The sequence below is a fragment of the Medicago sativa genome, chromosome 4 (assembly GCF_051527215.1).
Source record: "Medicago sativa cultivar Bolivia chromosome 4, Bolivia_mono, whole genome shotgun sequence".
Classification (NCBI taxonomy): domain Eukaryota; kingdom Viridiplantae; phylum Streptophyta; class Magnoliopsida; order Fabales; family Fabaceae; genus Medicago; species Medicago sativa.
The window spans coordinates 37,260,050-37,319,200 of record NC_140752.1 but is presented as its reverse complement, the minus strand read 5'-3'; the positions used below and the strand labels follow the sequence as shown (position 1 = coordinate 37,319,200).

Sequence of the window (59,151 nt, the reverse complement as noted above, 5' to 3'; positions counted from 1 at the left end):
ATGAACCAATCCGATGATAACCCCACTCCTTATTTTACTAATATTATCCTACCTCACACAAACTTATGGTTAATCCCAAAATTAAAGTCCAACATAAAATACTTTTTAATCCATTCACTTTCTCTCATCATTATTTTCATCTCATCTCATCAGTCAGACTCTTTCATTTCTACTAAAAAATAAACCTTAGCCATCAACCACACCAAACCAATTGTTCATCACCACCGACCACCACTGCGATTGTTTATCTCTTGGTTAGTTTTATCATGTTTATGCCATTGATTTGTTATTTTGACTATGTTTTAATTTTAGGATGTGTTTTTTGGAATTTTTGTGTTTGTTGATGAATGATGCATGTATGTATCATGGATGATTGAAATATTTAAGTTTGATGAAGTTGTTTTTGAAGAATGATGGATGAATGAATTTTGGATCATATGTATGAAATATTGAGTAAGGTTAGTTATGAAAAGTTGTTTGAAAAATAGAGAACATGAAAAAATAAAATACGAAATACAATTATACAAAGTTCTATGAAATATTTTTGTGAGAATATGAATTTGTTTTTAATTGTATTATTAAACAAACCGATCAACCGAACCAATCCAAACCGAACCAAACCGATTAGTTTGGTTCGGTTTCTTTTTTGAAAAATAGTGAAAACCGAACCAATCCGAACCGATGAAGATTTCATTGGTTTGGACATTTTTTTGACTGAAAACCAATCCAAACCGAACCGTTACACCCCTAGTGGGCCGTGTAATTTCAGGTCTACCAATTGTTTTTGTTTTTTTTTTTTTTATAAAAAAATAATTAGTTATTTAAACCAAATTTTGATTGTACAATTAAATTTAGGGTCTCCGAAACATATTATAATATTAGTAAAGCATTCGTGTATTTGTGGGGTCTATAATGTGTGATGATGTTGAATAGTTAGTTTGTTTATGTTAGCTAATAACTACAGTTTACACGAGAAATGTGTGCTGATATAGAAGAGTCTATCTGATATGAATATTGTCCTTTTAAGTTGTACAAGGATATAACCTTCGTATATACGGTGAATCAATATATGCTGCTTTAAAACAATTCTATAATAAAAAAATGGGTCAAAACTTTTCTGAAACATGCAAGACTTTACCAAAACTTTTGTAGAGCATGATTTTTCTAAAACATTGACATACTCGGACAACTCGATTTTACCAAAACATAGAAGCAGTGAATGTAAATTAACAGCGGACATTAAAACATTGACATACTCGGACAACTCGATTTTACCAAAACATAGAAGCAGTGAATGTAAATTAACAGCGGACATTAAATGAAGTCTAGAGCAAATATTATACAGGCTCAGGCTAGCGTGGGAGACCAAATTAGGTCTCTCACGGTGGGAGGGGAGAAAATACCTGCATTAGCAGGTCAAAGGCTGTTTTTTTTTTTTAACAATAAGTAACCACCTTTAATTAATAATATATGGTGGTGAATCTAATGGTTTCAATCTTATTTTGTTAATTTCAATTTTGTTTCAACAATTTTTATTAGTTCGTGAATCTAATGGTTTTACTTCTCTGTTGAATTCTCAAAGCCAAATCGCTGCTCTCTAGCAAAACCCCAAATCACAAAGGATTAACGAAAACAAACATAGATGAAATCAAAATCTTTGAAAACGACGATTACGACGGCGACCGAAGACGACGACGGCGAGATGAGCGGCGTACGACGATCAGAGATGCAGAACGCAGAAGTGGTGGTGGGTCATGCTATGGGTATGGGTTTTGTGATGGGTCTGCTTTAGATGTTTGCTTTTGTTTTTTAATTACAAACAAAGCTTGGAACATGCGTCAAATTTTGAACCAAAAGATTTAATCAATGGTTGATATTGACCAAAGTCACCTTACTTATCCCACCACAACATTACTGAATCCGGATCCATATAATATAACTTGAATCAAACGACTCAAAAAACACGCCTCTTCCCATTCTGTCACTTCACCCATCACAACCCAAACACCACATTTGTAAAAACTAACAACCTAACCCCCCAACTACTCTCAGTTGTCATTACTTCACCCATCCAACAACATGCCTCCCACCCTTGGCCAACTCCTAAAACAACCTGCAAGAGGATTTTTCTCTACTGTGCATGTCAAAGATGAGGTTTGTAAATAATTTTCACGTCTTCACTTTAGTCCTTATAATAGTTTGTATTAGGGTAAACTATTATTTGAGATTACGGGATTGTGATTTGATTTGGTCCTTGGTCTTTATTACATTGTTAGGTTTTTAATCACATCACATTTAGTAATGCGAAATCTACTTTGGATTTTAGATGTTTATTGGTAAAAGATTGTGTTGATTCATGCAACTATTATTTGATATTATGAGATTGTGATTTGTTTGATCCTTGCTCTTTGTTACATTGATAGGTTTTTAGTCACATAACATTTATTTGTTAGTACATATTGCTAGTTTTTTTTTTGTCCTTGGTTTTTGTTACATTGCTAGTTTCTTAGTCCCATCACATTTAGTAATGCTAAATCTGTTTTTGGATTTTAGATGTTTATAGGTAAATTATTGTTATCTGTTTTGTTCTTCGTTTTATTTCTGTGTTACACCTACAGGACTGTGGTGAAATTGAACCCAGCTTTTTCGATGAATTTCACGGTGAATTGGGACAAACTTGGGTTCTATACGACAACAAAGGCGTTAGACTCACGGTTGAGTGCAACAAAGACCCAGATTTTCCCATGTTAACCGATGGATGGATGACATTCAGGGAAATTCATAAACTCAAAGGGCACCACAATGTTTTTTTCAAGTATTTAGGAACAAGCATCAGCACAGGGAGAAGTATTTTCGTTGTTGACGTTTCACCAGTTGAAATGGATATTAACGTTTTCCCTTCATGGCACAGTAGGAGCAAGGGACTTAGAAGGGCTGTGATTTTTCGAAAGACTCTCACACATGGTGACATAACTACTGAGCTGGTTGAGTTTTGATAACCACAATTCTTGCATTTTTTACTAAATTTATTAAGGATGACATAAATGTAAAAATTTGATTCCTTATATTTTGTTTTTATGTAGACTGTGCCTAACGAGATGGAAGAATATCTACTGAGAACACTCTATTATAAGGTTAAGATGCGAGGACCATCCGAACTGCAGCGAGTATGTTGCATACAGAAGGCTGAAGCTTACCCATGGAATATGGTATTTCGTGAAGATTGGATTGAGTTTGCTGCCCACAACAAGTTCAAGGTTGGAGATAAAATCTCCTTTCGCTTTGTTAACTTTCATGTTGACCAAGTAATCGCAGTTAATTATTGTTAATTCAAATATTGAAGGTTTCCTTGTTATTTTGGGTGGTAGTGTTAACCGCATAGTGCCAATAGGTTGTATTATTAATGGCATAATGCCAAGACATTCTACTTAAGTAGTTGATTGTCTGGAGTATGGTATTATGATGTCTATGTACATATTTTAGTTTGGTTGTGGTAGTATGACTTGTACTGTTATTAATGGCATAGTGCCAAGAACATAATATATTCACTATAATATCGTATAAAAGTGTGCATGTTTAATGTGTTTCTATAATATTCATTTGCAAATTTAATTACAATTTCAAAAAAGGGAACAAACCAACATCATTTTGAAATCAAAAAAATATTGGTTATCTAAATATGACATTAGTGCTTGCATGCGAGGGGTGAACACTGTTGTAAAGGTCAAAAAATAGCATCCCACCTGAACGGAGAAATTCTTAATATGGTCACGAGACCAAAGAAAAAGTGTTTGGTCACACACACATAAAGAAGTTTTTTAATAATAAAGAGGAAACTGATAAAAAAATGGTTGAGAATTTTGAGGATAATCTTTTTGTGTGTGTGTCCAAATATTATGGATTTGGTCTTGTGACAATGGAAGAATACCTCGAGACATATAATGACAAAAACATAAAAGAAAATAAAAATATGGAACAAAATTGGTGTGGGGGGGTCCACATAAATGATATAATCACAAAAACATAAAAGAAAATAAAAATATGAAATAAAATGGTGTGGTAGGGTCCACATAAATGCAATGATAAATTAAGGTACACCCATTAAAGTTGACTAAAAAGAGTGTTAGTCAATTGGTTGAATAGATTGTGTGGGGTACAATTTTTACCATCTAATTTGATTTGCATGTATTGTTTGTGAGTGAATGAGTGTCTGAGTGAGGGGCAGAATTCAAGTTTTCAGGCTTTTCAATAAATGATGGTAGTGATGTGCCAAGTGTCCAAATTCTAGTGGCAATAGGGTCCTATCAAACAAAAGAGTGGTATTAGTGTACATAATTCAAATCAAAAAGGATGGTACTTTGGGGCCGTACTTTGGTAGATAATTATTTTAATAGTGGTACAGTAAAAAAAAACCAAGTTTTCATGTTATCCAATCAACTGAACCGGGATGCATGATGTTATTGCATGGATCGAATGAAAAGTACGGGAACTAACTAGCGGATTGATGTGGATAGCTCATATGCATTACCACAAAAAGTGGTGGTCCAATATATTATAGTATTGTGTTTTTTGGATCAGTCAGAGGAATAAAAATATTACACCACTAAAGCTAAAAGATTATTCCCCACGTGTCCCTCTAGGGTCAGTCAGTACAAGTACAACACCTTATTTTGTTCCTTTTGCCTATTGTTGTCCCTTTATTGTATCAATAAGGTGGGTACCACTTGTGTGCCATAGTGGTGTTTAATGTTATATAACATTGGCAAATAAGGGTGTGCCACGTGGCACATCCTTTTAAAAAATAAAAAAATCAAATAAAGTTAGAATTTAGAATGATACAACACGTGAGAGACAAAGAACATATATGTTCCTCTTCTCTTCTCCTTGCTACCTCACTTCCCAACCCACCACCCACCATCAACTTCTCTCCACCTCTCTCCACCGCCGTCCTTCTCTCCACCGTCAACAACGGTTATGCCATAGGCCAACGTCAATTCTTCCTCTTGCCTTTACAATTTGGAATGAATTTTGGGATTCATTGAAGATTGTTATTGTAGAGATCAGTACTATTAACAACAACAAATATTCTTCCTCTTTCACTTATCTCTTGAGAAGTAGGTTGATTTGGATTCTTTGAATTGTGACAAACTAATGAAAAAATTGTTATAATGAAATTGTTGTTATTAGTTAGTGAAAAATCTGCAATAGGGAAAAAAATCTGCAGAGAATTGTTATTAATCTGTTATAATGAAAGAAACTGAAAAAATCTGTTGAGAAAAAATCTCAGAAAAATTGATGAAGGTAGTGGGTGAGTTTTGTTTTGAAGTGAAAGGAAGAAGAAGAAAAGGGTTAAGCGTTCTTTCTTCTCTCTCTCATGTGTTGCTTTATTTGATTTTTTTTAATTTTTTAAAAGGGTGTGCCACGTGGCACATCCTTATTTCCCAATGTTATATAACATTAAAAACCACTACAAGTGGTACCAATGGTATATACCATTGGCCAATTAGAGTGTGCCACCTACCAATGTTACTTTATAAATGCTTTCTTTGATATATTTTTTTAAAGGGTATGCCACGTGGCACATTCTAATTAGGCAATGGTATATACCATTATGGTACACAAGTGCTATACGTCCCGGTCCCTTTATAGTCACAATTTCGTCTTGTCTTATTTATGTCTAGCACTTTGGTGACATATGAAGGGGTGCCAATATGTAACGTGACATTGGCCAACCACGATGTCACAAGTGCCAATGTAATGTGTGCACCATATAGTTCGACATTCTATGTTGGACAAAAGGATTTGGACTATCTATTTTAGCACATCATTTTTGATTTTAATCTTTAAATTTTTCTTATCCATGTGTTGGTGCCTAAGTCACTTTTATTTGTGTTTGTGACCAACTAAATCTATATGTAGTTCGTAAAGCACCAAAACTAACAAATGCAAAGCATACCATATTATATACTAATTAACTCAATACCCTTGCTTTAAAACGTAGTGACTCAACACCCTTGTTTTAAAACTAGTTGCAAACACCTTGATTAAAGGTCAATACTACAAAGTGTACTGGCACTGTGCCTCAAGTTTAAAACCAAAAAACCAAAATAGCACCGTAATACTAGAAATTGTGTCTCGACATTACACCATAACATTACAAGCGAAACAACAAAACTATAAATAGAAGTCAAACACGACTTACTACGATGTATTGTCCAATGTGAAGGTTTGTCATGAGGAATCGGATCTTATCTCCAACTTTGTAGTTGTTAAGACGTGCAAAGCTACTCCAACCGAATTTAAATTTAACAAGCCTTGGTTGAGAAGTCTCATAAACAACGGTACAGTCCTGAATAACTTGTGGACTTTCCCACAACTTAACCCGAGTATAAAGAGTGTTCCTCAAGTACTCTCCCATCTCCTGAGGCAGTATCTACAAAAAAATAATGAATTGATTATCATTATGGTAATGTTAAAAAAATTAAAAGTAAACCATGGCTGCAACGTTTATATATTGCAACATTTATATATTTAGTACTCAACTAATTCATCAATCTGGGAAGGATCTTGTACGATAGTCAACACAAACGCTTTTGATTTCCTTAGTGCTTTGCTCCTAGAATGCCATGTTGGGAATTCATTGGGGTTGGTTTTTCGATCAACGTCAACAATGAAGTGAAATACACTATCTCTATTAGGAGTAGTTCCTAAATATTTGAACAAGATTTCATGGTGATGTTGTAGACAATATGCTTCCCTGATTCGTAGCCATCCTTCAGTTAAGATTGGATTGTTGTTGTGTTTCACGCATTCCAGATCAAACCTCCTTCCCTTGCATGTATAAAGCACCCATCTTTCACTCAACTCATCACGGAATTCACCAAAAAATGACGGTTCAATCTCACCTACAGGCTGAAACCGTTAAACAATGTCCGTTAGATTCAACCATTACTATTAATGTTAAAAGGTAATTCATTGCCGATTCAAAATAACATATCAAGGACATAATACGATATATACGACCTCATCTTTCACATGCACAGTAATGAACATGCCTTTTGGAGGGTGCACAAGCATTCGACGGATGAGATCAGATCTAGACATGTCGAAATGACACAACCTGCAACCCCTAAGTGGATGATGAATTGATAGTTGAGAAGAACCTGAAGTAACAAAAAGCGAACAAATTACAAGAACACAAATACTAAACCTAATAAGGAAAAATGTATATGCATGGGAAAAGAAGATGATAGTAATGATATGAACCTTAGGGAATGTTTTGGACAAGTGCAGCGGATTCAAGAAGGATATGTGACGTTTTCAACAGTTACCACTTGAACGGTTAGCAACAATAGACGTACCAAATGGAATCGGTGCAGTTTTTGTAATTGGAAACCCAAACGCAGCCGTTGCCACCACTTGAAAAGATAATTATAGGTAAACGACTTTCAATTCGCGTAATGTGTATCTTAGTGTCAAGTACCAATGCACATAATTATTTCAACTACCACCAAACAAAAATTTAAATAGTTAATGGGATGGGATGTGTAGTGGTTGTGTCAATAAATGCCAGATATATATATCTCTCTATATATGACTATGCACTTAAGTAAACACCACTAAATTCAATAAGCTAACTTCTGATGGAACTCCCTAGAACTGCACCATATACAAATGTGGTAAATCACCCAAGAAACAGATTTATGTTGTCTATGCCGGTAAAAACCCTGGTATATATGAAAAATTGGAGGATATTGCAGAACAAATTGTTGGCTATGAATATACAAGATATGAGGGATTTGGATCCTATGTTGAAGCTGAGGATGCATGGTATAGACACCTAAACCGTGTGGCAATGCTAAACATTGGAGTCAACCATGGTAAGGAAAGATCATCCGGATCGTCACCCTCCCACCCAAGAATTCATTACAGGTATAATAATGGATATTCCATTTTTTTTTAAATAAACATTTGTTATTTAACTATTTTATTATATATTAACTATTATATATTTTAACTGTATAGGAGATAATTCATTTGCTCCAAACACCAATAATGCGTGGTTAGAGGAGGAACTACGTGAGACCTTAACTACTACAAAGTTGCGTGGTTAGAGGAGGAACTACGTAAGGCAGCTGATAAGAACTTAGAATTGGTCCTTGTGAATCGCATGTTGATCTTGAAGATGGATGACTTGAAAAGGGAGTTTGGTTCGTGCTAATGTTTGCCAGTGTTTTAATGCCTTTGTGTGATGTTGTGTTATATTTTCATGTATTTTGATGTGGACTATTTTCGTGTATTCTGATGTGTGTCATTGTGTTTTAATATTTTAACGTTAATATATTGGTTCATCTAATATTTTGGGTTGTAGTTTACTCAATGTGGTAATTTGAGTATGATGTGTACTATTTTTGTGTATTTTGATGTGTGTCGCATTGTGTTTTAATATTTTAACGTTAATATTTTGGTTCATCTAATATTTTGGGTTGTAGTTTACTCAATGTGGTAATTTGAGTATGATGTGTACTATTTTTGTGTATTTTGATATGTGTCGCATTGTGTTTTAATATTTTAACGTTAATATTTTGGTTCATCTAATATTTTGGGTTGTAGTTTACTCAATGTGGTAATTTGAGTATGATGTGTACTATTTTCGTGTATTTTGATGTGTGTCGCATTGTGTTTTAATATTTTAACGTTAATATTTTGGTTCATCTCATATTTTGGTTTGTAGTTTACTCAATATGGTAATTTGAGTATGATGTGTACTATTTCCGTGTATTTTGATGTGTGTCATTGTGTTTTAATATTTTAACGACAACGATAATATTTTGGTTCACCTAATATTTTGGTTTGTAGTTTACTCAATGTCGTAATTTAATTTGAGTATGGTACTTAAGTGTTATTGTCAATATTTTGATGTTGCATCCTAAACAGTATTAGTTATTTCAACAATGTTTTTCAGTGTGTCGTATTGTTTGCAGGGACGGACCTGAACAAGGCATGGTGTTGCAAGTGCCACACCAGTTCAGGTCCGATTTATTTTTTTATAATTTTGTTTTGTTCGATTCACTTTATATTTTTACTCGTATATTACTACAGACATAATTTTTATTGTGTTTATACGTCTGTCTATATTCTTACTCATATATTAATACGAAAACATATTTTTTTTTAATTTATATACGTGTCTATATTTTTACTTATATAATAGAACTTTTTTTTTTAATTTATACATGTGTTTATATTTTAACTTGTATATTAATATGGAGACCGATTTTTATTTTTAATTTATACGCATCTCTATATTTTTACTCATAGTTAATACGAAAATAAATTTTTGTACAATTTGTACATATGTCTATATTTTTATTCATATATATCAATATAGAATTTTTTTTTTATAATTTATATGCAATTGCGAATTGCTTCCAAATAAACAGGTAAACGCTCTCACTCATCCGTATGCACGGGTATCCTGCTAGAGCATTAGACATCTCTTGTAACTTATATAGAAAGAAATGTTCTTAGCACAATTAGTAATGATATAATTTTAGTTCATTTTCAACAAATAAAAAATATATTGTAAAGAAAAAAATATTTAATTATTTGACAAAAAAAAATTGCCCCACTAGCTTTCAAAGTCCAGATCCGCCCCTGATTGTTTGTTGGATATGCTCAAATTGTTGGATTGTTTTTATTGTTGTGGCCAAGCCTAAGTACATTGCACTGAAAATAAAAATAAACAAATTATGAAGGTCATATTTTTTTTTTTGAAAGAAACTGAATCAACACGAGTGGTTATTATAATGGTTTTTAAAATTAAGAATACCAATAACTTTATAATTAACCAATGGAACCTTTCAAAACGTTGTAACGGTTGCCATGCATCAATGTAACCTTTCGAAGGGTTGCATCTCTACAAATAATCTGCAATTATGTATATATAAATCCCAATTGTTGGACAACATAATCATTATCATTTTTGTACTTACTCCTTGCAAAACAAAATGAATGATCAAGGCAATTTAGAAGAAATGTCTCCACAATCATCCGTTGTTACAAATGACGAAACTAGGGTTAATATTGAAAACCTCTTTGATCAAATAAAGGATATGCTAGATCTGAGTTTTGATGCTTTTAGTTCGGATGAAGCCCGTATCTTGAATTTGAAAGAACTAATGGAACAAGTTAGTGTCTTCAAAGATTCCTTCAATGATGTCGAAGTTGGGTTCTACCTTGCCATCAAATTCTATCTCTATTCTTTTGGTCCTAACATGAGAAAGATTAATAACGATCTTGCAGCCCTTCGATTATGTGAGCATCAGTATGGTGTCTCGCAACGTGAACTTAACTTTCTCAATAAACAACGTGAGATCAATTCTGAGAAAATTCTGAAGCATATACTTAGTCAATCTTACCATGAAGATCTTCTCAAAAAACTTGGAAAAAGACTACGTACTCTACAAGACATGGTAGCAACTGGCCAACATGTCGAAGATGATGAGATCAACATTATCGAGGAAAAAATTAGAGTCGCTAACGTAAAATTGGAACTCATTCCGAGGATGAAAGAATCTACATACAAGACTCTCAATGAAGTGATTGCTAAAATTATGGGAGGTCACAATGAAAGATCCGAAATTGAATCTAACATGAATAAAGCGTTCGAAACTTATGAAGCAGCACTTAGTATCAAGAACGAGTTAATAGAGGGATGGACAGACTTACAAGCGTTTGTTTGGATGTAATTTAATAATGGTTACATTACCATCTAATTTAAATATTTATTTTACAAAAATGAGTTAGGTTAATGCATTTGTAATTTGTAAATGAGTTAGGTTAATGTAATTTGTAATTTTTATCAAGTATGTGTTATAAAGTTTTAAATGTTCGTTAATATCAATTGCATTAATTATCATTTCATCGTTAATTGTCTAGATCGTAGTTGCATTTTTTCAATGTGTTAGATTATTGGTTGTGTTGTGCCCAATTTGATGTCCAATGCATCCAAGTAACAATATATACATACATATAGTTCAGACGCTAACCGTTTTGAAAAAACAAAATTAACGGTAAATTTTCATCGTCCGTGGACACGCGGATTAAGTCTTTGGGTGGACACAAAACACATAAAAGTGAACATGCTAAAATCATTTGAAAATCAATGATCATTTAATTGTTATTTTTTCTATTTTTTCCTTTTTATGTATATGTGACCAAATAAAGGGTCCAAATCTTTGTGTTGGCAAAGGGTACAAAACCCTTACAAATGGCTGTCACAGTGTCTCTTACCGGTTTTGTGATGACATCATTAGATTCCTGACGAGGGCAGCAAAATCTTCCAAAAATCTATCTAAATCCCAATGCATCACCATCAACAGTGCACTGTAGGGAAGTAGGAATATAGGCCTGCATTGGTAATGATAGTAATCAATATAGTGCTGCAAAAGAGCCTGTGTGTGTGCACACGCGTTTCGGTCCAGTGTGCCATCAATTTATTGAAGTGAATTAGTCTTCATCTTTTCCTATCGTTGATCTCAGATCGGACGGCTACAATATCAAGAAGACATAACCCGTTTGAACAATCTCAGCCGTATATTTTAATCAAACGGCATCTGTGTGTATCTGCATTGTGGTTATGCTTCATGTTATCTTACACCCAGTAATTAAGCGGGACTATAATTTTGGTGAGATTTTTTCCTTTCAAAATTTAGGTGGGATTTATTTCCCTCAAACATAAATTCATTTGTAGATAACTTTGTTTGATTAATTTTTACTCCGTTTCAAAATGAATGTCGCTTTAGCCAACAAAAATTGTTTCAAAATGAATGTCACTTTCAGTTTTCAATGTAGTAATATTTTTTTCTTTTTAATTGCACCATCTAATTAATACTATGCACACTAAGTGACTTAAGTCGGAATTATCTGTGTTATTGGATCTGACAAAATATCCCATTAGAAACGTAGTCAATTGGAAAGGTCGTTACTCATATGATCAAAGCATAGTTAACCGATTGAATGCAACATACTTACCGTGTGTTTGGATAAACATTGAAAATAATTGATTCTTACAAGAAACTCATAGTAATTATATAAGGACATTATAAGGAGCAATAAGGGACCAAGAACTCAAGTTACCCAAACCGGAATCTTAGTTGAGTCGATCTAGGAGAAGATCCGCTAAGAAATCCTGGTAAACTTATACAAGGACATTAAAAGGAGCAGTAAGGGATCAGGAACTCAAGTCACCCAAACTGGAATCTTAGGTGTGAGTCGATCTAGGAGAAGATCCACTAAGAAATCCTGGTAAACTTATACAAGGACATTACAAGGAACAGTACGGGATCATGAACTCAAATCACCCAAACCGGAATCATAGGTGTGAGTCGTTCTAGGAGAAGATCCCCTAAGAAATTCTGGTAAACTTATAGAAGGACGTTAAAAGGATAAGCAAGGGATCAGGAACTCAAGTCACCCAAACCGGAATCTTTGGTGTGAGTCGATCTAGGAGAAGATCCGTTAAGAAATCCTGGTAAACTTATAGAAGGACATTACAAGGAACAGTAAGGGATCAAGAACTCAAGTCACCCAAACAGGAATCTTAGGTGTGAGTCGTTCTAGGAGAAGATCCCCTAAGAAATCCTGGTGAACTTATAGAAGGACGTTAAAAGGAGCAGTAAGGGATCAGGAACTCAAGTCACCCAAACCGGAATCTTAGGTGTGAGTCGATCTAGGAGAAGATCCGTTAAGAAATCTTGGTAAACTTATAGAAGGACATTACAAGGAACAGTAATGGATCAAGAACTCAAGTCATCCAAACAGGAATCTTAGGTGTGAGTCGTTGTAGGAGAAGACCCCCTAAGAAATCCTGGTGAACTTATAGAAGGACATTAAAAGGAGCAGTAAGGGATCAGGAACTCAAGTCACCCAAACCGGAATCTTAGGTGTGAGTCGATCTAGGAGAAGATCCGTTAAGAAATCCTGGTAAACTTATAGAAGGACATTACAAGGAACAGTAAGGGATCAAGAACTCAAGTCACCCAAACAGGAATCTTAGGTGTGAGTCGTTCTAGGAGAAGATCCCCTAAGAAATCCTGGTGAACTTATATAAGGACATTAAAAGGAGCAGTAAGGGATCAGGAACTCAAGTCACCCAAACCGGAATCTTAGGTGTGAGTCGATCTAGGAGAAGATCCGTTAAGAAATCCTGGTAAACTTATAGAAGGACATTACAAGGAACAGTAAGGGATCAAGAACTCAAGTTACCCAAACAGGAATCTTAGGTGTGAGTCGTTGTAGGAGAAGATCCCCTAAGAAATCCTTGTAAACTTATAGAAGGACATTAAAAGGAGCAGTAAGGGATCAGGAACTCAAGTCACCCAAACCGGAATCTTAGCTGTGAGTCGATCTAGGAGAATATCCGCTAAGAAATCATGGTAAACTTATACCAGGACATTACAAGGAACAGTAAGGGATCAGGAACTCAAGTCACTCAAACCAGAATCTTAGCTGTGAGTCGTTCTAGGAGAAGATCCCCTAAGAAATTCTGGTAAACTTATATAAGGACATTAAAAGGATAAGTAAGGGATCAGGAACTCAAGTCACCCAAACCGGAATCTTAGGTGTGATTCGATCTAGGAGAAGATCCGTTAAGAAATCCTGGTAAACTTATATAAGGACATTATAAGGAGCAGTAAGGGATCAGGAACTCAAGTTGCCCAAACTGGAATCTTAGTTGTGAGTCGATCTAGGAGAAGATCCCCTAAGAAATGCTGGTAAACTTATACTACAAGGACATTACAAGGAACAGTAAGGGATCAGGAACTCAAGTTAACCAAACCGAAATCTTAGTTGTGCGTCGTTCTTGGAGAAGATCCGCTAAGAAATCCTGGTAAAATTATACAAGGACATTACAAGGAACAATAAGGGATCAAGAATAATAATGGAGCATGAAATCAAATTACCCCCAACAGAATCTTATGTGTAAGTCGATATGGGAAAATATCCCATTAGAAACCTAGTGAACCTGTAAGTACATTACTCACACAATAAAAATAGATGTCAACGACTAGGCAACATACTTAATCAATCGAAGCGTTCAATAGACCTTATTGGATTATGAACGGAACATGAACCGAGATTACTGCAATCATAATCATATGCGGTGTAGAGAGAGAGAGCTTTCTTCTTAAATTTTGAATCCACCACATGCAAAAATTGTGGAACTTGGTTTTGATTCAACGACGTATTCAATTTGCCTAAGGTTTTCTTTTGATCCTCTACAAAGGTTTTTGAATTGATAGTCAAAAGCTTTTAGAACATATCAGTTTTTTTTAACTGCTAATTCCAATAAAAAGTTAAAGATCAATTGAGTTTGAATAAATAAAATAATCAGAAAATTATGTACAATGTTTTCCGAATGTTCTTAAAACTGGAAATATCGATGAATTCTTCTTAAAAACAATTTACGATACCAGCAATATAATATGTCGGGGTGAAATAATGAAGTGTAATTCAGGAACGAAGTCTAAAAATTGACATTTTCTTTTGATTTGTAGGGGTGAAGGTAAAGTTGTAAGGGTATAGGGTAAAATTTCCCCAGGTTCTTAGGTCTTGGGCCACTTAATATTATTGGGCCCATAGACTATTTTTCTCTGGCATGTGTACCACCCTCCCATTCCCAACATACAAACGGTACCCGATCCACCATTTTGCCCAGCCCAGTAATTATTACCAACAAACACGGGAAGGGAAACTAAATAGACAATTTTCATCTCTCCACTAAATTAACACGCGCGTGCATCGCTATACTCCAACTTAAGGAAGACGACAATGGCTTACTCCGACGACGACAGTTACAACAGTGTGGCTTTCTCCGACGATGACCGTGACAGCGACAGCGACTACCTCCTACCCGGCTACAGCAACAGTTACTCCAACAACACAAACCCCAACAACTCACCAGGGATATTTTTACGCAGGTACTTTGCCATTTTTGTTGCATTTGTTGTTTTTTACCGTTTATTTGTCCTTAAAGGCTAACCTTTTATTTACCATTTTTGTTGATTGACTACATTCTTCTTTGTTTCAGAACCTATACTGTGCAAACCGTATATATAGCTTGTTAGGTTAAACAATGAATATATCGAATTTTTAACTAATTTAATGTGCACACTTATTTTTGATGGACCTGCATGTTGATTTACACAGTTAACCAAAATCATTGACCATGTGTATATTTCATTGTTTTAGACGAGAGACAAGAGGATTCTACCCTAAACCAATCAATTATTTCTATACGGCCATTTTACCAAAAAAGGTAACAAATCATATTTTTTAAGCTCTTCTAGTTTTATTCTTATTATTATCTGTAGACTTTTTTGTAAACTAGTTGCTTATTGATTGTTGCATAAGGCAACTGGTCTAAGATTATACTTTTTTGTAAACTAGTTACTTATTGATTGTTGCATAAGGAAACTGGTCTAAGATTAATGTAACTTTATAGTCTATTTATAATCTATTATTTTCCCTTACAGAACACAATCAAAGTACAATCAGATTTTGCCCATAATTGGGCGAAAGAGCTAAGGGTTCAGAACCAATATAGTGTCATCCTCCCTAGTGAGCAAATCCTTGATGTTGAAATGATATGGGATCACGCACTTGTGTACTTGCAATCCGATAGATGTGTGGCGGAAGAATGTGGTTTTAATGAGCCGACATGGGTGGAACTGAAATATGTGACTGAAGGTAACAGGTTTGTCATGACTGTCTTAACCGATGCCGACAAGGTGTCAGGTTGTTCAAAGAAGCATCCATCTCTGTTAGAATTTGAAGTCGAAGATGACAAAAATGCCGTAGAACCATATGTTCCTGATGACGATTGTGTTGTCCTTGAACATCCTCCTGATGGTTACGGACCTTTGTTGATTGAACTACAGGATGCTGATTATGACAATGAGGATTCGAGTGGAGACTACGAAAACCAACGTGGTGATGGAGATGCTGGAACTCAAGGTGGTGTTCGGATGACTGAAATGGAAGATGCTGATTATAATAATGAGAATGAGGATGAGGAATTGGTTGATTACCATGCTTTTGCTGAAGATCATGACCAAGGTGCTGGTAATGATGCAGATGTAGATGGCCAAGGTGATGGTAATGATGTTGAGAATGTGTTGGGAAATCATCGTGATGATGGTGGCAATGAAGAATGTGGTGGTCATTATGTTACTCATGAAGATGATGGTGGTAATTATGCTGATGGTGGTAAGTATGCTGGTGGTGATGAAGACTCTGATCAAGAATATCTTCCTAAAGAAGATGAAGAAGAATGGTTACACCGTGAACTTCAACCGGATGAGTGGGATATTTACAACTGGGAGCGTAAAGTATCAGCAGCATTTGCAAACACCAAGAAGCCTCAGGCTTTGGTAAGTGAACCGAACTTTATACTTTACTTAATTACACCAAATGTACTTATGAATTTGTATATATTAGAATATAATATACGGCTCACTACACTACACCCCGTCCCAATTTCACCATGCAGTTTCAAAAGCTCGTCCACTAATAATTGTTTAAAGTTGCTCCGTTAATTTCAATTCAAGGACATGCAGTCATTTCCCTTATTGTTTGGATGTATATCATGTATTATCTCTTGCATTTGTTAATTCCTGCAGTTGATTTATAAGAGTAGGATGTATGTATATCAATAGACATATAACAATTGTATAGACATAGACATATGTCATTACATGAGTTCACGTTACATGACTTCACTGATGTTAAACTTCTTACTTGTTTATGTAGTATATTCCAGCCGTTACTACCAAGTTTGGCCTAAAAGATGGCCAACAATCGATTATACTTAGTAGTGAGGACGACGGTGCTGAATATGTATGCAAGATCCTGCCTTCTATTCATAGCCCAAACGAGCGGCATTTGGGTCAGGGCTGGTATGAGTTTGTCAAGGACAGAAAGCTAAAGCCTGGAGACTTGTTGAAGTTTGCACTTGATCGCGACCCAGAATATTTGTCTGTACAAATAGTGCGCTGCTAAGATTTTTTAAAATATTTGTTTGTTGTACAACTTCGTGTACTTTTGGGTCTATAACATCAACCGTGGGTGTATATTACTTGGATATATATTACTTATTACCTGTCGAACATTTTTTCAAAAGGGATGGAAAGAATTTTTCAAACTAAAATCAGAATCAATATAATTCAAAAGTAGGACGTGTCACAATTATCTTGTGTAAAACAGAAAATCACAAAAAGAACATAACTTATTATTCATTTAAGCTCGTCCTTTATCTTGATGATTTATGTCTTTAGCAGCGGCGAAGCTAACAATATTTTTACACGGTGGCCATATATATATTGCACCTGAAATCGAACTTGTGTTAGCCAAATATATATTATTAGAGGTAGCTAAATATAAAAATACACCTACTACTAACTCAATAATTTAAATTTTTTTGGGGTAGCCATAGCTACCCCTTGGTTGTACAAGCATTCGTCCCTGGTCTTTTGTTTATTGTAAAAAAGACCGGACCGGAGGAAGTATATTGTTTATTACTCCCTCCGTCCCAATTTATCTGACCCCTTGGCTCATTTCACACATACTAGACCATCGACCCGTGCTCCGCACGGGTCCCACCGACTAAAATATGTACGAATAAGTTATATCATAATAATAAAAAAAATATGAAATATTCACATGATAAAAATGTATTACATTAATCATATCATCTTGACATTAATATATAGTTTGAAAACCGTACATTTTACATTAGATATCATACATTACGAAATACTATAAAAACGACATTTGAAGTTGTAACACCCTATTTCTAATAAGCGGTAAAACGCGCGAATATACAACCATATTCTAGAAATAGATGCTACGTCTCCGAATAAACCACAAAACATACATGCATAAAGATCATGTTACACAACATAGCAGCGGAACGTACATATAATTCATAAAAACATCTCCAGATCTCAAACAAAATACAATTGTATACTCCAATTCTCAAATAACAAATAACATCTCAACTCCAAATACATAGTCCAATAAAAACCAACATGCAAGAACTACCCTAGATCAGAGCCCTAATCTAGACACTTGCATGAAAAAGAGGAACTCTACTCCTCGGCATCATCAAGCAAAACAGACTAAGCATCCTGCACGCCGTCTACCCATCCATACAGAGAGGTAGGCGGTCCACCACAGACCACTGAGGGTTAGCATTACATCATCATAATCCATCAAAGATTTAAACAAGAACATTGGAAATGAAAGATATATTCAAGAATACAGAATAACAAATCATGCATGTATTCACAAGTATTCATGATTCCCATACCATTCAAACCATTCCATATCATCATTCCAAGTTCATATCAACAAGTGTATCATACACGTATCACATATACATAACCCTCCCTCCTAGAACACTAGCATCACATGATTATTACTATCCACCGTCACTTACATTTCAAACTATCACATTATAGCATAGCATGCATATTCCACCTCTAATCAAGTCATCAACAAAAGCTCATCATTTATCAACATCAATCAATGAAAACATTACTCACTTCATTACTCATCTATCATGCTTATCTCAACAAGTACAATTCATCATATCGAAGTTATAAGCAAGCCATCATCATTATCAAAGAACATCACCACATCATATATGTATATATACATATACAAATATTACCTCATCATTATTATTAAAATAACCAACATCAATTGATTCACCAAGTGTATAAGCACAAACAGTTAAGACATGCAATTAGAGCATAATACAATTAGTCACAACCATCCACAAAATTCACCAATGTACATATACACCAATCCACATAATCACAACATTCACCAAATTTCACCAATACACAAATTCACCAAGTCATATATTCAATTATGACACAACTCATCAATTATTCAAATGCATGCAATGTTCTAGACTCTTCTCTAGATGCATGTGGTACCAAATCACCTCAAGGTCGTCACCTTCGATGCAACAAAAACATCGTACTCACCTCAATTGGATATAAAATCCGCCACCATCAGTCTTGGATATAAAATCCACCACCATCAGTCATGAATGCATGAACATATGACTCAACTACAAATGCATATGTTCACACAAACAATAATCACCTCAACATCACCAATATTTGTATATATGCAATCATCAACAATTCACCTCCACATAACATATATACAATCACCGACAACATTCACAATACAAGCAACATATAGTTGTCACACACATATACATCACCAATCATCTCCACATAAATCGACATATAGTTGCCACATTTCCATGTAATTCTTTACAATCCAAATAAAGGAACAAATACAACATATGATCACAAACATCATATTCATCACTCAATAACCATTCATACACCATTTCATAGTCATATTAATCTATTCATAAAGGGTTCATAAGCAATTGGTTCTCAAAAATCATTTTAGTCAAGTTCGTCTCTCAAAATCACAACATTAAATTAATTGAACATTTGAGTAAAAACCAAGTAAACAAGCTCAATTGCCTATGCCTTGTATTCTCACAATTCACATATGTGTGCAGTAGAGGGTACATAAGCATTTCATCGGCCAAATGCGACGAATTCACGAAAAACCCAAAGTTCTTCTCATTTTATCCCTTTTCACAAAATTTTCCATTTTCAAAGCAAAACAAGTTCAAACTTGATGGAACCAATCACAACCACTTTTAGAAATCATATAAACAATATACAACTTTAATCCCACCTCAAATTCTGGAGAAAAACGAGTTTTCGGAAAAATCAACGTTTGAACCGTTTTTATAAAAGTTAGACGATTTTCACAAATTCAAGTCCAAACCAAATCAAATCATGTTCCAGTAGGATTAAAGGCATAAACAGAGGTTAATTAAGTCCAAAGAAACATTTTAGAAGTATCGGATTGGTCCCCAAGTGCTCGAAAACAAAAATCAAAATTTGCTGAACTGAGGCTAGGACGCGAAAGCGTCCTCTGCACGCTTAAGCGTCCCTGCTCCAGTAGCTCCTGGAACAGCACGCTTTTGGCACGCTTCTGGGACGCTGATGGGATGCTTAAGCGTCCTAAGCACGCGAAAGCGTCCTACATCAGATTCCCAGAACTCAGTTACGGGTTCTAACCCAAATTCATCCCAAAATCCCATTTTCAATCCCCCAAATCACCAAAACAAGTTCCAGAAAGTGTTTATAGGTCAAAATAGGTTCAATACACTTAAACACATACAAGTTTTGGAATTAAATCATCAACATAACCAAATTCACCAATTTCTCAATTCATTCTCAACTTTCAACAACAATATCAAATCTCATCATTAATTCACCAATCTTGATACCCAAAGTACCAATTCAACAACAACATGTTCCAAATCAATAACAACAACTAATGAACACAAATTCATGCATAATTCAACATCACAACATCAATTCTCATCAAACTTGCTCAAGAACACAAAACACCAACAACTATGCATTTGAACATGTTAATTCACATACTAACATGCAATTATCACATAAATCATGTTCTCAAACATAACAACAACAATTATGCACGAATTTGACAACAATTAGGTTCAATTAATCAATTCAACAAAAATGGGTAAAGAGAAAAAAAAAATGAATTATGGTTGAAACCTAACCCCCTTACCTCTAGCACCAAGAATCTCTAACCCAAGCTTCAAATGAGCTCCTAGATGATGAGTCCCCTCTTCAAGCTCTAACCCTTGTTCTTCCCTCTAGCCTCTTTCTCTTCTCTTCTCAAATGAAATGAAAATGTTTGTAAAACCTAGTTTTACCAACAACTAGAGTTTATATACTAGCTCTACTCAATTGGGCTTATTTCTTAAACCTTAATGGGCCTAACCCATTTCTATTCTAACACTCAAAATGTCACTACTCACTTACCGGTAAAATATAACACTAACGGTCACTTAACGGTAAATAAAATAATTACTACACCCTCTAGCAATTAGTAAAATAAAACCCTCACTAAGCACTAAAAATAACTTTCTGAAAAATTACAAAATTGCCACTGCCCTCAAAATGACCAAAATGCCCCTAAGCCCAAAATGACTAAAATACCCTTCTAACACCGAACTCTACGAATCCCAACCAAAAATACACACAGAGACAATTAATCACATAAGAGCACATAGAACACACATAAATAAATAATAAAATAAATCTAGCGAAAAACGGGCTGTTACAGAAGTGACATTAGTATTTTCACATTCATCATTGGTTATCATCAACCTTTTTTTTTTTTACGTATTCAACTCATCTCTTAAAGTAACTCTTGTTAATAGTCATTACAAATAAAACAAACAAAAATTGACTCCTTTGAAACTTGATCCAAGCCTTACACCAATTCCATATTAAGTTTGTTCTTGTGTGGCAAGAGTTTGTAATTCCCCTCATTAAATCCTATCATGACATTCTCTACCTTATATGCTCCTCCTTCTTCAACCATTCCTTGAATTGTTGGCACCAGGAACTTATGAACAGTGGCATGGATCCGTCCTCGCTAAACAAAAAATAACATGTCATTAACATAAACCATAGTATATGTTATCGTAGTGGCAACTTGAAAAAAGGATCATTTATTTATACAATAGATATATATATATATATATATATATATATATATATATATCAACCAATATCATGTTCATGAAGATGATATCGTCTGGATTTTCCTTATCACGGATCAGCCATTAACAATACATAATAATTCATATTCAAAATCGAATCAACCTTGATACGTGTTAATATTTGAAATAAGTAGGTCATAATTGCTTTTAATAGGTAGTAATTGGTAGAGTGATTAGTGCATACTTTAGTGGTAAAATTCGAGGGAAATTTCACTTTGAAACGCATATCTTCCTATCACTCTATATCGGATAGCACATTATAGTGTAAAAAATGCATGCGTGAAACATTGAAATGTCAGTAGAATAATGTGATAGGAATTAGTGTATGCGTGAAACAGTAAAAAATGTATGCGTGAAACAATTTCAATTACCGCTTTCTAAGGGATGTTTATATTATTTCTGATTAGCAATTAGTGTAGGGGAATTAGTTATTTCTTATTAGCAATTAGTGTATGGGAATGTTGACCGACTTGATTAGGCTTTAATACGTATTCAATTGCATTAACGAAGTGAGATAACTTTTTTCAAGTTTGAATAAACGGGTGTGATCAAGTGCTTGAACGGATGAGATTACCCGAGCAAGTAGTACATGTTTAGGAGGGAAAAAAGCTAGGGAATTAGGGCAAAGTAGGGAGGATTAGGGCAAACATGATAGCCAAGCAAGTCTAGCTTTTATAATAAAGGATTAAGAAAAATGTATAAATAAAGGAGAAAGTGGAATATATTGTATTGGGAATGATAAAAGTAGTATTATTTAGTGTTATATTGTATTGGAAATGATGAAAGTTGTATTGAAAATTGAAATGACTCAGTTATTTTGGGACACTTTTTTTTAGAAAATGGGTCAGATATTCCGGGACGGAGGGAGTAGTAGTTATTGAAGGTTAAAAATTATTGTTTAATATTTAATCGCTGTTTTTGTTAACATAAATTATCGACTTACACATTTGGTATTTTGGATTAAAAGGGTTGATGAAAATATTTGATCAAATTATAAGTGAATAATTGCCTAAAAAAAGGTCTAAGATATATATATTTTTTTTAAGAGCTATAAGATAATTTTAAAACTGATTAAAAACAAAAATTGGTATAATAGTGACATGGCATCTAGCTTGCATTTGCAGCCCTGCCACATTACCCAATTTGGCATTAAATGAGTATAAATAGAAGGAAACCCTTGGGCCTTGGTTACCACTTTCTCCAATTTTACCACTTCCCCCAATTTGATAGCGACATCACACCTTATATATTCTTCATCACCCTACATCGTCAATCTCCCTATTTCATCCTAGATTTCAAAATGGAGAGCCACCGTAACTACTTCCAGCGCCAGACTGAGGAATCAAAGTACTGTATGAGGTTAGTAGATTTCTTTAAGTCATTTTCTTGTTGTTGATGTTGTCGCTGTTATTTCAATCACTTTACCAACTTAGGGTCTGCGTTTATAGAGGACTATTATATATGGCTGACAACTAATTATTATGTAATAATGCTGCTGATTTAAATCTACTTATTGAAAATGATGTCATTTTGCATGTTTAGGGTTATCCTTTTAATTCATTTGATCTGATTATGTTTAGGCCACCACCGGCGCAAGGTATCAGGTTAAGAATTCACCATATGGGTGAACTTCTTCAGACACCTTTTAAATTGTACGTAAAGGGTAAGGTTGATGAGATGGACTGGGAGTGGGATGTGGACTATATAAACCATTACAAATTGGAAGAATTGGTCAAGTGTGAAGAACATTACAATAATATCAAATGCATGTGGTACTGGTTCCCCAAGTATAGTTTTCAACGTGGCCTAAGGCCTTTGAATTGTGATGACCATGTACTGCAATTTGTTAAGGATATGAAGGATTACAAAGTTGCTGATATTTATGTGGAACATAAAGTTGACACACCTGTTCTTCCGGAAGATGGTGATGGTCATGAAGTTCAAAACAAGGTAATATAAATCAAACAGAAAGGGTTTAAGCTATTTTTTTTCTTCTTCTTTTCAACTATTGATTATATGTTATGCTTGTAGGCTAAGAAGGCAAGGAAGGCAGACAAGGGACCCGATGCTGAGGGGAACTCAAAGGATGTTGATCAAGAAACATTATCAAAGGAGGGAAAGAAAGGAAAGGCTGGAAAAGAGAGCAAGGGAAATAAGGGGAAGGCCAGAGCTACTAACAACTAATCGATCAAGAGAAATATATAAGCTTTGTTTTGTTATAAGTAGCCTCATTTTGCAAGTAGTATATCTGTTATATTTTGGAATGTGTAATGTCCTTGCAATGTCTTTAATAACTTGTACTTTGTATTGACTTGGTTCAATCCTAGAACACTTTCAAGTGACTAATTGTATGGAGTATATGGACATTGTCCAACTATATCACTAATATTCTTGCATATGCTATAAGTATTGATATTTAACACATTATGCACTGTCCCGCATAGGTGAGTTAAGACAAGTTTGTGTGATCGTAGTAGGTAACATTCTACATTATTAACATATTAATTTGAGATTTACCTTCCTATTTGTCATGTTTATCAAATAAACTCTTCAAAATTAACGCGTACACCAGTTTTTCAAAGAACTGAAATGATTATCTGAAATGTATTACCAAAGTTAACGCGTACACCAGTTTTTCAAAGAAGTGAGATGATTATTACTAGAGCTGTCAAAACGGGCTACCCGGCCCGCGTCGGGCCGGCCCATGACGGGCTCGGGCTTTGGCGGGCCGGACCAAAAAGGCCCGGATGATAAACGGGCTCAAAAATATTTTCCCAAGCCCGGCCCTTTGCGGGCTACGGGCTTTCGGGCCAGCCCGGTTACTTATAGCTTTTAATTAAAAAATTACACTAAAAAATTCCAATCAATGCCAAACTTTCCAAATTACCATATTGGAGTCTAGGATCTTTGATGCTTACTAATCTACCTTGATAGACTATGCTGACAAAGATTTGCATCATATAATTAAGTGCCTTAATCAGTTATTAAAAGGAAATAGTTAACCAATGCATACTTTGGATGGAACTTTCTTATGAATGAATTGAGGCCTTAAAACACAATAGAAAGCTGAAGTAAACACCATAAGATTCACAAGTCACAAGGTTCCAAACACTAAATCGGGTACAGAAATTAAAATAGACAACTAAATTTAATAAACTAGAACATCTCAAACAAGATTTCTCATCAAACTCTTAATTGGGATAACATGTAAAAAAGTGAGTTACGAAACTCTATGACAAAGAAACAAGTTACAAGACTATACTATACAATAGAAGTGAAAAACCAAACCATGTGGAGCTATGAAATTCAACTTGGGTGGCAGAATTGTAATAATCATCACGACCAATTACCAATTCCTATAAACGGGAATCAGCAATAATGTTTCACAGATTTGTAAATCAGTAATTAAGTATGAACATTGAACAAGTAAAGAAAAAAACAATTTTTTAATTAACATAGGTGTCGTAGAAATTATAATGCTAAAAAATAATTATAAAATAAACGGGCTACCCTTGGCCCGGTCGAGCTAGCCCGCAACGGGCTCGGGCTAAAAAAGCCCGGTTTTAAACGGGCCCAAATTTTTATGTCCAAGCCCTACGTTTTTTCGGGCTTTTGCGGGCCGGCCCGACAGGCCCGGCCCGTTTTGAAAGCTCTAACTATTACCATACATATTACCAAAGTTAACACGAACACCAGTTTTTCAAAGAAGTGAAATGATTATTACCATACATATTACTAAAGTTAACGCGTACACCAGTTTTTCAAAGAAGTGAAATGATTGTTACCAAAGTTAACACGAATGATTACCATATATATTAGCAAAGTTAAGGCGAACACCAGTTTTTCAAAGAACTGAAATGATTACCATTAACATTACCAAAATTAACGCGTACACTGGTTTTTCAAAGAACTGAAATGATTACCATACATATTACCATACACAATACATGATATATATTATATATAGTAATGACCAGGATATTTTAATAGCCAATCAAGCTACATCAAGTTGCCAATTTCATGACATGCACTAAATTATTGTTCCCAAAATGAGCAAATTTGAAGCGGACAGTGTCACCAGGTTTGTAACCACCTAACCTACAAAAGTTCCTCCATCCACCAACAATTTTCGTAATTTTCTCTGGTCGATTGGTCTTGATGACCGTACATTCCACAACTTCGCAATTTGATCCACATAGATTAAGACTTGTGAACCCTCTCGATCTAACGTAATCCCCAAATTCTTTATTGAAAATCTGAACAATAATTACAAATAATAGAACACAGTTTAATAATTGTTTTTAACAAGATATAGCTTTAAAAAAAACATCTTACCAATTGTGAGCTTATAGAAAGGTAGTCGGTCACAAGTACATTAAAGCATCTAGTCGTTCCATTCTTCGTACTAAGGCTATGAAATGTAGGGTATTGGGATGAATCTGTAAGGGTTTTCCCCTTCAATACCCAGAAGTTGTTATTCCCCAAATAGAATGCATGCAGCTCTTGTGTTCCTTCGATTGTAAAACCTTCCCTAAAAGATACCCAACCGTTTGTAATAATCGGTTTCATTTCGTTCTTCACCACTGTCACCAGATATGGATTATCGTTGTCATCGCTCAATATCCATTCATCCCCCAACTCATTGTAATGCTCCAAAACAAACTTTGGATCAATCTCTCCGTAGGGCTAGATAGTGAACAATCATGTTAACGACAAAACAAAATGATAAAACTTGATAAGAAACCATGTTTATTTCAATGGTTGCATAAGAAATGAAAGGAGTAAACTTACCTGATCTGGAACATATATTGTAGAGAATTGGCCTTGTACCACATAATTCATCATTCTATGAACTCAGGGATTGTCAAAGTATGATAATGAGTTATGGTGGTGTGCCCTGGTGTGCAGAAAATGATAATTCATTCAGTATAGTACCTTGTTAATAAAGCCCTCGGTCATAGAAGATGTTGTGTTAAATGAAGTTGGTGAACATAATATACGTCATATGTTATAGTTGTTGACATAATAAATTTTTACCAATCACTCACCTAATGCAAAGATGAATCATTTATGAGTGTAATCTTGGCTTTGTATTCACTCATTTTTGTATGGATTGAGTCTGAATAAATGGATATTAAAGGTAAATACAACGAACGTAACAAACCCATAGCATCAGACATCTTCCAACGTGCATGAAGTAATCACATTCAAAAATTCATTTAAACATACAGGTCTATCCCATACATAAAAACTACTTCTGTGACATACAAGAAGAAAATAGTAAGATCACCCTACCATCAACATACTAAGCCTTACACACTATTACTTACCATTTCATCTAAATGCTTCCAACCTTGGTTGATAATAACACCAACATACTCTACATCTACGTTATAAGTTTGTTGGAAGTTCATTGGGATTTTGGGATACTTATCAGTTGTGTAACTCAATCAAGTCATGTGTGTTAACTTATCATTCAGAATCGGAGCTGATCACAATTGGACTCTTCTTGTTGCTCATATGTTTATCTACCCCATCATAATTCTCAACAGCAATCATTTCATAGGTGTTATCTTCAGCATTCATTCAAGATTACTGTCATACCTGACGTCATATAACAATTAGAACCGGAGATGTACAAGTCAAGTCCACCCTGCATGATCTCCCACTTGGATGGTTTAACCACCCACATTCATCTACATCAATTTCATATCTCCATGCCTTGCAAAATGCTAGACAAATTTCAATTCTATCCTGTGATTATATAACATAAATGCACAGTTAGTTCACTCGTATCGTATCACTGGTATATATAGAATCTAATTGAAATGCCTTCAACAATTCATTAAGTTATGAATAACCAATAATGGTTTATGATTTGAAATTTATAATCATAAAATTTGCAGTGCCATATGGGGGGTAAATGATAGTTTGGAATGGCTTGTGAATTCCCTTTGATTTACTGCCTCTTGATCTTCTGAAAAACAGATATTGGTATTGATCAAATATTGTACATAACCTTACTAAATGATGTCAGTTATGAGGGACATGTATGTTAAGTTTTGTTTGTTGACAATTGTTTCCTTGTTGGGACCTAAATCAACATGTATGTCAATGCAAGCATATCAATTCACCTGTTTCAAATAACTCAACCTACCCACAACTCTTAATCTTTACTCATTAATCTATTAATCTATGCTGCGAATTGACAACAACCCATTGCTTCGTTTGGTACTAACAGACTCCCAACTCACACGCAACTGAAGCTGATGTTAATCCCCAACACAATCGTAACAAATCAATGATTTTAAATCGAAACCAATAACTAATTAAACAAACCAACTTTACCTTTTCGAAACTACATCCATTCAACGATGCGAGCTGAGAACAACGATCAAGGGAAGGCGAAAGATGCAAACTTTGGTCAAGACAGGATCGATTGTTGAAGGAAGAAGGCTGATTAATGAAGAATCAAACTTCGTCGGATCTTAATTTTTTGTTGAACGAAGAATCAAAAATCTTAATTTTAGGGATTTAGATCTTAATTTTGGGGATTTTGATGATTTCGATCTTAATTATTTCAGTAATGACATAATTAAAAGTAAATTGTTAAAAGAGTTTGATTAATGACGCAATATTAACTTGTTTCTTATATTTCATAAGTATTATTCAGCATTTTCCAAAAACATGACAATATTTAAAAAAAACCGATTGAAAACCTGCTAAATGAATTCATCCTGGCCAGTCAATATTTTAATATTATATCTAGGGCTGAAATCGATTTGAAAAAACTGATCCATGATGGATCATATTGGGCCACTGGTCCATATTAGAATTTGTCTTAAATGCAATCAAATGTAAGCAATTCTAAGCATTGTGAACAGTTTCTTGAAAGTTAAACTCAATATTGAAGATATTGATTTACCGATAAAATTCTCATAATTTTTTTCAATTACTACGGATATTTTATATAATGATTCTATAAATATTATATTATTTTCCTTTGTTTCTCAATATTTTCATAGAAATTAGTAAAATAATTGAATAATTTTTATGTAACCATTTAAATACAGAAAATAAAATTATAATTTTATAGTTATCAATAAAAAATAAGAAATAATTTGGAAAACATTTTCTAAACTTTTAAATCAGTGCTAACTAAATGTTATGCATTAAAAAAACATGTGAATAAGACAAATTGGACATTTCATTAAAAAATGTGATTATTTATACAACTCTAAGCCAATGAAAGATCATAAGTGGAAGGAAACTAAAGAAATCCAATTACAATTTTATTTGCTTTCATTGAAACTAGGATTTTAATTTGGGAGCAGGAAGTGGAGTGCCATCTAAGAAATGTTTAATCAAAGCAAGAGCTCTTGCTGGTTGGTAACTTGGCACTTGATGCCCTGCTTCTCTCACTGTAGCAAATGTTAAGTCTCCCTTGTATACTTGTGTATATCCACCAACCTGTTTCAAACAAAGCTTTTTATAAGAACCACACTCTTAAATGTATACTCCATCCGATCCTATTTATAAGAGACATTTTGGTCAACAAAAATTAATGTATCTGATCCAAATTTTGAATCAGATACATCAACTTTTATTGACTCAAAAGTCGCTTATAAATTGGACCAAAGGAAGTACTACATTTCAAAAGCTATAAATTATCATAAAAAATGTCAAGACAACCACATGATTATTCCTTCATTTCAATTGTTTAGTCTTGCTTGATATGAATACTACATTTTTGAAAAGCTAGAGTGTAAATAACAAGTTTTGAAATTACCTCTCCATAAGCCAACCAAGGGTACCACCTAGTTTTAATGGGAAGGTTCATCTTCTTAATTGAATTCTTAGTTGATGTAACAGGAACCCTTCCATCTGTGTCACCACTGCATAAAAAAAAACATTAAAAACATACTCTTTTCGATTATTATTTTTGTTAACGTATGAAATTCACTAGGATTCTACTCGATCACGAGGATCTAACTTCTAAGTTTGTATTTGATGTGCGACCTATTGTCAAAGTAATGTTATTCGTACAAATTTTATTAGGAAATCCGAGTTGATATGATAAAGAGATCACAAGTACAACAACTATAATAAAAACATTCGAAAATATAAACTTCGTCTGATGTATTGAAGAAAAAACATTAGAAAATGTGTCGATATTAGTTTTTTTCGTCAAATATTATATAAAAATTAATATAGCTAGTGTGTTGCTGTCAATTTTCTTCAAATATGATAGAAAAGAGGGAATGAATTTTAACCTGAAAATCCAAACCCTAAGGCCACTATTGAGGAATTCATGTAAAATGGGAAGGACTGTTGAAGAGCTATCAACCCAATGTCTAATGACTACACTGCAAGGACTCCATTCATATTTGAGTTTGGTGACATTAGCATGAAGGGCCTCTTGAACATCTTTTCTATTTAGATAGGCAGACACATAAGACTCACCACATGGATCATTCACAATCTGTAAAATAAATAAACAAGGTACATTAATTAGTTTTATTCATCGGATACGACACATATCTGACATCAGGACACACCTAATCTAAGAAGTATATATGCTTCATAGAAAACACTAGAAGCATAAGTAAAATGTAGAATACTCTTCATCTTTTATTTATTTTAATATTTTTTTTTAACAATACTTATTCTTATATATTATAGTCAAAATGACATGTGCGTCGCACGGGTCAAAAGTCTAGTTTTTTTAAACCAAATAGACCAAATATTTCATAATTTATAAATTATCTAGAAAGTAAACTGGATTAGAATATACGTAATTGGGACTAAAACTGTGTTAACCCAAATTAGTAGAGAAATAATGAAATTTGAAGCTTACAGAGTACTTTTTGGGCCTGGTTGTGAGATTGTCATTTTTGCAAACTGGTGCATAAATGTTATATAAATTAATGAATGCAAGATCTTCATTAACTTCTTCAGCAACTGCATTGCATTCTTTTGAGAGTTTCTCTGATGAGAAATCACAGACATTTTTTATATCATAAGCTGCTTCGTCTGAGATGATAGCATGACTAGCAAGATAATCATACATTGCTGGTGAGTCTGTCTGGTCATTGATTACTGCATTCCCTATCTGCATAACATTAAAAAGAATATTGCATATGATAAAACTATAATAAAAATCTTAATCCTTTATTAATCTACTCATTTTGTTTTATTTTTAATTGTATTTTTTAAACTTGAACAAATATTTTAAAAAATAATAAATCTATTTTTGAAAATAAATGTGATCAACAAAAGTTATAATGACTCAAGTGGACCAAAAAATGATGGAATATTTATGGTCCACAAAGGACCAAAATTCTTCTTTGATCCTTATAGCATAACCACCATGACAATGACAAATTTAAGGTGTTTCATAGCTCAAATAAAGAAGAGCTCAAAGGGACCACTTATCATATAACTACTCATTTGTCCACCTATTTTAAATTTTTAAAAGTATATTTTTTGAAGGGTATTTTTTTTTCACCTATTTTGTTATCCAAAAGTTTACTTATGGACAACTTTATTGTAAATAAACTTTCAAAAAATATATGTGTAGTAAAAAAAAAAAAATAGGGGTGTGAGAAATCGCTCCCATTGAATACCAACACTCTACTAAAGAAATGACCCAACAACAAAATGATTTTTATTTTCACATACTAAAATTCTACAATTTAAATGGCCCGGATAAAAATTATATAAATAATGATATTATAAAACATTTTTGTATGTGTCCTTCCAAATTTTTTATATTCTTTCCTATGAAGCAATATGTGTGCTGACTTTTTAGCCAAATTTAAAACAAAGTCCACTCGTGATTTCATGCCTATTCTTGATCATTCAATTGAGCTTCGCTTACTTCTTATAACAAATAGTATAGGTGTTACTTATCTGCATGACCATTAATTTTCTTCCCTAGTTTTTTTTGTTTTGTTTTTGCTTTCCTTTTCTCATGTAACCCAAAAAAAATTCTTTCTTGTTACTTCATGATCAATCATCATCACACATCCTTTCAAAAACAAATCATTCATCACACATCTCTCTCACTTTCTCTCTTTTATTTATTCTTTCTAATATAACTTTCTTTTTTATACATCACACCCGCATTCAAAAGAAGTTAATAAGCCAATCATGAGCCATAAAAAAACTAAAATCTTGGACCCACACCCAAAAAAGTAGTGGCTGACCATGGACCAACAGAATTATGAACACAACCAATTTTAAGCCTTCTTTCTCCATCATCATGGAAACAACAAGACTTTTCTCCTCATTTGAAAAAGGTTATTCATACTGCTTTAGTAAGAGGATATATTTGTTTTTAACATGATAAATAATATTTAAAAGAGTTTAAAAAGAATAATTTATGATATGTTAGGAAACTATTTTACCTTACTTTTTTATATGTATAATTTTTTGGACATTGATTTTACTGAGTACTATTTTTTAAAGAGTCTAGCGACAAAACCACGTTAAATAAGAGAGACATTGCCAGTTCAAACATCTATTCCAATATATCAAATGTCTCTATTGGCTTTAGTTTTTTACTATTAAAGGGACCAACCTTAAAAACAATTTCTCCGTGCATTTCTTTTTTGAGGGAACATATACACATTTGTTGAATACATGCTTAATTAATTAATTATATATATATTTTTTTTGACAAAGCTTGATTAAACTATTGTAACATATGACTTTTCTAACTGTAAAGAAAACATGTTAATTAAGAATGAGGAAGTCACAGCACATACCAAGATTCCTTTGAGGTTGATGATTGTCTTTGTCTTTTTGTTATGATAAAGAATGGTATGTGCAAGTTGAGGAACATAATGTCCAGCATAACTTTCTCCAGAAATATAGAAATCTCTATTTTTATATTCTGGAAACCTTTCCAACCAATTTACCAAAAATAAATAGTTGTCTGCAGCTGTTTTCTTGTCTCCATTAGTACTATAATCTGATGAAATGTTTGAATAAGAAAATCCTACTCCAACAGGTGACTCCAAGAACAAAACATTTGCAGCTTCAAAACCCAATTGAGTCATTAATTAGTTAGGTACTTAATTAAAATAATTTATTTTGCTATAGAGTAAAAAGGTAAATAAAAAACAATTTGGTTAATATATGTTTACTCATAATATTAGCGGTTTTTGGTTTACCTCCTATAAAAAAAATTGTTTAGATTTTAACCCTGTAATTTGAAGATTCTTTGGTTTTGGACCTTCATGAATTTTGATGGTACAAAATCGATGATATGACAAGGGGAGTAAACCGAAATTCTCTTAAACTATAGAAGACGAAAATACCTTAAATTTCAAAATTCGATGCCATGAAGGTCCAAAACCAAAAAAAATTCAAATTATAGGGTTAAAATCTAAACAATTTTTTCTACAAGGGGTAAATAAAAAATTGCTAAATATTACAGGGAGTAAACATATATTAACCAAAAATAATTTAATAGATTATATATATTTTTTATATACCATAGTTCCATGAGTATCTATTATGGTGTAGTGTTTTGCCGTCACTGTTTACTCTGAAAGGTCCCAATTCTTGCATTGCTCCATAGGCTAGAGATGAACATCCGGGACCTAAAAATTGAAATGATAACGTATGTAATTAGCCACACAATGATGAAAATTTAATTACTTTTGTCTCAAAATTAAAATTTAATTCTAAAGTTTATATAATTATTCTTGTGCCCACAAGGCAACTAGCATGATACTACCCGGATTGGACTTGTGTGACATTATGTCACGGTGACATTATGTCTGGGCCACACAAAGGTGGTGTGTTGTGTGGCCCAGATTTGTTGTATGTGTTGTGTGGCCCAGATATTGTGTGGCAATGTGTGTTGTGTGGCCTAGATTTAATGTCACCGTGACATAATGTCACACAAGTGCTGTCCCTTTCTACCACCATAAACAAACACGTGTGGCTCACAATTTGATAACATAAAAGAAAAAGTGAAGTGATATTTGAACAATCAATTTTATATAACCTTTGCGACAACCATTTTTTCTCTATTTTTATTGGATAAAAACAATTGAGAGAAAAAGAAAAGGAGAGAGAATAAAAAACATGTGAGTATGAGAGATGAGTTGTTTCAAAGGTTGTCAAAAAATGGTGATACAAATATCATTCCTCTTTGTAATTCATCACAGATGTAAATGTTTAACGGTACTTGAAAAAAGAAAATAATCATTTTTAAATTACATTAATTTTTTTTGAAAGGATTTTCAATTACATTATTGTTAGCTTATGTATTTGTTCTCATACACCAATTCTTTACAATCTTGATCAATCTAATTAATAATTGATGTAGCACCTTCATGAAAACCCAATAACGTGTTGACAATCAAAGATGATAGTGATGGAAAAGGAATCAGAGGTCTATATTGGATGTATTTGCATGTTTTGTTGACCATGTTCTTTAGTATATGTAAATGATGTTTCCTTTAAAATGTGATAAAGAAGACAAAGAATTTTTTTAACATGTGCAGGCCAGTGGTCACACTATACTATAGGACTTTCAAATTAAATAAAGCACAAAAATAGTTGTCACATTAATAAAAAAAAATAATAAAAAAAAATAAATAAATAAAAAAAGTTGTCACATTAATTTCAGGACACTTCAACAACCAACAAGGTACATTATGAACAAAGACTAGTCAAATTTAATAATAACAATGGATAGATTATTTTTACCTCCATTGAGCCAAAGAAGAAGGGGAAGTGTTTCTTTAGAATGCTGAGCTTCAACAAAGTAATAGTAAAAGGCTCTACCACCCAATTTATCCAATTTGACATACCCTCCAAATTGAGAGAATTTCACCAAGGGTTGCCCTGGAAGACTCTTAATCCTATCTTTCTCTTTGAGACCCTCTTGAGAATGAACAATGGCATCCTCATGCACAATTTCTTGTACCTCAAATTCACTCCTATCAATTTGTGAATTTCCTCTGTATTTTTCCTTGTGAAGATTGTCAAGAGCTTTAACTTGTTGGTTTCCATGGATTTCAATCACAAAATATGAAAGAATTAGAAAGGATAGAAGAAGAGAATAACTAATTGCTTTTCTCATTGTGTTTTTATTTGTTGTGTCTTTCTATGAAGATTCACTAGGGGAATGAAGGTATATATGAAGGTGAGAACTTAAAAGTATGAGGATTATGAGGTATATAAATCCAAAAAGTAGCTAGCTGTTTCATGTAACTATCATATTGTAGAATAGAGAATAATTATAAAATGATATTTATTTTTTTGAAATTAGGAAACCAAGATGGGGCAAGATTGGGTAGCCCCCCCAAAATTGATATGATAAGGATATGAATCAACTTGGGCATTAAGAGTTTGTTCTTGGCTACCAATCATGTTAGGAGGCCACGTGAGTGGATTTTCTTGGAAATATATAGTACAAAAACTATTCATGTGTGTATCCCCTAAAAAAAAGTCTATGTATGTTCCATAATTCCACTCTTGTGAGTCTAAAATTTGTCGACAAGGATCTATAACTAATATGAAAATAAATGTCCGTTGAATTTACCATTTTACCCCTAGGAGGGGTATTTTGGTAAATTAATTATTAGAAGGTTTTTTTTTAGGGTTGGCATTTGAATTTCCATTTTTGCCCCTAACCAATTTTTTTAATTATTTTCTAATTTTTATATTTTTAATAACTTTTAATTATTTTCCAATTTTTATATTTTTAACTATTTTTCAATTTTTCCTCCCAAATTCAGTTGCTTCTACATTGCCGTTGTGGGAGATTAAGGTATCGTTTGACCCGACTTTTTTCAAACTTCTCTACATTTTTAAGGAGAAGTTAGACCGAATACAATATCAATTAAGTACTTACCAAAAAAAGTACTTTTTTTGAACGCATAAAATTGAATGGAATGAGCTTTGACCAGAAGCTGTTGAATGTTACTTTAAAAAACTACTTCTCGACAATTTATTTCACAAGCACCTCTTTTCAACTCACTCTGGGAACCTTTTCTTTATTTTTTAATATTATATTTCAATATGTTTTTTTCTTCCATTTAACTTTATTTTTTTTAACAGTTCCATTAATTTTTTAAGGAGGTTCCATTTAATTTTATTACCTTTTTTTCAAAGGAATTTTATTATCTTTTTATCACTTATATATTTAATTTCAATATCGTTTAATCATCACAATCTCACAAATATTTTTATTCACGCTGTCATTTAATGATCCCAAATATTTTTATCTCCTTTCTTCAACCTCGCGAATATATACACACATTAACGTTTAGAGTAATATTTTATGTCCGTCTGTTTGTTTTTTTGTTACGCTAATGCATATAATTTTTTTAGTGTTGCTTGGTTGAGTGCTACCTCACCAATTTTTTTTAACTATTTTCCAATTTTTATATTTTTAAAAACTTTTAACTATTTTACAATTTTTTATTTTTAACTATTTAAAACTAAGTTGATGGTTCATGGTTTTTAAGGTTTATATTTTGACATATTACAATGATTCACAATTATCCGTCATTTTACCATCTATCCTTTCAATGTAATCTTCCAGACTGAATATTACTAAGCATATGTGAAGAGACTGAATATTACTCAGCTGATATTACTTTTTTGACGTCAAAGAGATTTTTTATTTTTTAACGGTCAAATGATTAATAACCAAGTTCCTACACAAGACGCTAAAGAGTTTAATGTGTTTCTTTCGTTCATTTTGTGTCATGTAAATATTGGTGTTAATCCCTTTTTAGTAACTCTATGACAGTAGCGCTCACTTTTATAATTTTAACTAATTTATAATTTATGATGTTTTCCTGCTCTTGATAAAGCTTTAATAAATATTTTGATAAAGATTTATAATTTTTGTGCAATATTCATTAATTTGTTCATTTTTTCTTCGGAACAATTTTTTTACAAAATACGTTACTGAACCCCATGCCTTAGACTATGCATCACAAATATTTGGATTATGCGACCTTCATTCTCAAATTTACGAAGAATGGTAATATTCCGTAATTTGAACATCTCTTCTTTAAAATAAGCTTTTTAAAAGTGCCTATAATTCACATGAAAGGACTCGATACTAAATTGCAGTTAATATCTGTCTTTGCTGTAGATCATGTGAAATGATTTATATACGTTGAAACTGAAAGGCAAAATGATAAAAATCAAGTAGAGAGGCATTCAACTATCTATCTGATTCAGAAGTTTGTTCACCTGAAAGGACTGAATACTAAATTGCAGTTAATATCTACCTTTGCTGTAGATCATGTGAAAGGAGTTATATACGTGGTACTAAATTGCAGTTAATATCTGCCTTTGCTAGGGGTGGCAAAAATACCCATGCTCATGGGTACCCGTGGGTAAAATCCGTCACTGGTATGGAGCGGGTAGCTAAACAGGTATCCACGGGTATAATAAATGGGTATTTAACTACCCATTATTATATGGACACAGACACGGATTGGATTGTATCCATACCCACGGGTACCCATACCCGATAATAAATTAAGTAAATTACTAATATATCTTTATATATCATATCTAATTACTTAAAGTTGGTACCTTATTGAAGAAAATTTTACCGCCCACCTAAAAATCCTCAATAATAACCTATTTTTATTTTAAATTTTTTTAATTCATCTTATTAAGTTCACCGTTTCAACTTCATTCACATCATAAAACATATAGATTATATAAGAATCATGAATTTTCTATGAATTATGTATGATTTATGAAATTTTGAGTGGATTATGTATGGATGTTTAAAAGTTGAAGTTTTTTGGTAATTAAAAAAAGTTATTATTTGTACCAAAAAATAAATAAATTCAAAACTCCATGGGTACCCATGGATACCTCAATACCCACGGGTACCCGTATAGTGGGTACCCACGAGGATACGGGGCAGGCACGAGTATCATATTTATCCAACGGGGCGGGGACAGATATCATATTATCCGTACCCATGAGTATCAATTGACATTTGCTGTAGATCATGTGAAAAGATTTATATACGTTGAAGCTAAAACACAAAATAATATAAAGTAGGTAGAGAGGCTTTCAGCTATCTGTCTGATGCAGAAGTTTGTTCACCTGAAAGAACTGGATACTAAATTGCAGTTAATACCTGCCTTTGTTGTAGATCATGTGAAAGGATTTATATATGTTGAAGCTGAAAGTCAAAATGATATAATCAGGTAGCTTTGGTAATAGGGGTTTCATTGGTTTATAGATAGATATCAATTATTACTGGAAAAGTGTTTCTACCGTTGACTAAATATGTTTTCATTTGTTACTCGTGATCAAGCCATTTTGAAGATTTAATTTTGTAATCCGTAATGCAAGAGTACTCTAAATATTATATTATGGTTTATAATTATCTATCATTTCGCAATCTATCCTTCCAATATAATATTTTGTCAAATACGTTACTGACAAAATATGAAACACGTTCAACTTTGGCAGAATCATGAGGTTACAAATCGCAATTTCAAGAAACAAGCAAAACAAACCAAAATTGGTACTACCCAAGAAACCAAAATTTTCATGACCAGTTGTCAAATTCAAATCTCATATTAAACACAAAAAGAATAAGGGAAACGGAAATTGTGTGAAACATGCAGTGAGATGATAGCAAGGTCATAATGGTTGTGTAGTTATAAGAGAGATACAAAACACATATATGAATTGGTGTTTTGAATTTGGATTTATAAATATTTATATGGATTTTGTTGTTTTGATGGTTTGTCCAAAAAACATGTATGTCACTCAACAATAAGAGTTATAATTGATTAGTAATTTGTAGTTGGTGCTGGAAAATACAGAATTGCGAGACTGAAATTTGATATGTCCATAACAGAATCAAGGCATGACATTTTGGATATCAATGGAAGCAAACATGGTAAACTAACTTAAACCCTAAACTAACCTAAACCCTAAAATTTGATATGTCCATGACAGCATCAAGACATGACATTTTGGATATCAATGCAAGCAAACATGGTAAACTAACCTAAACACATTTTTAGGAAGAAGAATAATTGGTATAAAAGAGATTAACCAAGATTAGAAACCAATTCCAGCAAACCCAAAGTGCTGCTAATCATTTAATCAAAATAAACTAATCTTCATCAAATGCATTCAGATGAAGTCCAAATGTCCAATTCCAGTAAACCCAAACAATAAAAACCCAGAGAACGTCTATAGTAATAATAAATACCTGACTCAATACATATGTTTGCTTGCATAAACAACCAAATTGAGGATTAAATTGTAATTGAACTAAAAATCGATCATAAAACTGAAAAGCCAGTCTTCACCTCTTGAAGAAGATGACAGTTTTTGCAGAGATGGTTGATGGATGGGCGATCGATGAAATTACCAGTTAAATTAATCTTGCGGAGTTTGGGAAGTGCCAAGAGTCGGTCATTTAGCACAAAATCTTCATCATCAGAAATAAAGGGATAAGTGAGTTTGAGCTCTTCAAGGAAAGGGAAACAATCAGCGACGAAGAAGAGATCCTTCCCGTAAATACGATTCATTCTAGAACAAGTGAAAGATGTCAAATTATTTCCTAGCCTTTTGGACAGAGCGAGTAACCCCTCTGTGGGAATATCGCTTTTAGGGCTGGAGAGAGAAAGAGATTTGATGTGTGATAAATTAGGGAAAGTTGATATGTTGGTGAGAAGCTCGTTGAATTGAATTTGAGATATTTTGGAGGAGAGATTGAAGTTGATGGATTTGAGATTAGGGAACTTTTGGAAGACGGACTGAACGGAAGAGATAGTTTTATCTGTGATTGTGATGGAGATTCGGTGACGATTAATGATGGTGAGAAACTGTTTCGAGACAACGGACAGATTTTTGAAGGAGTCTTCGGGGTTGTCGCTGCTGTTTAGGATTTTGGTAAAGATGCGCAGCCATAACTCCTCTGGTAAATATGAACACTTTTTTGTTTCCGTCGCCATTCTTCTTTTTGGAACACTCGATCTGGATGCTGCTTCCGCCGATTGTTACCGAAGCAATTTAATATAGTCTTACGATTGTTTGTTTCTCTCCGCAGAGAAGGATAAAAGTGAGGAGAAGTAGAAGAACAAGATGCTATTGGGCGTTTTTAACGTGGAACGCAAGAAAGAATTAGGGTTATCACTTTTAAAAATCTTTTTTTGGCAATTTTTTTAGGCCCAATTGCTATTGTTTAACCATCGTGGCCATTCATTCAAAATGAAGAATGATGAATTAATTTCAAATGTTGCCAAACCATTTTTTTTTTTATGAAGGAAAATGTTGCCAAACCAAATTAAATTTTAGGGGTCAGGGCTTATGGCCCTCTCTATAATAAAAACAATTAGGGTTTAAAAAAGTTTTTATCATTGTAAATATAGTGAATTTTAGTTTAATTTCTCATAAAAAAAATTTGAGGGAAAATTTGAGTTTTTTTTTTTTTTTGTGGCCGGGGTTTGAACCTCGGATTAAATTTTAGGGGTCAGGGCTTATGGCCCGATCTCTATAATAAAAACAATTAGGGTTTAAAAAAGTTTTTATCATTGTAAATATAGTGAATTTTAGTTTAATTTCTCATAAAAAAAAATTGAGGGAAAATTTGAGTTTTTTTTTCGGTGGCCGGGGTTTGAACCTCGGACCTTGCATATATTATGCATTGTCCCTGCTAACTAAGCTAAGTTCACGATGACTTCTCATAAAAAAATGTTAAATATTTTTTAATCTTTCTGCATAAACACATTTTCAGTCTCTATTTTTTTTTGGAAACAAAGGGGCCTAAGCCCGAGAAAAGAGAAAACTAAACAGAGATGACTCTAGGGGTCGTTATCCCCATAAAATCAACTAACACCAGATAACTAAGCCTAGCTGGACACTACTCACACACACACAACCCAGGCGCATGCTCACAACCCATGTTTTCAAGAGTGTCTGCACACGAATTCGCCCCACGGTAAGCACGGCCGACCCAAAACAAGAGCATCCAGGCCCATGGCATAGGGCCTCTAATTTTTGGGGGCCTAATTTTTTATTTTTTTTTATATACAAGGTCTGAAGAAAACGATTATATACAGGTCGCGTACATCAATTTTACGTAATCTTACATTGGTCTAGTTGTTGGGGAGAGTATTACTTGGTGTGATGACCTGGGTTCAACACCTATGTATTGTGTTTTTTTGTTTTATTTTCTTTATTTTTTTTTAACATGGGAGGAGATTTGTATTTGGGGCCTAATTTCTCCCCCAATTTAGCCTCCAAAAAAAATATATAATTATTCTTCTTTAAATTATAACAGGGCCTCTGAATTGTTGAAGACGACCCTGACGATAAGAATGACAAATCTTCACTTCCCACTCCAGAGCAAGCAATCAGCAAATTTCTTGAATGAGACGCCAACCAACAACACTTCCATCCTTAGTTGTCTGCTGCAGGGTATGCACCACCACACTAGAATTTTTTCAGTCTTAGTCTCTTTTAATATTCTCTTCGATTTCTGTTCCTCTAAATTTTCAGTTTTAAATTTTAGTTCATGCTATTTTACAAAAGTTAACATTTTAAGTTTCAAGCGATTTTTTTAAGGATTACAAACATTTTTTTATGACATATAATTGATAATACCTTAAAATATCATTAGTTTAATAATTTAACTATATAATATTTAATTTTATCTCTCTTTCAAAAAAAAATTATTTAATTTTTATTAATTTACTATAATTTCAAATTAAAGATTAAATAGTTGAATTATTAAGCTAGTGATATTTTATGGTCTTATCAACGACATGTCATAAAAAAGGCCGTTTGAAACATGAAATGTGAAATTTTGTGAAAAGGCAGAGACCAAAATTGAAAACTAAAAATTTAGAGGGACCAAAAGTAAAAGAAATTTTTTGGAAGGACAAAATAGAGGGACTAAATATATATTTAAGCATAAGAAAATGACATATTTGCCTTCCCTTAAAAAATTTCAACACATTATTTTAGTCTTTACAAAAATCAAATTTGCTTAATTTAAACTTTTTTATTATTATATTTTCTTTTACTTCTCTCTATGTCTGATTTTTCAAATATTTTTCTAATTTCTTTTCTCTTTTAACTTTTCTTATTTCTCTTATGTATTTATTATCTGATTTCCATCATCTTCTTTATATTTTCACTCACATCAAAGAATATCCAATATTTTATCAATGTTTACTAATGTAAAAAATATCTTCGTTGTACATTATTAGTATGGACTCAGAAACTTTATTTGAATTTATATTATTGAATATATATATATATATATATATATATATATATTAGCAAAGTTATAACTAAAAAGTGAAAATCACACCTTGAGGTGTGCGTTGCTAAAAGACACCTTCATGGGTGGCTTCTAGCAAAACCCTATATATATATATATATATATATATATATATATATATATATATATATATATATATATATATATATAATATGAGACAAATATATAAAAAAAATATATGGGGACATAAAAAGTTTTACCCGTTGACATACGCACATAAAATCTACAACATACACGATGCAAATATTTTAATAGATTTTCACATATTAAATAAATAATTATATTATAAAAATACTACATTAATATTGATATTTTAAAAATACTCATAAGTTTTCAAAATGTTAATATAACTACTTTATATATCAATTACAAAGCAAATTGATATTTTAAAAATACTCATAAGTTTTCAAAATGTTAATATAACTACTTTATATATCAATTACAAAGCTCAACGAATTAGACAGTAACATATTTTGTTGTTTATATTTTGTTCGCAATCAGTCCACTCTCTATTTTGAAGGGTGATTCTGTTTCTGTTGTTGGAGCTGCTCATAAGAAAGTAACTTTTTATGTTCATTTTGTGTCTAATTTTATGCCTTTTTATCTGCAATCAATGTAGGAATATTTTTTGTTTACTTTGGTTTCTTCTGTTTATAGTGTGGTAATAGAATCATATAAAGCAGAGCTTCTGAAGTATCGAAGCAATTTTCAGAAACTTCGGAAGCAAAATGCAGAACTTGCACTTGCTAATACTCAAATGACGCGGGTACTAATAACTATAGTGCAAGCCGACAAAGACATCTGAAGAGAAGAAAATTGAATGTATGGAATTAATTGTGTAACAGAAAGTTAAACTTTCAGTCATTTCTATGAGAGCTTGATAGTGCCATATTTTTTGTTCTTACAGTTGCATTTAAACTGTTTGACCTTTGGAAGACTGGATACATTGAGCATAGCGAGGTGAGTATCCTTTAACCTTTCTATTGTTCATCATTTTCCCTTTAGGATTGAGTAATGCAGCTTTGGCAAAATCACATGGCAGTAGAATTAAATTTGTTGACAATCTGTGTTAATTTACCCTTTAGGAGATAGAGTGCGGGTTTGGATTCACGCTGAATTTGGCAAACTCACGTTGATTTTGGTGAAATTTTGAAGTGTAGTTTTAGTTAAAATCGCCGTGATTCTGCCAATGCTGTCCCCAAAACCAAACCTGCATAGAATCAATTTATGTCTTCATCATAGTATTTATTATATGTTTCAGATAAAGATTGACATAATTATGGATATGTTAGTAAAGAAATAAATAATGCAGTTGAAAATTTGAAAACGCTCCTATAAAAAGTGACATCAAAATCTCTAAATGGTCTTATATTTAAGGACAGAGAAAGTAGTAGTTTTTTGTGTGAATGCTCCTTCTCATGTAACTTTAGTAGTTATAGACTACGGTTAAATTTATGCATTTTATTCTAACTTTTTGAGTGTCTTATGAACCTTTTTTGTACATAATGGCATACTGAAGTTGAAGGAGATGGTCTTGGCTACTTTGATTGAATCAGAAGTTACAGTTTCAGACGATATTGTTGAATCCATTATGGAAAAGGTTCTTAACCATATGAAACCATACATTTATCCTCCTTCAATTTCTATAGTTTCCTCATTTTCATTCTTTTCTCTTATACTTCTTTCTTGGCCTGATCTTTTTTAGACAATGAAGGAGGTTGACTCAAAAGGAGATGGGAAGATTGATATGGAAGAGTGGAAAGAGTATGCAGCAAAGAATCCTTCTCTTCTTAAGATCATGACTCTGCCATATCTAAAGTAGGTTTCTTTTATATTCAATGAAACTTAATCTTTATATAATGTGCCAAAATGTTAATATTTACTTTATACAATAATATCTTAGAAATTTGGATCATATAACACAATTTTACAAAACTAACTTGCAAGGTCACGATTAACTCTCACTTATAAAAACATGAACATGACCACAACACCCACATTTTATCCATCGTGTGGAACTTCTGTCACACTCTTCTCACGCTTAAGACTGAACATTTAAAATATGACTCAAGTGGTATGATGATATGGTGATCTGGTAGTAGATGATCCATAAATGTTAAATAGATTCTGATATCATTTTAGAAATTTGAGTTAAGTGTAACTCAACTTCATAAAATCAAATTGTAAGGTGATGACTGCCTCCACTTAAGTATGTTGAAACAAAGTGGATTTTGTACAATGCCTCTAAAGTTTTGATGATAGCAAAGTATTGTAAAACAATTGGATATGCTAATATGTGTTCAAGTGTGCAAGACCATAAATTAAAATTTGCTAAGTTCTGAACATATACGAGAGCATCTGAAGCATAAAAGAAGCTAAAGACCTTGTAGAAGATATGAAGAAAGGTCAACGAGAAGTCAACTTTTGGATCAGAATAAAGTCAACCAGAATTTGGAGCATCAACATCTGAAGACATCAGACTTTAGAATTCAAATGAATCAATGCAAAGACAGAGTCTATGTTCATTTAAGGATGTGTGTTACCTTTCTTAAATTCTTATATTGCAAGCATGTTTGCTTGGCGACGAGCAAAGATTAAAGTGGGGCGATGTGATGACAAAAAATTATATAGGATTTTTAGTCATTTTTAGAGTCAAATTAGAATAAAAGTATTAAGTTTTATTACAATCCCTCCTCTTATAACATATCTTTATACTATAAAAACAATCATTTGGGCACTGCTTCAAAGATGGATGAATATTGAAATCTTCAACATTCATAGAACATAAATATTTAATATTTAAGTTCTTCATGTATAACAAATCTAATTAATTACTTGTGCAATCTTTCAGTGATGCATCACTATTGAATTCTTCAATAATTCACAGAGAATAAAAATAGAGTTTTTAATTTCTTGAAGAACTATACACAATCAAATCAATTCTTTGTGTATTTCTTTATGGATGCATCACTATTTAATTCTTCAGGAATTTATGGAGGATAAAAATTGAGTTTTTTAAGATTTTCAGGAACTATACAACATATTTAAACAATAAAATTAAGACTTTTGAATTCTTCCGAAACTCATAAAGAATAAAATTGTGGCTTTTGAATTCTTTTGGAATTCATAGAGAATTAAAGGATGTATTACTTTTGAATTCTTCTTGAATTCATAGAGAATAAAATTGAGTTTTCCTTTTTTTTTTTTAAGTTTTTTAGAAACTATATAATATAATATCAGTCCTTATGCAATCCTTCATCTATGCATGAATATTCATATGAAATAAACAAAAACACTATTAGAAAACAATGCGCAAGTCCCATGAGCATAGCTCAGTTGGTAGAGATATGCATTGACCAAAAGGTACATGCAAGGGTCGGGGTTCGAACCCCTGACACCCCACTTATTCACTTTGAAAAAGGTGAATTCTAGCCACTAGACTACTTGACCAAAAAAAAGAGAAAACAATGCGCACAAATCTATCTATAAGGCTATGGTTTCAATCGATGAAATTTCAACAGTATACCTTTAATCATGAATACAAAATGAAATTTCAACAGTATACCTTTAATCATGAATACAAAATAATAGATCAAAGAAGGATTGCATATATCCTTAGTTGTTTAGAGCATGATGCTAATAACGTATTATGAAACTCTCTAAATAGAACAAAAAATAGGAACAAGAATTGAGAGAAGGGGAATAGAGGAATAGAGAAAATATTATATATTCATAAATGTACATTTATGTTACATATAAGCTCTATTTATTTATTTTTTATTTTTGATAAATATGAACTCTATTTATAGAAATGACATTATCCTTTCCAAAAAAAAAAAATTACATGATGATAATATAATATGGTCACCAATGAACGTCCACTTATTTATAATTTATATATTATGCACTGCTCCTACCAATTGAGGTAAACTCACACAAACTATTATTTATAATATTAATAACGGTGGATTCTAGGGTGAGGGTCCAATTAAGTCCCTCACCAGTGTACCACTCATCTTGACCCTTAGATCAAATAAGCACATACTATCTGATTAACTGTTGCCACACATGATTAGCTTCTTTTTTCTATTTTTTTAGCACTCTCGCTCGCTCTCCACAGCCTGGACAATATCCATGAATGCTTCAAATGTTCACCAGAAACATTCTTAGAAAACCAAACTAGACTGTTAAAAAAATCATTAAATGGGTGTTTCAGATTGATTCTTCTGTGGATAATTTGTGGGAAGAAAAAAAAGGGTTTTGAGAACCATCAGCCAAGAAATTACTTATGAATAACTTCCTTCCACTGCTTTAGTTCATTGTTCTGGTCATGTATATACAAAATTGAACCTTTTTAACTACAACCATGTTGACCTCAAAGCATTGTTTAAGTCACAATTGTTTCAACAAATTAAAACAATGAAATCTGTTCTCACGCCAAGATTTAGAAGAGCCCTAAATTTTATTTTACCATTTAAGCACCTTGCGAGTAAAATCAATGACAGGGACATGATGGAAAAAGTACAGTTGCAATTTTTTTAAAACATCCTTATCATTATTTTGTTGAAAAAAAAATCAACCCTATTATAACTTTGAATTTTCCTATGAAATCTTTAGGGTGTGTAATGTTGTAAATGCAATTCTCCGACGGACTTTTTTGGTGGCAGTGTCATGGATAGTGGTTGGTGGTAGTTCACTGGATAGTGGTGCATTTGGGTGAGGCTTTGAGACAGAAAACAAAGAGAGAAGAAAGATTGAATGTAGTGTTGTGCATAGTAAAATAGCTGGATGCGTTGGATCTAATGGTCAAGATGAGTGGTACACCGGTGAGGGATTTAATTGGACCCTCACCCTAGAATCCACCATTAATAACGGTAAGAAACTTACTAAAATATATATGGGAGACTTTTTGCGGTTTTTTTTTGGTGGTGGCCGGATTCGAACCTCAAACCTTGCATATATTATGCATTGTCCATACCAACTGAACTAAGCTCTCGAGAAAAGACTTTTTGCGCTTTGCAGTTACTATATCTTTTCAACTTCAGAATCATTTAATTTATTAAATTCAAGACTAGGATAATCATTGTGTTCATTTCACAAAGACTGCTATTTTAGCACTTTTTGCTGAAAATATTGTTGAAATTACGTACACAACAAAGAGTGAGGAGGGAAAGGGAAGATTCGCAATTGCTTCTGCACATGTGAAATGAACCCCATTAGGGTTTCGATCAATACAAAAAAGTCAACACCAAAATTAACTTTTTTTTGTTAATCATAATGATAGGCCCACTTCTTTTACTTTTTTGTTACAAAGATTAACTTCTTTTTTACCCCTACAAAAAACAATCACCATTTTTTAAAGGATAATGCTAACCGATGTCCTCAGGGTAATGGTTAAGGAAACAAATATTTTAATCTTGCATCGGAACTTGTGCATTCAACTCTTCAAAATTTTAAAAAGTGGTATTTTCAATTTAAAACTTTCTTTTTTGGGTTTCCTTAACCATTGCCCTAAGGGCATCGGTTAGCATAACCGTTTTTTAAATTTGTAATTTTGCACTGCTGGAAAAAATAAATACATCGATTTGGTGTTTCTTTCTTTGCCTAGCATCCAACAAAAAATGCTTCATCATAAAGATACAACTACTAGCTGTTGTACATTGTTTTTATTCGGAAAATGCTTAATACTTTAGACGAAAAGAAGCAATAATAGCTCTCTTATTTTCGTTGTTTGAACTTTAACTTGCTCCCATAATTGGTACTGCTTAGTTCTAATTGAATTCTTACAAAACAGTACTAGCAATCTTGTGTTTGCTTCTATTTGGATATTTTCTTAATTATTATTCTTCTTTTTCATTTCTAGAATCTTATCAAACTGTCTGAAATAATAATATTATTGCAAAACTAGTATTATTATGAGAGTTAAATATGATGAGAAATAGTCACATAAGTTCTAACTCATCTGACAAAAATACCAAAATTGTTAAGCCAAACGTTATGACAGAAGTTCAAACCCGAGACTTCTATTTAGTGTGTGAGTTTATGATGACTTTGTAATTTTATCTATATAAAAAACAATAGCATGAGAAATCATGCCAATTTCTTTTAATAATTATGTGGCATATGTTAATACATGGTTGCATAATTGCTTCAGGAAAAAGTTACTGTACTACTATAAAGTTAGATTTATGAGTATATTGTATATTAATAGTCTAGCATGTGCTTGAGATTTAAGAGGAAAATGAAACATGTTTATGGAATATTCAAAAGGAGCAAAGTAATCTTTATCAATTGGCACATGGGATGGGGGACAATGGATACTTTGGAAGGTTCCTTTCGCTACTGCTTTTTAACGAGTGCCTCCGGAGTCTTTTTAACGAGTGCCTCCGGGACACTCTCATTCCAAATAAAGTAAGTATTCTATAAAAATGTCAAAGTTTCCAATTTCTAATGCATTTTATTACACAAGTTTTCACAAAATGTTACTACCATTTAAAGTCCTTAACTAATGCCCCGGGGCACTAGTTAACATTTCCCTAAGAAATATTCCTCGAAAATAGCATACCTACCTATATTTATTTATTAATGCTACCTAGTTTATTGTAAACATTTTTTTTTGGGATAAATAGTTGATGGTAAACAAGAAAGTTTTGGTTGGGCACATACCCAACACTTCAATTTTAGACACATATTCACATAAAACTAATAAAATTAAATAAAAAGTATTTAGTCACATCAATTGATATATTATAATTTTATTTTTCTTTAATTTTTTCTTGGTTTTGTATGTGTGCCCAAATATTTTTATTTGGGTTTGTGTCCAACCAAGATTTTCTCATGGTAAACATGATGAAAATGGACTCTACTTTTGAGATATCCATGCATTCTCGTCATCATCAGTGCATTGGTTACCGTTGGATTGGATTAAAATCTAACACTTCTCAAAACATGTAGATTTTATTTTTTTTCAAAATTTAAAATATCAAGTTTGAAATTTGGAATATTTTGATTTGTCAACGTGTTGAATGCGTACATTCTCATAACATCGTCACTGCAAGTATTATGCATTATTGATCTAGGAATCTTAACATGTGTTTGGTTCATATTAATTTGCTTAAAAATGGGATAAATGTAAAAAACGTATTGAATAACAAATGTTACTATGATAACTGTTATGTTAGTATTGTCTGCTTTATCAGAATTCAAACTCATTTAATCTATTAACTTAACCAAATAAACTATTCATCCTCCAGTTAAATGACAATTGACTTTGATTTGTGTATGTTCACGTAAAATTAAGTTGAACAATATTCGATGTTAAATATCATGTTTGAATGCACAATGGAATTTTCAAAAAAAAAAAAAAGTCAAATATATATTAAAACTAATTTTACATTCTAGAGAATCGTTTTATCTATCACAAGAGTTGACCATTTTTCAAAATTAATTTTTCTAGAGACATTTTTATTTTTCAAACTCAATTTATGTTTAGCATCACAATGGATGTACTAGAATCACCGTGTGTGACACACTCACCACAATACCAAATACATGCTTAATTTTGTTATAAAGGTAAATGAAAATGTTAAAAATATAAACAATTAGTTTTACATGTAACATTAGAGGTTGATTTTTTTTTCTTCATATATTAAAATTAATTACTTTAACCTCTAAACTAAATAGCTTGCTTTACAAATTCTAAAATCAACTTTTTGAAAGGGTTGCCCTTCTCAAAACATGATCAGCCGTTCTATATCTAAATCGGGATCAGGCACTTTAATTATGTTCATTGATAGAGTTATACGTGTTTGTCCATAGCACACTAGAAGATAGAGTGGAATGTTGACTATATTGAGCATGAATCACGGGTTCTCCTCTAAGAAAAGAAGCAAATGGTAGGTAGGAAGTAGGAACTAGACAAGGACTAAAGCTAAGTAGAGCTCAAGTTTAAGCAATTTACTAGTACGAGAATCACTTGTTAATTTAAAGACCGTAGGGTCAATTTCGTATTGGAAAATTTTAATTATTTTTGGGTTAAATATGTTTTTGATCCCTATAAATATACGAACTTTTTGTTTTAGTCCTCTTAAAAGTTTTTCATCACTATTTTTAGTCTCTATGAATAATCATTATTTTTTTTATAAGCAAGTTGAATTATTGAAAAGAGTCCTATGAATAATCAACCCCCTTTACAATAATACAAAATGGACTCGGTCCCTTTACAATGATCAGGGTCGGCCCTCGGGATGGGATGGGGTGCGACGACTTAGGACTTATATCTGTAGGGCCCAATATTTTTTACAAGGGGTGTATATAGCAATGCTAAGGTTATAGGTAGAGCTTATATAGCAAATCGTATTTGTGGGTCCAAATCAAAATCCTTATCTTGGCCCAACATTTTAAAAAAAGGAAAAAAAAAACCTTTGAAAATTGCTCTTCTCATTTAAGAATTGGTGATTCACACCCCAAAAATATTGTATTACCCCCAGTGATAGTTAATTGCCGCACGCTCCAAGCAGCAGTTAAATATCGGTCGCTAAATTCTCCCAGCGTCAGTTAGCTGCCACTAAGTTCTGGTTTATTCGAAAACAACAACAGTAGTTCTGCCATACTTCCTTGTCAAAAACAAAAAAAAAAACGAATTTTCTCCCTCCAAACACGAATTTCATCAAACTCAAGCAAATCAAGTTTAATTTCAAGCTCAACAACACGTAAGTATTCATTATCCTTTTGGATTGGTCTTATTGTTTTAAATGTTATATTTTTCTTGTTAAAATTTGTGAAATGTTAGTTTTTTAGGGTTGATAAAATTGCAAGATTTTTTTTATAATTAATGATCAAATACTTAGAAATTGGACTGTGAATGTTGATTCGAATAAGTTTGAGTGCAATGTAGTAGTTTAGAGATTGAAATAACACAAAATACCCATAAAGTATATGTCTCAATGAATTGTTGATTATTTTTTCATTGTTTTATGTTGTTTCGATATGCATGAGAGACTAAATAAGCAGAGACTTGGCAAAGAGACGATGACCTCCAATGCACGCAGACAGACACAGGTTACGAACCCTCCTAAAAGGGGATGTGATGTAGGAGTGGCATGGAGGAGACATCTCAGACAGGTGTGTCCTAGATAGTGGACCCCACCTAGCACTGTGAGGAGGATCATTACTACCACGCTGCTCAGGAGCGCTACGAGCAGCCACAATAGCACTACAAGCATCCTCAACAGTTTGAGGAGCCACACCACGAGGAGGAAGCTGAGGAGGCTGAGCCTTAGCAGCATTGGGCACCAAATTCTCTTCTCGAGGACCTACTGACTTGTCGCTTTTACCGTCGTTTGCTACACAAAACAATTCAATTATCTTCTAAAATTTACTAATATTTAAAGTATTTTCTTTTCATATAATAAATACTAATGTATTATTATGATTATGACAACGTATAGTTTCATCGTTATTGAAAATATTAATTAATAGAGGTATTGAAAATCTTAGTATTAATTAATTAATTAATTATATATACACACACACACACACCCCAACCTATTAGGCTTGGTAGGCTTATTTGTATGCTCAAATATGGCCTATTTAAGTAAATACTCCCTCCGGTCTCAAATGTAAGAAAATTTTTACTTTTTAGATTCATTCAATAAATGATGTATGTGGTCTATAATAAAGACTACATACATCATTTATTGAATGAACCAAAAAAGTGAAAATTTTCTTACATTTGAGACCGGAGGGAGTAGGCTTTTTCAAAAGCCTAAGCCTAAATCTTTTATGGTTATGCTAACAAGTGTCCTAAGAACATTTGGTAAGAATTTAAAAATAGAAATAATTGATAAATTTTAGATAGAAAAAGTTGCTTTTTGTTGTTTCAATGTCTTGAATGCGCAATTTCTAAAAAAAAAAAAAATCCACTTTAAACTTCGAAGCAGAGAGGTAGTACTTGTTAGCATTTCTCAATCTTTTAATGGAAAGATTAGGCCGAGTCATGCCTTAAATAGGCCAGGCTCTAAGCCCCATGTTGGAGGCCTGGCTTATTTCATTCCCTAGTTGCTACTCAATATTCTCCAGCTTATGATAAAGGTTCATCTTCTCATGGGAGAGGAGATAGAGGTGGAATAAATTTATATGGTAGAGGAGAGGTCCGAGAGTATGCACTATGCCAATGAAGATGATTCTCAATTTGTTACTTATGAAGAAGATAATCATGAATTAGATACAAGCAACTTATCTTTTACACCAAATCAACACAAAACTTTACTAGCTCTTCTCCAAGGTTCATCCACATTACCTGCTCATAATGTGAAACTTTTATCCTTGATAGTGGTGCCACAGATCATGTATGTTTCTCCAAAAAAACATAAAAAATAAAATAAGTGTATGAAGAGGATTCCACCAATACATATCAAATTACCAAATGGTTCTTTAGTTACAGCTTCCCTTGTTGGCACTATTGTTTTTAATCAGGATTTTTACCTTAATGTTGTTCTATACTTACCAAATTTTTCATTTAATCTCATATATATTTGTTTAAAAACTTACTCAAAGCATCAAATGTCAATTGATTTTTTTAAAATGATAGATGTCCTATACGTGACACTTACTCACAGAAGATGATTAGTGCAACTGAAATGAAATATGAATTGTATATGCTCACTAAACCTTTAGTTAGTCATCACTAACGGTTCCTTATGTTTGATTTTTTTTAAGGATCTTAACTTGTTTTGGCAACTTCTAATCTGGAGTTGAAGATTAATTTTTTTTTTTTTTAAGATTAATGTTCAGTGTTAGTAGCTAAACAAATAAAGGATGAAATTTACAAAAATTAAAAGAAACGTGTTTTTTTTTTCATATTTTTTTGTCAAAAAAATGTATTTTCGTACTTTGTTTTAAAAATAAACGAAATAAAATTTACAAAGTTACCCATGATTTGAAACATATTTTAAATAGATAGAATTGATTTCTAGTAAATAAACAAATGGGTGTAGCATGCTAATTTTCTTCCTTATATTTTTAAGTGGGTGTACACTAACATCCTCCTATATTGTTTAACTATTACGGAGGTAGGAACAAGATGGGGAACAGCCGATCTCCTTTAGAGATGAAGATCAAAATTTTAACCCCAATGAAAAACATGTGCGTATTTTTGCGGTGACTCAGAGATAAAGGTGACCCTAAACATGGGCGGGAGGAGCAGCCGTCTCGGGCACCATTTTTTCTAATGCCATCAAAATTATTATGTTACTTAGAACAACTTTAATGATGATCTCCATCAAAGGTTATTTTGTTGGTCCTACTTAACCATATCATCTTAGAATAACTCACCAAGTTTTTGCTTGTAATCATAAAAACCTCATTTTGGGTCACACAAATCTATTTACACTTACATTTTATAGGTTTGATATATATAAAATACTTTTATTGTTGGGGACCGTCACTTTAGAAAGGAACGATTATTACATGTCAGAGATTTTTAATGACAAACTTTGGTAAAAAAAGGTTAAATGGGTGATGACATGCTGGCAGACTCACTTGAAATCACGTCCGTTGGAGTTGTTTTTAGGCTTTGTTTGGGAGTTTGAAGAGGAAGTGAGAGCTTTGAGGGGTGAGAAATATAGAGAAAATTTGAAAAATCTTTCACATTTTTTTGAAAGAGTGTTTTTTTATAGAATGATAAATCAAAGCTTATGATTCATATATTTTTAATATTAAAATTGTTGAAGTTTAGGGTCTAACTCATCCTTACAAAACCGGCTTATAAGGTCAAGATTGCCTTCTCTATATAAACTCTTATCAAGAGTCTTATCTATCTGATGTGGGACTTGGGTTTTTTCCAATACACCCCCTCACGTCCAACACTCTTTGGGCTTGGTGTGTGAATTGGTAGGTGTCCCTTGAGAATTTGACAAGCTCTGATACCATGTTGAAATTTGGGGTCTAACTTATCCTTACAAAACTGGTTTATAAGGTGAGGATTGCCTCATCTAGATAAACTCTTATCAAGAGTCTTATCTATCCGATGTGGGACTTGGGTTTTTTCAAATAAAAATTAATTTAAAAACACATATTAAATTTGACGAATTCATATAAACCCTCTAAAACCCTTATCGAATACGATTTTTAGTTCCCCAAATAAGGATGATTTTTTACTATGAAGAAAAATTAACCCACAAAGCCCTCCTCACTAAATGTCATTTATTTCTTCCACTTACTCATTCTATTTTTTTTTCAAAACTCTCCCCTTCTTTCTCTTCTAAACTCGCAAACAAAGCATTGGTAGTTGGTAGTATATACATATATTTCTTTTAACTCGCTTTGATTAATTCTATTAAAAATATTCTTTTTATAAAACCTTATTTATGAAGGGTTTTTCCAACATGCGCAAAATGTTAAGAAGTTTAAAGTAGTAAGTTTATATTGGAACTTGTGTATTTTAGATTAAATATATAATTTTTTTAATAAACAATGTGGTTTTCAATAAAAAAATTGCTTCTTTCAGTATCCTTAACATGCGCAATATTGCACATGATAGACAAACCCATTTATGAATAGATCTTTAGCAATAAGAAATGTAAGAAAAAAATGACATTTAAATAATTAAAATAGCACAATTTTATTTATTAACCTAAAAATTTAGCACCGGCCTTACTCGGAGGTGGGAGAGGTAGAATCCACCCTGTTTCCTTACCTACGTGTGACCAACAAACGTGTCTTGCACACTTCCATTGTAGCTTGTTCATGAAAGCCAGCCGGTCCAAGTTGACCCAATTGCAAATTGTGCGTGGTTAGTCTCAAATTATGATAATCACAAAAGTTTATTTTATGCAACCTTTTGCAAACTTTGATTTAAGCAACTTTACACGCAAAACCAACACTATATGAGTTGGATTGTCACATACGTAAACATTTAATATTACTCCATGAAGATAAGGAGGAATTCAACTTGTTAACATACTTGTAGTCGAATACTACACAACAACAAGTTGATCATACTAATGAAAATTTTATTCTAGAAAAAGTATCATATGATTCATGATCACATTTGACCGCCGACAAATTAAAAACCGGGTATTTTATGTGGTTTCCAACACAAACACAATCCTCTCAAAAAAAAAAAAACACAAACACAAGTGTACTATCGCTATGTGTCGCGTTTAGAATGTTTATGCGTCGTAATTATATCAGATTCATTTAAAGAATTGACATCTTTTAACATACGTTGTATAAAATATATCGGTCAAATCGAAGTGTAAATTAAATCTCAGGGATCTAAGTATTTACCGCTTATGTCACACTCACATGTTAATTTCACCTAAGTATTTGAGTACTACTACTATTTTCAACTACTCTAATGAGTATTTTATTCTTTACATATTATCAACTCAACCAATTATTTTTTTAACAAGTGTTGTAGTATTTAAAACGAGTAAAAGAAACTTGTAATAAGACAGGAGCAAGTGGATTACACTCATCTTTGCTGGTTTAAAGATAAAGTCACGTAAACTTTGGGGTAATATTAACTAGTGCCCCCGGGACACTAGTTAAGAACCAAATATAGTATATATATTGCATTGGAAATTGCGTTGTCAATCCCTTAAAAGTCAATAAAGTGTCTTTTTTTAATTTAAAACTTTCTCTTTATGGTTTTCTTAACTAGTGCCCCATGACCCTAAACTTTGAAGTTATCATTTTCTATATATATTAACTAAACTTTCAAACGTTTTTGTCTTTGAATTCTAGTTGATAACACACACCCACCACAAATTTTTATACAACTTCTTTGTATTGTTATTATCCATGGTAATAGTCTTAGGACACAAATTTCTAAAACTCTACAACAATCTGGAGAATCACAACCACCACCACAACCATCATCACCATGAATCTCATGAGTCATCAGCATCCTTGAAGGCTTTCCGAGCCGAAGTTTCGAACCTGATTAACGAAATAGCATCAGATTCGAAACCAGGATCGGAAATCCTATCCTTATTTTGGATTCAAAAATGTCTTGGAATTTTACCCTTGATAAACAAGGCTTTTACAAAGTTTACTTTGGAGATAGATTATCCAATGAGTAAATGGGAGGTTGATTCCATTGAAGAGTATCTCAACTACAGTTTGTGTTTGTTAGAGCTTTTCAATTCAATTTCTTCTTCTCTTTCTCATCTTGAAAAAGCTAAGCTTTCTCTGATTCATAACTTGGCATTAGTATTTGAGAATTCACAATCTTTAGCTGCAAGTCATCATCATCTCAAAGCAATTCAACCAAGTTGTTTGAAAACAAAATTTGGCGAAGAGTTGTGTGAAAAAAGTCATAAAGTAAGGTTTTTAAAAGGTAAGGAATTGATTGTTAATGAAGCTGTGAATGAAATGAAGATAATTGGTTTCTGGGTTTGTGGAATCTTATTGTCTGGTTTGTGTAGTGATGTTAAGCCATATATTGAGGTTAAGAAAATGGTAAATGGGTTTGATGGTTCTTCAATTTTCACACTTGATTCTAAAATCAGTGAAGGGTTAGATGAGAAAAAATTGATCTTGAAGGAGATAAAGGAGGTGAATGATGCTGTTGATTATCTTCTTATTGCTTCTGATGAAGTGAAAAATGATGCAGCTAAGGAATTGGAGATAAAGGTGAACAAGTTTGTGGAGGTATTTGATGGTGTAAAAGCAGAGGTAGATGATCTTTTTTCTAAGGTAATGGCCCTAAGAACTGAGTTGATTGATCAACTAAGGAAACAATGCTAGAAATTTGTTACTTGATTTTCCATGTGAAGATTAATAGGTTATAGGTTGCAATGTTATTTTATTTTTTGATGTTTTTGAAATTTTAGGATTATTGTAAAGTAATTTTTTTATGGGGATTATTGTAAAGTCATGTAAATATCAAATACAAATGATTTCTTTGAACAATAGAGTGTGTAGTTGAATAATATCCGTAAAGAATAGTGAAAAAAACAATTCAAATGACTGCAAGGATCATTGTCGATGCCTTACATGCTGTTCAAAAGAAAATGACTGGACCATACACTAAAGCATGTATGTGTATTTTAAGTTGACAACCTTGAGCAAGAAGCTACAAACGAATTCGGATGACTCCAATTGCATCAGCAAGAAGAGTACTGGAAAGAGGTGAGGGACTATCGGAGCTCAACACCGATACTCCATGAAAAGCCGCAGCTCCTTGCTTAGCTAACCAATATGCGCAAAAATTGCCCTCTCTCAAGGTATGAAGGAAATTGAGATGCCAATTGAAGTTGAGGGACTTCCTAATATGCTTTACCTGAGAGGAAAATGGGTGCATATTTGAGGTGCCTTCAGAGATAAGGTCTAAAGTTGCCTGAGAATCAAATTCACATATCACATTACGATAGTCCACCTCCAAAACTTATTGTAAACCTAACACAATGGCCAAGAGATCAGTTGTTAGGCCACAAGAACCAAAAAATCAACCAAGTCATTCCTACTTAGAATTTTGTAGAGATGTTTGCAGGAATGAGTTCACTATACTTCCTTATTATTTCTCTCAAAATATGCACCAAATAATTGAGTACACTTCTGAACTATTATTAAGTTTTTTTTTGAAGGATTCTGCACTATTATTAAGTTATTTGTTGAATTATTCCCCAATCACAGAGGGAACATCTACTTATATATATAAGAAAGGAAATGTCCGTTGAAATTACCAATTTGCCCCTATGAGGGGCATTTTGGTAATTCAATTATTGGAAGTGGTTTTTTTTTTTTTTTAAGGTTTGGCCTATGAATTTCCATTTTTGCCCCTAACCAATTTTTTTAATTATTTTCTTATTTTTATATTTTTAATAAAATTTAATTATTTTCCAATTTTTATATTTTTAACTATTTTTCAATTTTTCCTCCCAAATTCAATTGTTTCTACATTGCTGTTGTGGGAGATTAAGGTATCGTTTGACCCGACTTTTTTTCAAACTTCTCTACATTTTGAAGGAGAAGTTAGGCCGAATACAATATCAATTAAGTACTTACTAAAAAAAGTACTTTTTTTGAACGCATAAAATTGAATGGAATGAGCTTTGACCAGAAGCTGTTGAATGTTACTTTAAAAAACTACTTCTTGACAATTTATTTCACAAGCACCTCTTTTCAACTCACGCAGGGAACTTTTTCTTTATTTTTTAATATTATATTTCAATATGTTTTTTTCTTCCATTTAACTTTATTTTTTTTAACCGTTCCATTAATTTTTTAAGGAGATTCCATTTAATTTTATTACCTTTTTTTCAAAGAAATTTTATTATCTTTTTATCACTTATATATTTAATTTCAATATCGTTTAATCATCACAATCTCACAAATATTTTTATTCACGCTGTCATTTAATGATCCCAAATATTTTTATCTCCTTTCTTCAACCTCGCGAATATATACACACATTAACGTTTAGAGTAATATTTTATGTCCGTCTGTTTGTTTTTTTGTTACGCTAATGCATATAATTTTTTTAGTGTTGCTTGGTTGAGTGCTACCTCACCAATTTTTTTAACTATTTTCCAATTTTTATATTTTTAAGAACTTTTAACTATTTTACAATTTTTTATTTTTAACTATTTAAAACTAAGTTGATGGTTCATGATTTTTAAGGTTTATATTTTGACATATTACAATGATTCACAATTATCCGTCATTTTACCATCTATCATTTCAATGTAATCTTCCAGACTGAATATTACTAAGCATATGTGAAGAGACTGAATATTGGTCAGTTGATATTACTTTTTTGACGTCAAAGAGATTTTTTATTTTTTAACGGTCAAAATATTAATAACCAAGTTCCTACACAAGACGCTAAAGAGTTTAATGTGTTTCTTTCGTTCATTTTGTGTCATGTAAATATTGGTGTTAATCCCTTTTTGGTAACTCTATGACAGTAGCGCTCACTTTTATAATTTTAACTATTATGTAATTTATGATGTTTTCCTGCTCTTGATAAAGCTTTCATAAATATTTTGATAAAGTTTTTTAATTTTTGTGCAATATTCATTAATTTGTTCATTTTTCCTTCGGAACAATTTTTTTACAAAATATGTTACTGAACCCCATGCCTTAAACCATGCATCACAAATATTTGGATTATGCG

The 59,151-nt window shown here is 32.7% G+C and overlaps 4 protein-coding genes and 4 long non-coding RNA genes across 8 annotated transcripts; 3 read left to right on the top strand and 5 right to left on the bottom strand.

The window, feature by feature from the left end:
* Nucleotides 1-17,921: 17,921 nt before the first annotated feature.
* Nucleotides 17,922-21,256, bottom strand: LOC146929160 (uncharacterized). The gene is made up of 2 exons (XR_015008243.1): nucleotides 20,710-21,256; nucleotides 17,922-18,202 (listed from the first exon to the last, which is right to left on the bottom strand). It is a non-coding gene; the product is annotated as an uncharacterized LOC146929160 (long non-coding RNA).
* A 1,693-nt stretch (nucleotides 21,257-22,949) lies between these two features.
* LOC146929159 (uncharacterized) lies at nucleotides 22,950-24,098 on the top strand. Its single transcript, XM_085708218.1, has 3 exons — nucleotides 22,950-23,071; nucleotides 23,293-23,662; nucleotides 23,744-24,098. Exons 1-3 carry the CDS (start codon nucleotides 23,013-23,015, stop codon nucleotides 23,894-23,896), a joined length of 582 nt encoding a protein of 193 aa, XP_085564344.1. The 5' UTR covers nucleotides 22,950-23,012; the 3' UTR covers nucleotides 23,897-24,098.
* A 1,454-nt stretch (nucleotides 24,099-25,552) lies between these two features.
* On the bottom strand, nucleotides 25,553-26,385 carry LOC146929158 (uncharacterized). The gene is made up of 2 exons (XR_015008242.1): nucleotides 26,048-26,385; nucleotides 25,553-25,968 (listed from the first exon to the last, which is right to left on the bottom strand). It is a non-coding gene; the product is annotated as an uncharacterized LOC146929158 (long non-coding RNA).
* Nucleotides 26,386-26,522: 137 nt separating this feature from the next.
* LOC146929157 (uncharacterized) lies at nucleotides 26,523-28,344 on the bottom strand. Its single transcript, XR_015008241.1, has 3 exons — nucleotides 28,061-28,344; nucleotides 27,317-27,466; nucleotides 26,523-26,609 (listed from the first exon to the last, which is right to left on the bottom strand). It is a non-coding gene; the product is annotated as an uncharacterized LOC146929157 (long non-coding RNA).
* Nucleotides 28,345-28,901: 557 nt separating this feature from the next.
* Nucleotides 28,902-34,879, bottom strand: LOC146929156 (serine carboxypeptidase-like 40). The gene is made up of 7 exons (XM_085701214.1): nucleotides 34,439-34,879; nucleotides 33,214-33,321; nucleotides 32,482-32,753; nucleotides 30,570-30,824; nucleotides 29,986-30,194; nucleotides 29,502-29,607; nucleotides 28,902-29,182 (listed from the first exon to the last, which is right to left on the bottom strand). Exons 1-7 carry the CDS (start codon nucleotides 34,812-34,814, stop codon nucleotides 29,024-29,026), a joined length of 1,485 nt encoding a protein of 494 aa, XP_085557340.1. The 5' UTR covers nucleotides 34,815-34,879; the 3' UTR covers nucleotides 28,902-29,023.
* A 4,139-nt stretch (nucleotides 34,880-39,018) lies between these two features.
* Nucleotides 39,019-39,693, bottom strand: LOC146929155 (uncharacterized). Its single transcript, XM_085707230.1, has one exon. The coding sequence runs from the start codon at nucleotides 39,691-39,693 to the stop codon at nucleotides 39,019-39,021; it is 675 nt and encodes a 224-aa protein (XP_085563356.1).
* Nucleotides 39,694-42,537: 2,844 nt separating this feature from the next.
* LOC146929154 (uncharacterized) lies at nucleotides 42,538-43,844 on the top strand. Its single transcript, XR_015008240.1, has 5 exons — nucleotides 42,538-42,585; nucleotides 42,684-42,848; nucleotides 42,934-42,986; nucleotides 43,546-43,626; nucleotides 43,732-43,844. It is a non-coding gene; the product is annotated as an uncharacterized LOC146929154 (long non-coding RNA).
* Nucleotides 43,845-55,469: 11,625 nt separating this feature from the next.
* On the top strand, nucleotides 55,470-56,945 carry LOC146929153 (protein BPS1, chloroplastic-like). The gene has a single exon (XM_085701212.1). It carries the CDS (start codon nucleotides 55,833-55,835, stop codon nucleotides 56,778-56,780), a length of 948 nt encoding a protein of 315 aa, XP_085557338.1. The 5' UTR covers nucleotides 55,470-55,832; the 3' UTR covers nucleotides 56,781-56,945.
* Nucleotides 56,946-59,151: the final 2,206 nt, after the last annotated feature.

Excerpts from the sequence above, each read along its gene's own strand:
- LOC146929159 (XM_085708218.1), top strand. The coding sequence starts at position 23,013 with ATGGAGAGCCACCGTAACTACTTCCAGCGCCAGACTGAGGAATCAAAG. Across the intron at positions 23,072-23,292 it reads GAATCAAAGTACTGTATGAG|GCCACCACCGGCGCAAGGTA; the intron begins GTTAGTAGATTT and ends GATTATGTTTAG. Across the intron at positions 23,663-23,743 it reads GTCATGAAGTTCAAAACAAG|GCTAAGAAGGCAAGGAAGGC; the intron begins GTAATATAAATC and ends TTATGCTTGTAG.
- LOC146929156 (XM_085701214.1), bottom strand. The coding sequence starts at position 34,814 with ATGAGAAAAGCAATTAGTTATTCTCTTCTTCTATCCTTTCTAATTCTT. Across the intron at positions 33,322-34,438 it reads TCTTCTTTGGCTCAATGGAG|GTCCCGGATGTTCATCTCTA; the intron begins GTAAAAATAATC and ends TTCAATTTTTAG. Across the intron at positions 29,183-29,501 it reads CTTGGTTGGCTTATGGAGAG|GTTGGTGGATATACACAAGT; the intron begins GTAATTTCAAAA and ends TGTTTGAAACAG.
- LOC146929155 (XM_085707230.1), bottom strand. The coding sequence starts at position 39,693 with ATGGCGACGGAAACAAAAAAGTGTTCATATTTACCAGAGGAGTTATGG.
- LOC146929153 (XM_085701212.1), top strand. The coding sequence starts at position 55,833 with ATGGTAATAGTCTTAGGACACAAATTTCTAAAACTCTACAACAATCTG.